This window comes from Pristis pectinata, chromosome 8 (genome assembly GCF_009764475.1).
Source record: "Pristis pectinata isolate sPriPec2 chromosome 8, sPriPec2.1.pri, whole genome shotgun sequence".
Lineage (NCBI taxonomy): Eukaryota > Metazoa > Chordata > Chondrichthyes > Rhinopristiformes > Pristidae > Pristis > Pristis pectinata.
The window spans coordinates 66,195,973-66,268,061 of record NC_067412.1 but is presented as its reverse complement, the minus strand read 5'-3'; the positions used below and the strand labels follow the sequence as shown (position 1 = coordinate 66,268,061).

Sequence of the window (72,089 nt, the reverse complement as noted above, 5' to 3'; positions counted from 1 at the left end):
GACAGAGCTTCCATCCAGCTCAAGAAATGCTACTGATGAAAGAGGGGACAGGGTTAGTGCTTGTCAATTCCCCCACACTAAGGCCTTCTGGTACCCGAGTGTGGCAGGTGATCCAAGCCCTCAATAGCTGGTTGTGTGGTTCACCATTTGCCATGGATCTCTGTATGTTTAACATATTTAGGTTTTCTCACAAAAAGCTCAAGGGGGAAGGTTAGTAGGGCCCTGAGGATTGGGTGTTCTCCTCTTCAAGCCACATGCTATGGAAGTCAGCCACCTTATGTGTGGCTCTACCCACACACAGTTGCTGCGGGAACTCATTGTTCACATTGTGATTATGGGGCCTCCACCAGACTCCTCAAACTATGGTTAGGTTAGTGCAAGAGTGGATACATCCTGGTACTTGATCTGAGCTCACCCCCTCACAGAATGTTGGTCCCACTGATTGTGCTTGAAGTTGCTGAATAAGAAATAATTTATTTTTTTTAAATTAATGCCAACAGAGAAAGATGCTAAACATTATTTTGAGGATCATTATTATAAATTGTCATTTTAATCTCCAGCAGGATATCAAAAGGTAATGTTCTAAACCTCATACACTCCCAGTGCAGAAGTTTACTGGCTGGGTGGACGTTAGGAAATTGTGGCCAACCCATGATTCTCCATTTATTGCATGTGTACTTGCTCCCTACTCACATTACCAGCAGGTGATGCTCTAAGCCACCTTTAGGCCACTAATTATTAATGAATGGGCTATTCCATGTTAGGAATTTGATTGATAACAGTTATGAACATTAATAAGCAGTGGAAATGAATGCTCCTGGAATGATTTAAGTCTAACTAAATTTACTGTTCAAATCCAATTTTTTTGTCATGTCACTTCCTATGTGCTCTTTTGAAAGTTCAGTGCACCCATCTTTTTCAATGCTGGAGTTAGAGACTGAGCTTAATAAACAGGAGACAGCAAAGTGCTTTATGTTAGTTTAACATCTTCCAACTCTACTTGTGGAGAATTTTTATAAAATTATAACCAATGGCAAATGGTTTTTGGTGTTTGTTCAACTCTTGGGTGGTATTGTGCCATATCTTGCTCAGTGCTGGAGTGCTGCCATCACTCTTCTGCAAACTTTGGAATTCCTTTATCTTGTACACTTCAGCAGTCTGCCGACAACTGGCTAAATCTTGGGTTGTTTGCAGACTGGATTTGCATTATATCCCACAGTAATTTGATTTCATTATGGTGAGGGAAAATGAATGTCAGGAACAGAAGACCTTTGTGCTTTTAACAGCTGGACAACATCAATCCCAAGCACAGATATCACACATTAGACAAACACTATAACTCCCTCTACATGCTACTATTAAGCACTCTTGGGTTAGATGTAGAATGAATTAGTTGAGATATGGAGTTGTTTTTTAAAGGTCTCTTGAAGTATATAAAGGGTAACAAAATGTAATAAAATAAAAAGCTCGACACCACCACATCAACTATTTCTGGCTCAGACAGAGCTGGGAGTAGTTGATGTGGCAGGGTAGAGGTAAAGCTCTGTCCACTTCACCAGGGCAATCGGTTTTATATAATCTTAAGATTATGGCTGTTGGATGTTGTAGCAACAAAGCTTTGATACCAGAAAGTTTCTGAGCTCTTGGGGTAGAAATTCATCCCCAGTCTCTTATGGTAATTGCCTAATATATTAGCAGCTGCCCATTGTCCTGAAATTCAAATCAATTGATATCAATAGACTATGTTGAGTTAGCACCCACTAGAGATTTTCACAAACTCCTTCTCTCAAAAATCCTTACACTCTTCAAGGTGGGCAATGTGCGAGATTTTTCATACTTTAAAAGGAAGTCGTTATTCAAGAGCGCTGAAGCTTTTTGTGCAGCATCAAGTAATATCCCCTCTAACTATTTTCTCCTTAAGCTTTCAAAGTCATTTGCTATCAGTCTGCTGAGCGAAATATCTCATATTTGGTAATTTCACAGCGCAAGAAAACACATTCAATGTTTGTTCAGCACAAATAATTACAATAGAAAAGGAAAGGGAATTGTTACATTATTTGTTTCCTCATATTCATGGTATTAGAAAAGGAGTAACACATTCTTGGCATTGTGATTTCCACATCTAAGGCAGCCAATATTGCACCCAACGTAAATTCATTGATACTCTATCTGCAGTGGAATCTCAGCCACACAGCTTTGGAAAATTCCTCAATAGCAAGTGTTTTTGTTGTTTGTATGCAGCCCAAGTCAGACATAAGGAGAGATATTTTTGTCCCATTTCACATTTTCAGAGTAAAAATGCTACTGTGTCTGATGTGTGCCAGGATACATCAGGCTTGATACATTTGATAGATTATAGGTATTTTGGAAATTATTATTGTGTACCTAATTGTTATGCATTTTTATATGAGGCTTATACTGAAACACAATCACAGGCTTTTAGGAAAATTCCAACACAGGGATGCATGTATCACAGAGAAAAGTTTGTAAGACCCCAAAGGCACATTCTCATCTTTATGTCGTAATGTCCCAACGGCAATTTCTAATCTTCTATCCTGTAACATCCCAAAACACCTTTTAATATTATCTCAGAGCCTTCTAAAGAACCTTCTAATTCTTCAAACTGTAACTTCCCAAAGCACCTTCTTTTCTATCTCACATCCTAAAATCATCTTTAGCTTTATAATATCCCAAAAAATACCTTCCAATCTTCAGTCCTACTGCTTTCAAAAGACATGCTGTAAACCTCTGTGCTCCACATCCAAACACCTTCAACCTTCCATCTCACAACGTACTAAAGAACATTCCAGTTTTTACTTTCTATTATAATCCTCAAAGCATAGAACCCTTCTAACATTCAGCCAAAATCTTTCAGTGTTGTTTTATGCTATGCCAAAGACATATTTCAGTCTATCTTTTAACTTTGTTTTAGAGTATTTCAAAGCCACCTTCTAACCTTTGATATCATATCTTTGAGCTTTATTTTGCAATGTTCAAATACAATTCCTATTTTTCCAAGGATGACATCAAATTTTATGCACATCAACATTCCAGAATGCATCATTTGAAAAATAGTTTCATATTATTCTGAAGATATCATTGAGTCTTCTGCCACATATCTTAAGGACACATTCTTATTATCTGGCCTGGTCCACTTTGTCCTGTCACTTTGGTCCACACGTTCACAAGATTCCAGAAGTCACTTTGTAATCTGCCTAATGCATTATCCCTTCCAAACTTCAATTTCATAACACGTTACAGATACATTCTATCTTCAATTTTATAATTCTTTAAGACAACTTTCCCATATGATGTGTTACAATGAGCTTGCTCCGTGCCTTGTTTTCAAAGGACAACTTTCAATATTCAGTCTTATAGAATTCAAAGGGAACATTCTCATCTGTGGTACCATATCCAGTAGAAAGATGCCTTGGAATTTCATTTCTCACTTTACCCACAAATACACCTTATAAATCTTTAATGTTTTTGCATCCCAAAGACACATTCTACCTTTCAAATTTAAGAACTCCTTAATCCTGAAGACCAAGACCAATACCTTTTTTTATGACCAGGTACAAAGAAGTAGAAACTTCCTGTTTCCAAATAAGCTCATCAATGCATTTACTGGGATATTCCAATATATTATTTAGTACATTTTCAAGTGGCGAAATTACAGTTTGTGTCCTTTTTCATATTTCATCTTTTGGAGATAAGATCTCACAACTAGAATGTATTCTTTTTGATAAATTTACAATTTTATGAATGTGCTTTTAATCTGATGAATGAAATATTTTGACATTTTATCGAAAGCCATCTACAACTTTTTTCATCAAACCTGCTCTTGATTTAGATTCTACCTCAGCCATTTGATGGTTCCCAGAATAAGAAAACCACTCAGACACTTCTGCCTAAATCCCTTTGCCTATCAAAATTTTATTTATAAAACCAGGGCATTCCCAGATCAAATCTCAAACCTCATGTATCAGACTAGATGCTTCTCAAATGAATAGTAATTCTGTGAACACCAGGAAACACTAATCTCAACTTTAAATGGCATAATGAAAACTAGTACATCTTTGTGTTCATACATCAAATTGTGAATCACAAATTCTAGATAAAATTGCCTAATTTATTCAATATCAACAACTTATATCCTGCTGCCTCATTTCTTTCTCCAAAATATTCCCTGTTCAACAATTCTCACTTGTACTGTTGAAATATTATCTGACTAGCAACTTCTACTATAAAATCATGTTTATATTAGGACAGTAAGTGGCTTTTTGGTGACTCAAGAAATAAAAGACAATTAAGTTTCTTTGCTTTGGTTGTCTCAGAGTTGGATGTTCTGGTTGGTGAATACTGGACTCACAAAGTTAGGAGTTCACAGGACAATTAAGAGCCTACTAAATCCAAGTCCTCTGTATCTCCTTCAGAACCTGCAGAACCCAAATGGTGATACCCTGTTACTAGGTTATGCTTTAACATTTGAGTTCCAGTGTAGGTGAACTGGTTCCAGCAAGGGGATTCCTTCAGATGTCTTCCATCATTTGTGTGTTTTCCTTAAGTGATTGGTGGATTCACCTGAAAGAAACATAAAAAGGAAGGGAAGAGTAATAAATCTCTCCTGTAACCTTTGCTCTTCTTTTAGCTTTCCCTGGGAACTATGTTGGGATGGTATATCTCCAAAAACCATGTTGGAGATGCAAAATATTACTCACATGATCTCATTTGCCAATTATTTTCTAAAAAAGGTACCTGCCTGATTCCTCTGGAGTTTACAAAACCTGGACAACAGTCAGACATGGGTTGTAAAGTAGCAAATAACATTCACACTTCATAAGCGCAATGATCAACCTGACAAAGAGTAAGTCTAACCACCTATTTTTAACAGTCAATAACGTTGACAGAGTCCTTATTACTGCAACATCCTGTAGGGTCATCTCTGTTCAGGAATGTAATTGCTATATTAATGCCGACACTGCAAGAGCAAGTCAGAGGTTGTTATTCTGCAGAAAGTGACTCACCTCCTGTTCTTCAAAACCTTTCCACTATTTACAGGCCAGAAGTCAGGAAAGTGATGGATTTTCTACACAGTTAGATGAGTGAAATTCCAGTAACTTCACAAAGGTTTACATTGTTCTGCAAAAGCAGACTGCTTGGATGGAATCCCATCTCTTACCTTAATTATTAGCGTCCTCAACCATAAGTCCATGCACCAGCACGATACTAGTTTATGATGCACTGAAACAACTCACAAAACTTTTTTGACAGCACTTCCCAAATCATTTCCTCAACCATATTGGTGCACAACCTTTTTGTGGGAAGATCAGATTGGCCATCCAAATTATTTCTGAGGGCCACTCTTACAAAACATGTTTTATTTTGACCATACTTCTCTGGATATATATATATATATTTTGATAAAGGAAGACACACACGCAAGAATTTATTAACAGCTAGTCTCTGTTCAGATTGTTGCCAAACATCAAAGCACATAGATCTGGGGGGTAATGCACTGATATGGATTTCAAGTTAGTTATTGGACATAAAGCAGAGTGGAATAAAAGGCTGTCAGGTTGTGACTAGTGGGGTACCACAGAAAATGGTGTTTGAGCCCCAGCTACTCACCATCAATGTCAATGATATGGCTGAGGAGATGAAATGCTGTATTTACAAGTTTGTGGGTGATACTAAACTAGGTGGGATTGTAATTACAGGGGAAGTTGTGGAGAAACTTCAAGGGAATATGGATAGGCTGAGTGAGTGAGAAATGACAGATGGAGCACAATTTGAAAAATATGAGGTCTTCCACTTTGGTGCACATAACAGAAAAGCAGAGCATTTGTTAAATGGTTTGAAATTGAGTACTGTTGATAGAGCAATACAGCACAGATACAGGCCCTTCAACCCAATGAGTCCATACCGACCACCCAGCTAGTCGCAATTTTCTGCGTTTGGCCCATATCCATCTAAGCCCTGCCCCTCCATGTACCTGATCAAAGGAACCTAAGTGAGCTTGTATTCAAGTCACTAAAGGCAACAAGTAGGTGGAGCAAGCATCTTGGAGTACAAGTGGTATGTTTGTCTTTGTTATGTGAGGATTTGAAAACAGGACTAAGGAAGTCTTATTGCAATGGTATAGAGTCTTGGCGAGACCGCACCTGGAGTATTGTGTGCAGTTTGGTCTCCTTATCCAAGAAAGGATGTACTTGCCATAGTTGTCATAGAGCAAAGATTTACTAAACTGTTTCCAGGGAAGGCTGGTTTGCTGTATGAGGTGAGATTGAGTAGACTTGAATTGTATTCTCTAGAGCTTAGATGAATGAGAGGAGATCTCATCTAAATTTACAAAATTGTTTAAGGGTTTGACAGGTTAGATGCAGGGAGGATGATTCCCCTGACTGAGGAGCCTAGGAACAGGGAGCACAGTTCAAGAAGGCTGTATAGGGTATAGGAGTGAGATGAATAGAAAATTCAGACGGTGGTAAACCGGTGTGAGTCCAGGAGACTCAGTATACAAACAGCACCTCATAAATGATTGCAATATATTCATCAATTTACTTCCCACCAACCCAATATTTGAGGCCAATTTATTTTGTCCTTTGGGCCATTTGATCCTCTGACTACAATTAAATCATCTTTGACGGTTTCCAAAATAAATCACGTAAAGGAGAGAACGTTCAAATATTTCAGTTCACATAAGGTATTTTACAAATCAACCCCACTCCCCACCCAGACCCTGCCCCTCAATCCATGCTCCAGTCAATTTACAGGTTATGATTTTGTACAATTAGTACAATGAACTTGCACAAAGATTGACAGGAAGTATGCACAGGGCAACCAATAGAGTTTGAATTATAGAATCATTATAGCACAGAAGATGGCCATTTGGTTCCTCGTGTCTATGCCAAATCCTTGTTGAGCAATCCTACCATCATATTCTCCCTGCTCTTTTCCCTTAGCCCTGCATTCAGTTCCCTTTTGACAACCCTGATTGACTCTGTTCCTGATCTACTGTGTAAAAAGGATTTTTTTGTCATATTCCCATTATATCCTGAACCCCACATTGTAAACCTGTCACTCCTGGTTCTTGAACCATCCACTGATGGGAACTTTTTACCCTTTCTCTACTTGTCCACTCATTAGGTAACCATCTAAATAGTGGCTGTACCTTAGCTTAATACATGTCCCACATTCACTATATATTTTTAAGCAGAGGAGAAGGACTTACCTTTGGGGGAAGGAAACGAGTTCCTAAGCTGTTCCATTACATCCTCCAGATGCAGCACCATATCTTGGGAAATACCTTGACTGTCTGTTCCACCTATGAAAAAATAAAGACCACAGAGGTTAGAACTGATTAGTTCCTGACAGGCATCATAAATATACAATACAATTTGTCATTACAATAATTCTGGGCAAAAAGAATTAGAATAATGAAGAAAGCTAGGATTTGAAAGAAGTTTTGAGGTTACTGCTGAAGGTCATTCACACAGACTCACAGAAGATGATAATCGTTTCTAGTTGATGGTGCTGGGATGAACAGGCCACACAAAAAGAATCTGTGCTGCTGTCAGCCTCTCTGATATTTTCTCCAGGCATCATTGGTCCTCTTTGTCCCAGTGGTTGGCCTGCCCCTGTCTTCTGGTTCAGGGTGGGAGCTGATCAAAATTCCTGCCCTCTCAGAACTGGCAAAGAACAACATGCAGCACACAAAGCACTGGAGGAACTCATCAGGTCAGGTAGTGTCTATGGAGGAAATGGACAGTTGGAGTTTTGAGTTGAGGGTCCTGAAGGTCCCGACACAAAACGTCAAGCGTCCATTTCCCTCCATAGATGCTGCCTGACCTGCTGAATTCCTCCAGCGCTTTATTTTTTCCTCCAGCTGAATTGCTCCAGATCCCAGCATCTGCAGTCTGTTGTGGCTCCAAGTACAACATGCAAATCTGGTCCATTTCAAAATAGCTGTGGCCTTGTGCAACAAGTTTTGTCCATTCTCTGCTAATAGTTAACATTGGGCCTATTTTAATCTGTTATATTGAAATAAGGAACTTTAGTTAAATCTTCATGTGAGAATATAAAAACATTTTTCTTCAAATCCGATTGATGTCTTTAAAATGATGATTCAATTGGTTAGATAAAGTGAAACTGTATAGATAGGAAAAATCCAGAGGAAAGTGAGATGATCTTGCTCATATTTTAAGATGTGAAATAAAGAAGAACTTTTTCACTACAGATGATGAAAATCTCAGCAACTTGCCCACCAAAGTTTGTAGATGTCAATTACAATGCAATGTTCCAGTCTTGAAACTGCTAGATTTTAGTTAGATGAATGCATCACAGGATCTGGAGGAAAGGTGGGGAAATGGAGCTGAGATACAGGTCCGCTAAGATCTAACTGAATAAGAGGCAAGATCCAAGGCTGTGAATTCCTGCCCTTCTTCCAAAACAAACAGCTGCACTTATAATCAAATGGTTGCCTTATATTTTTCTAATTTATTCTTGGTTATCTTGTAATATAACAGATTTATAGGATTAGACATTATTGTTGGTGATTGTAGTGCCTGCAAGCTCTTTTGTATTACTGCTTGAACAAGGAAATAATACAGGTCAAGATGTTAACAGAACATCCTTTATTGAAGGCAGTAACTCTGAAATAAACAGCAGTGCATCTAAGTCACACCACATAGCTCACTTAGAGTTTATTGGTATACTTACACATGTACTAATGGGTGAGCACTTAATTTGATCAAATTATATTTGTTATTCTGTTGCTTACTACAGGAACTAACCTATTATTTCTGAATTTTAAACAAGGATAGTACATACAACAAGAAACCTAGAGAGAATCAAACAATAGAAGCAAAAATAATTTCTTTCTTCTTAAAAGTAACTTTATTATACAGCAGCATGACATTTTTGTCGATGTATTTTTCACACAATACCCTCACCTGCTTTCTCAGATTCTGGGCTGCTTCTATTAAGTTTTTCTTGCTGGTTGGCATCAGGGTGATGGGAAACTGAGGAAGTAGAAGAGGTCGGTGATCCATTTTTCTCAGGTTCTTCCTGTGGCTACCAATTGATAAGAAACACACTGTCACCAAAAGATGCATCCTGATCGTTCTGTAATTGGACTTTTTCAAGTAATTAGTTGAATGTTTGCCAGAAGAGGTAGAGGAAGGGTTGGTTTATTACTCAGGGTATAAAAATCTGAAGCTCTTTACTATTTACTGATATACTGTAATTATCTAAACATAAACTGAAAGATTGGACATGGTACACAAACAAATTTGAGTGAATATTATACAAACACACACATTTTCACTACTATGCTACTTTATGAAGGCATTAACCCACTTGTATAAAGTTGGTACTTGACTTCGAAGTGTAAGTTGGCATAAAGCTGGTAGCTTGCAGAGACAAAGGGATCAAAGGTAAAAGATAGGTGAATATGCAAGGAGGGAAGCTGTTTATGCAAGGAAATAGGAGCAGGAATAGGCCACCAGACCCCTCAAGCCCAGCCACCATTCAATATGATTATGGATGATCTATACTGGCCTTAGTCCCTCTTCTGTGCCAGTTCCCTATAACCATCAATTCTCGATCTTTCAAATAGTTTTCTATCTGAAACTTAAATATATATAATCACCTGGCCACCACTCCCAAGGGCAGAGAATTCCAGAGATTCACTACCTGCTGAGAGAAGAAATTTCTACATCCCTCAGTTACAAATGACTGGACCCTTATTTTGTAGCTATGGCCCTTTTTTCATGACTGTCCCACTATTAAAAACTTCTCAACCTCGACTCTGTCACATCCCCTTAGGATCTAATATATTTAAATAAGGTCACTACTTATTCTTTTAAAGTGCAAGGAATACAGCTCTAAACTGTTTAGCCTATCTGGATAGGATAACTCTCTTAGCCCATGAATTATCCTGGTGAATCTTCTTTGGATTGCCTCCAATGCTTACCTGTACTTTTTTTAGGTAAGGAGATCAAAAGTGTGAACAGTATTCCAGATGTAGCCTCTCCAACACCTTGTACAACTACAACGATGGTGCTGGAGTGTGGCGACTTGTTGCAAGCTACTCTCTGCAGACCTACTCATTACTTCGACTATAGTCGTTCTTCACTTTTAAATTTAAATTCTATGTCTCCAAGAGTTACTAATAATATTCTTTTAAATATTCTTATTGGACTGGTCCTGGCGAGCTCCTGCTCACCCAGCCTGAAATATCTAATGGTGAAGTGTCACCCATAGTTCACTTCACATAGTTCACAGAGTTCACTTCAGCTATCCTGGTGGCAGTCGACATCCCACCCCAGACGGACATGAAGCCTGCACTCAATGAACTATACTCCGTGGTCAACAGTCTTGAAACAGGATAACTGAGGCTCTCTTCATTATTGCAGGTGACTTCAACCAGACCAACCTCAGGAGTGTGTTACCAAAATACTACCAGCACGTTTCCTGTACCACCAGTGAAACACCCTTGACCATTGCTATACAACCATCAAAGATGCCTTCTGAGCCACACCCCACCCTCATTTTGGTAAATCAGACCACCAGGCTGTGCTCCTTCTCCCTGCATACAAACAGAAGCTGAAATGGGAGGATCCAGTACAGAAAGTCATGCAGTGCTGGTCTGAGGAAGCAGACAAACTTCTATGTGACTGCTTTGAGTCAGTGGACTGGTCCACGTTCAAAGACTCAGCTGCCAGCCTTGATGAGCACGTCACCACCATCACAGATTTTATCAGCAAGTGTGTTGAGGACTGTGTACCAAAGAGGACAACACGTGTGTTCCCAAACCGGAAACCATGGATGAACCGGGAGGTCCACACCCTACTGAAGTCGAGGACTGCAGCATTCAAATCAGGTTACCCTGACGTCTGCAAGAAATTAAGATACAACCTCTGTGAAGCTATCAGAGATGCCAAGAGACAATATCAGTCCAAAATTGAGTCCCAGACCAGCCATCAGTTGTGGCAGGGCTTGCATACTATAATGGGTTACAAAACGAAGTTGGACAGCATCGCCAACCACAGTGCATCCCTTCCTGATGAGCTTAATGCATTCTATGCATGTTTTGAACAGAAGGGGATTGGTTTGTCACCACCCACCCTGACAGCCTCCAATGCACCTGAACCCATGGTCAACATTGAGGACGTAAGATCAGTCTTCTGGAGAGTGAACCCGCGGAAAGCATCTGGCCCGGATGGTGTCCCCGGCCGTATCCTCAGATATTGTGCTGATCAGCTGGCGGGGTATTTGCAGACATATTTAACCTCTCCCTGCTTCAATCTGAGGTTCCTACCTGCATTAAGAAGACCACTATCATCCTGGTACCTAAGAAAAACAAGGTAACGTGCCTTAATCATGACTGATTGGTGGCTCTGATATCCACCATCATGAAGTGCTTCAAGAGGCTGGTCATGGCACGCATTAACTCCAGCCTCTTGGAAAACCTCGACCACTGCAATTCGCCTACCGCTGAAACAAATCTACAGTGGACACCATCTCTGTGGCCCTACACTCAGCTCTGGAGCATCTGGACAGTAAAGACACCTACGTTAGACTATTGTTTATTGACTACAGCTCCGCTTTCAATACTATAATTCCAAGCAAACTCATCACCAAACTCCGAGACCTGGGACTCAATACTTCCCTCTGCAACTGGATCCTTGACTTTCTGACCAACAGACTGCAATCAGTGAGGATAGGTAGCTACACCTCCAGCATGATTATCCTCAACATTGGTGCCCCACACAGCTGTGTGCTCAGCCGTCCACTCTACTCCCTATATACTCAGGACTGCATGGCCAGATTCTGCTCTAACTCCATCTACAAGTTTGCAGATGATACCACCATAGTGGGCTGTATCTCAAATAACGATGAGTCGGAGTACAGGAAAGAGATAGAGAGCTTCGTGACATGGTGTCATGACAACAACCTTTTCCTCAGTGTCAGCAAAACAAAAGAGCTGGTCATTGACTTCAGGAAGGGGGGTAGTGCACATGCACCTGTCTACATCCATGGTGCTCAGATCGAGAGGATTGAGAGATCAAGTTCCTAGGAGTGAACATCACCAATAACCTGTCCTGGTCCAACCACGTAGACACCACGGCCAAGAAAGCTCACCAGCACCTTTACTTCCTCAGGAGGCTAAAAGAAATTTCGCATGTCCCCTTTGACACTCACCAACATTTATTGATGCACCGTAGAAAGCATCCTATCTGGATGCATCACGGCTTTGTATGGCAACTGCTCTGCCCGGGACTGCAAGAAACTGCAGAGAGTTGTGGACACAGCCCAGCACATCATGGAAACCTGCCTCCTCTCCATGGACTCTGTCTATACCTCTTGCTGCCTTGGTGAAGCAGCCAGCATAATCAAAGACCCCACCCACCTGGGACATTCTCTCTTCTCCCTTTTCCCATCAGGCAGAAGATACAGGAATCTGAGGGCACATACCACCAGGCTCAGGGACAGCTCTTTCCCACTGTTATAAGACGATTTGACGGTTCCCTTATACGATGAAGTGGACTCTTGACCTCACAATCTACCTTCTTATGTCCTTGCACCTTATTGTCTACCTGCAGTGCACTTCCTCTATAGCTGTGACAGTTTACTCTGTATTCTGTTATTGTTTTTAGCCTGTATCACCTCAATGCACTGTGTAATGAATTGATCTGTATGAACAGTATGCAAGACAAGTTTTTCACTGTACCTCGGTACAAGTGACAATAATAAACCAATACCAATATCTTCGCAATAAAGACCAAAATGTCAGCTGGCATGGAAACCAGGGCAAACAGCAGTTAAGTGAGAAGGGGGCTGAGGGAGTGTAAAGAAGAACTAGGGACAAGAGGCTTTGGGAAGATAGGAGAGAAATACTGGTTGAAGACTGAGTGCTAAGGAAAAGGGATGGCATGGTGGTGGTGTTGGTGGGAGTGGGATTGGTGGGGGAGGAGAGCAGCAGAGGCAATGGAACAGATTGACAAAATCTTACTGATAAAGATGCCCACGTGTTCTTGCATATATAATTTGAGTTAAGGGTGCAGGGAATATTATCACTTTGCTCCTGCTCTCTGACGTAACCCTTGCTTTTGCATTGTTCTTTAATTATGTTGACTATTCTTAGAGCTGGCATGGAAATAGGGCAATTGTTCATGTGTGGTAAAGTTCTCACGATCTACTCTCTTGTATCCCAAAGTAGGAAAAGAAACCACTTGTAACAAAGATGCAGAGCCAATCTTTGGCAGACATCACTTAACCTCCAAGTTTCATGTCAGTAAAACAAGCCAAACTGGGAAACCACCAGAGGGCAGCAAGCAATACATCCAAACAGAAGCTTTGGTACACCTGGAACATTCTGTTAAATTGTGAGGGTTTTACCTTCAAGGGACATTGATGTGATCCAGAATGTTATTAAATGCAAGGAAGTTGTTTCTAAGATACAAAAATCCCCAACGATGAGAAGAAGTCGAGCTTGATTAATCATAAGAGAATTGACAGGGAACATGAGGTCATTTAAATCTGTCAGCGCAAAATTAAAGAATAAAAATGCAAAACCAGCCCTTAACTCATGCCGTTTGGAATACTCTCTGAAAATCTAGGGATACCTTACTTTCAAGATGCTGTTTGTGTATTAGAGAGAATTCAGTACACAGTGATAAACACAATTTTCAGATTTAGTAATAAGTCTAAAGAATCATTAAAAAAAAAGTTGTTTCTGTTGGAGAAAAGGGGATTATATTGCTGTGGTCGTAAATACTGAAGGGTACTGATTTTGTAAATCATACAAGGCTAGGAAAGGTAGATAAACATTACTTCCCTTCTCCTTTCATTAAGGTGCCAGTCTTGGTAATTTCTTGTATGATAGACCAAGATATCTAAAAATAAAGCTGCAAAACCTTGAAAGTCAGCAATGTTTGCAAGCTGCCTCTTAATACCCTACTTGGGGAGGGTTTAAACTAGTTTGGCAGGGGGATGGGAATCTGAGTGATAGGTTAGAGGTTGGTGTATTTAATGTACAAGTAGATGCAGCATGTAGAAAGACTGTGAGGAAGGATAGGCAGTTGAAAAGGCAAAATTGCAGTCAGTTGGATGGGCGGAAGTGTGTCTACTTTAATGCAAGAAGTATCAGGAACAAGAGTGATGAACTTACAGCATGGGTAAGTACAGGGAACTACGACATTGTGGCCATTACAGAGACATGGCTGTCACAAGGGCGGGAATGGCTGCTGGATATTCTGGAGTTTGGATGTTTCAAAAGGGGCAGGAATGGAGGTTAAAGAAGTGGGGGAGTGGCTTTGCTGATCAGGGACAGTATCACAGCTGTGGAAAAGGAGGATGTCCTGGAGGGATTGTCTACTGAGTCAGTGTGGGTGGAAGTCAGAAACAGGAAGGGAGCAATCTCTCTATTGGAAGTATTCTACAGACCCCCCCAATAGTAGCAGACACACTGAGGAGCAGATCGGGAGGCAGATTTTGGAAAGGTTGTCATGGGTGATTTCAACTTCCCTAATATTGTTTGACACCTCCTTAGTGTAAAGGGGATAGATGGGGCAGAGTTTGTTAGGACTATCCAGGAAGCATTCCTGACATAGTATGTGAACAGGCTGACTAGAGGAGAGGCCATACTGGACCTGGTACTAGGCAATGAGTCTGATCAGGTTTCAGATCTCTTGGTGGGAGAGCATTTTGGAGATAGTGTTCATAACTCCTTGACCTTTACCATAGCCTTGGAGATGGATAGGAGCAGATGATATGGGAAAGTATTTAATTGGGGGAGGGGGAATTATGATGCTATTAGGCAGGAACTTGGGGGGGGGTATATTGGGAACAGATGTTCTTGGGAAAGTACACAATGGAAATGTGAAGGTTGTTTGGGGAGTACTTGCATGGAGTTCTGAATAGGTTTGTCCCATTGAGGCAGGGTAAAGATGGTAGAGTGAAGGAACCATGGTTGACAAGAGATGTAGAATATCGTGTCAAGAGGAAGAAAGGATCTTACCTAAGGTTTAGAAAACAAGGATCAGACAGGACTCTGGAGAGTTACAAGGTAGCCAGGAGGGAGCTTAAGAATGGACTTAGGAGAGCTAGAAGGGGTGATGAGAAGTCCTTGGCGAGTAGGATTAAGGAAAACCCTAAGGCGTTCTACACGTATGTGAAGAATAGGAGGATGACCAGAGTGGGGGTAGGACCGATCAGGGATAAAAGAGGAAACATGTGCCTGGAGTCGGAAGAGGTAGGGGAGATCCTTAATGAATACTTTGCTTCAGTATTCACCAGTGAGAGGGATCTTGACATTGTGAGGATGGCGTACAAGAGGCTGATACGCTAGAGCATGTCGATGTGAAGAAAGAGGATGTGCTGGAACTTTTGAAAAACATTAGGATAGATAAGTCACTGGGGCTGGATGGGATATATCCAAGGTTATTACGGGAAGTGAGGGAAGAGATTGCTGCACCTTTGGCGATGATCTTTGTGTCCTCACTGGCCACAGGAGTAAATAGTGCCAGATGATTGGAGGGTGGCAAATGTTGTTCCTTTGTTTAAGAAAGGGAGTAGGGATAACCCTGGGAATTACAGACCAGTGAATCTTACTTGAGTGGTGGGAAAATTACTGGAGAAGATTCTTAGAGACAGGATTTATGAGCATTTGGAGAAGCATAGGCTGATTAGGGACAGTCAGCATGGCTTTGTGAGGGGCAGGTTGTGCCTCATGAGCCTGATTGAATTCTTTGAGGATGCACATTGATGAAGATAGAGTAGTGGATGTGGTGTACATGGATTTTAGTAAGGTGTTTGATAAGGTTTCTTATGGAAGGCTTATTCAGAAAGTCAGGAGGCATGGGATCCAGGGAAACTTGGCTGTGTGGATTCAGAATTGGCTCGCCCATAGAAGACAGAGGGTGGTTGTAGATGGAGAGTATGCTCTCTGGAGGTTGGTGACCAGTGGTGTTCCGCAGGGATCTGTTCTGAGCCCCCTGTTCTTTGTAATTTTTATAAATGACTTGGATGAGGATGTGGAAAGGTGGGTTAGTAAGTTTGCAGATGACACGGTGTTGTGGATAGTGTAGAAGATTGCTGTAGGTTACAACAGGACATTGATAGGATGCAGAGCTGGGCTGAGAAGTGGCAGATGGAGTTCAACCAGGAAAATTATGAAGTGATACACTTTAGAAGATTGAATTTGAAGGAAGAATACAAGGTTAATGGTAGGGCTCAGTAGTGTGGAGGAACAGAGGGACCTTGGGGTCCACATCCATACTTCCCTCAAGGTTGTCGTGCAGGTTGATAGAGTTGTTAATAAGGCATATGGTGTGTTGGCCTTCATTAGTTGGGGTATTGAGTTCAAGAGTCGCGAAGTAATGTTGCAGCCCTATAAAACTCTGGTTAGACCACACTTGGAGTATTGTGTTCAGTTCTGGTCGCCTCTTTATAAGAAGGATATGGAAGTTTTAGAGAGGGTGCAGAGGAGATTTACCAGGATGCTGCATGGATTGGAGAGCATATCTTATGAGGATAGGTTAAGCGAGCTACGGATGTTCTCTTTGGAGTGAAGGAGGATGATAGATGACTTGATAGAGGTGTACAAGAAGATAAGAGGCATAGATTGATGGATAGTCAGAGACTTTATCCCAGGGCGAAAATGGCTAACATGAGTGGGCATAATTTTAAGGTGATTGGAGGAAGGTATAGGGGGGATGTCAGAGGTAAGTTTTTATACAGAGAGTGGTGGGTGTGTGGAACGCACTGCCGGCACAGATGGTGAAGGCAGGTTCATTAGGGACTCTTAGATAGGCACATGAACGATAGAAAAATGGAGGGCTATGTGGGAAGGAATGGTTAGATAGATCTTAGAGTAGGATAAAATGTCGGCACAACATTGTGGGCTGAAGGGCTTTACTGTTGTATGTTCTATGTTCTAAATAACAGATGTCACCTTTGCAGCCTCATATCATTTCAAGGCCCTTCTATTTGGCCATCTACTTTCAGATTATAACTGAAAGAGATAACTATGTTAATATCAGATATGAAGATGTCCCCAAACTTTCACCAGTGTGATAAAAGTATGTTACCTTTAGTTCTGGTGCTTTGGAATAGTGGTTCCTGACCTACTTGAATAATAGCCCATTTGTGTACATTTGATAAAATATTTGCCTTTGTGTAAATTCCTGAGGATGTCAAAGGGTGTTTTTTTTAAGGAGTTGGGGTTGTCCCAGGGTTTCCAGGAATTACTGGCAGATGTACAGACTGGATAGTTAGAATGCCAGCTACATTTTCATTTATTTTTGCTTCTTTTGTGAATTTTCCAACTACCTAAATATTATTAAAGCCTCCTGGACCCCTGCCCTGCCCTGCCAAAAGGATTGTGCATCCCAGGGTTGGGAACCACAGGTTTAAGGAATACCTATTGAGATGTTCATTTGCTGACAGATCTCTGATGCATTGTGTATGGCGCTGTGCTATTTGGTGCTACTTTTAGGATCACCCTTCCATGATTCCAAATTTTAATGGACAGGTAGAATAACTGACAAGTTGCAGTAGGTGATAAAGGGGAGCAAAAATAAGCAGAAGACATGATCACTCTCTCAATATGTATGTGGGATACTGCACCAAGACCAGATGGTCATTAATTTGGATTAACCTCACAATTTGATGAAAACTTGTTGAGGACCCATATAGCTGGAAAGCAACAAGGTTGAAAAGGTTAGGAGAGAAGATGGGGTAAACAAAGAGTTAATGCTGAGAAGAAAGTAGGATCCACAGGAGATCTGGGGTTCTGCGGTTTTGAAATTCTCTTGAAGAATAAGGAATATGCAACAAGTATTGAATTCAACACAATGTGGATTTGGTGATGAAGAGAATAGAAACATATTTGTTGTAACGTAAGAAGAAAGTTCAAGAGAGCAATGGGGGTAATGTGATATATATCATATGTGCACATATGTGGATATATGAGTGGACATGTGTGTGTTTGTATGTGTAGCTGTTTGTGTGTTAGAAGTGCCTACTTTCCAACGACACAATAAAACTTATCTTGTGAATATTCCCCAAGAATGCGAGGAATTATTTTTGTTTGAATGTCATATGCGGATGCCTTTGTTGGAAATCTGGTTAGGGAATAATGTAAGGAAATTGATGTTCAATTAAAATTACACAATAGCATAGATGTCCTTATTTAATAAGTGTAAGACAAAAAGAATATTGAAATACCGTCAGGCATCGACCTCTGAGGAAGTGATCAATGACTTTTTGATCACAGAAAACATTCCAAAAATATCCGTTGAAATTTTGTTACACCATGGCAACCTGATATCTCACTTAACACTAAGTATGACAGTAAATGGACGCAATTTTGTTTTATTTGCTATTCCTGGGTGGCTCAAGGTCTTGTAACTGCAGGTACCTTGTAACATAGAAATCCAATTTTATGACTATTTACAGCTTCTCCTGCATTTTACATCTAAGTGAGGATGACTTAGCTGAGCCTGGGCAGAGTTAATGGGCTAAAAATTACTATATTTACTGACTTATTGCACTGTTCCAGGTTTCTTGGTTTATATGCCTTGACCTACCTTCAAGAAACTAGATTTCAATTCAGTGACCTTATTCAGAGGGGCCAACATTGACAGATAAATCTTTAGCTTTGCTCTGAAACCATAAATCAGTGCACCCAACTTGGGGGTGATTGATACAAGCATAGTTCAGAGTAGAACAATGTTGCATTCCCTCACACTGACACCATTCATTCTTTTGAAATCAGAAATATGCCTAGATTTTGATAAAATTATGATTGCCCTGATACAAAAGATATGAGATGGTAATCTTGGAGATAGTCAGTATAATTAGCTCAATATGGTGGAGAGCAGAGTAAATGTTAAATGTCATGGTCAAACACATATTTTTTGAATTACACAGTTAAAATTTCAAGCAGAACCCTTTTAAATGTCACACTAATGAAGACGTAGCTTATGCCAATTAGTCCAATTGTCACTGTTTGCATTGATCTTTCATAAGTAACTTGTTTTTTGAATGTTTGTAGCAGAAGGCAACCTTGGAAAGTAACACCTAAATACCAATGTGCATCATATGATGCCTCATTTAATGCTCAGTTTGAAGTCTCAAGGGAGAGAAGACAGATAGCTTGAGCGTAGCACATAGAAGTCCAGGATTCTATCTTCAGATAAAGACCCATTATACACATTACTACATTAAATTTGTGAGCTCATGGAATATACAGAAGCTCCATCAGCAGGCAGAACTAAGAACTGGAGAGTGAGTTCTGTCAGGTCTTTCTTGGAGTTACCTTCTAGACACAGATCATATATCGCACAGAAAGGCTATGATGGAGTAAAATACAAGGAGAGAGTCATGAGTCATACTGAAAATATTGCAGTAAATTATTTATAAGATTAATGAAACCATGTAGGCTCTGGCACTCAAGCTATTGATCAGCAAAGTCACCAGTGATGCATGGAGCTGTTTTCCAATACCTGATTGCCTAATGTTGATATTCTAATTAGTTACCTTGGTAAGGATTGATGCTGTGTAAACTAGACGGCCAGCTACTACATTATAAACATAGGTTGTTGCGATATTGATTTTCTTCCACTCTATGTCGCTAACATATTTATTAAACAGTGAGTAAATTTTATGATTCAGAATCTCTGGTGAAAAGTTAGATCATGCTGATCACTGATCTTGAAATTCTGATAAATGCTGTCTTGTGAAACTTTGTGCTAGACTATTAATTACAAAGTCTCACAATGGAGTTACAAAGTATGCTGAATATAAGTTACCATGCCTCCCTATTTGGATTCCTTATTTGTGCAAAAATATTACTTAAATTTCTGGTTAGAAGTGGGTTTGAATTTTGTCAAGGTTTCTGTGGGTCTCCAGAGCAATTTCCCAATCCTGCTCCATGTCACTCCAGCAGAGCTTGATGAAGTGTCAGGCCTGGGGTGGAATTAAAAGGGTGTGTACCTGAGATGAGGGAGTCAGTGTGACCCACACCAGCACCATCACTGTCCTCTCATCCAATTTCCAACCCAAAGAGAAAAACTCAAAATATTTTTTTCAACCTTCTGCCATTTGTCATTCACTTATATTCATATAACGCTAGCCATCAAAATCGATTTGGTTAAAAATTCCTCAAACTATTTCCTGCTCAATGTTGGGAAAGTAGAAAATTTATACTTCCTATGACATTTTTATAAAGATCTTTGCAGAACTCCAAGATTGGCACTATCTGAGTCTCCACTAGCTGATGGTGCTCAACTAATCCATACTCTATGGTTTATTGTCAAATCTATTTTTTTAAAATTAATTTTAAACACTTTGTCAACAACTTCACAAATCTTCACTTTTGCTGCAGAGCTTTAATGAGGGAAGTTTTTAGAGGCTGCTCGAGCATGTTGAAAATACAGTTTAAATGGGCCTGCAGAGCACAACAATCTGGGCTGACACTGAAGGGTGCTGCACCTTAGGAGGTGTTATATATCAGAAGACGTATTAAGAACAGCCTTCCACTGCCCTGTCAGGTGGATGTAAAAGATTCCAGACACTATTTTGAAGAAGAGCAGGGTGTTACCCCTGGTCTCTTGGTTGATATCTATTCCTCACTCAACAATACTAAAAAAAAGGGCTACTAATTCTTGCTGCAATTAGTAGGAGTGTGCTATGCCCAGATTGGCTGTTGCTTTGTCCTGATTACAAAAATGACAACACTTCAAAAGTAGTCAACTTTAGTCGTAATCTAATTTATTCTGACAAGGACATTTAAGCACTAGAAACTTCTTTGCACCATTCCAAACAAAACAGAATCTTACAGTTAAAAATGGGCCTAAACCCAGAAAACAAAAATATTGCAACCATTTCTGGGTTCCTCAGCATCTCTTGGGGAATTCAACTTCTGAGTTTTGGCAGGATTTTTGGTGGATCATGAATCTTTATCCCCAGTGTAAAAGTTCCACTAATAGAAGAACAGTAGTGCAACAAGAAAAACCATTGTACAGCAAATTTTCAAGCTTACTTGTCTGAAAACAACAATTCTTATTTTGTCACAGAATAAACTAGTTTCCTCTGAAAGCATGTTATCACAAAGGTGAATGGTCAAACTGCATTCTTTGTCCCCACTGAGATCTGTGACCTCTTGTGACAAACACAGCCTCACACATATGCTTGGACTGCTTTGTGTGTGGAGGTCACTCTCAGCTTCCTAGCCTTAGGATCACTGCAAGCTGCAGATCTCTCTCACATCTCACAGTTTGCTGCTGCTTACTACATTAGAGAGGTCACCTAACCTCCATTCTCAAGCAGAGAAAACTTATTCTATTTTTACTTCAGACCACAGAAGCAGGCAGAGCAGGGATGGGCATTTGTCCATGTGAAATTACCTCTTACAGGAATTTCCCTGGCAACGTTCTGCTGAAATGTCTGACTAAATCATTGGAAGGTTTCTATGACCCCTCTGCAAAAGAACATGCCTCTTGCAGGCACTGTTCTTCACCTGTCCATCCAGGTCCTTCTGACTCTCTGGGAGCAGTCACACACTAACCCCATCACTGCAGCATCCATTCATTAAGAGGCATGCTCCCATGTAGCCAGAAGAATGCCAGTTGTGTTGTAGTAAAACTCTGTAAGAACTGGCTGCAGAGATCACAGTTGTGTGTCTAAATCTTGCAATAGATCAATAGAGCTGCTGATATACAGGGAGAGCCAACAATACAGTTCTCTGCATCTCACAATTCAATCTTTATGGCACTTTCACAAAGAATATTAGGGTGACCCAAATTCTGTTTTAAGCCATTAAAAGGTAACAAAATAGATCCTCTGTTAAAGTTGTTTTCTAAACACAAGTCTATCTATTTTTATGGATCTTTAATTCTAGGGAAACAAGGATAAATAAAAATGTTTTATTATTATTTCTTGCTAATATTTTGCTATTAGGATTTAATTATTATTTCTTGCTGAACTTTTTTGTTATTTGGATTTTATATATGCATGGTTAGTCAGAATGATTAGTATTATTTTCCACTTTTAGCAAACAAAGTGCCAAGCTGTTTTCATTGAAGAGAAAACGAGACTGCCAAAATGTAAACACAGTATTCATTATCAGTCCACACGAACGTGAAAGACACCACAATATTTATGAACTAATTAATATATCACAATCCAATGATTGCCCATTTGGGGAGCAGGATCTTACTGTATGGTTGCACTGGCAAGTAACAGTTTTGCACTTGCAATTTCCTACCTGTCTTGATTCTCTCACCTGCAGTAACAACTCCCGGAGTCTCCGGAGTTGAGATTCCAGTTGCTTGTTGTGATCTTCCAAGATCTGCATCCTGGTCTCCAGCCGGGATTTGTGCTGTCGGAGCAACCGTGCCTCAGCAAGAAGCTCTGTGTCCCGAGGGCTGAGAGGGGAGCTGGGTGATCTCTCCTGTACAGAGGAGGATAATGCTGCTTCTTCGTGCTGCCATTTCAGTCGCCTATATTCTTCCTGCAAGATCCTTAGGAGAATTTTAATTGAATTAATTCAATCTTTGCATTTGATTTGATTTTTTAAAGTTCTATTATGTAGGTAGGAAATGTAACAACACACAGGGATTTGACCTTCTTCCATCTTAAGTGCAGAAGTTGTTGGGTGGATATTCCAGACAACAATTTTTGTTACATTGATGGAGCCTCTTCATGGAGTGGGATATTGCCACAGACATAACTTTCGTGTACCTGTGGTTGTAAGTGGATGAAATATTGCATGCCAGAATTTGAGATGAATCTATTCCAGGAACCTACTATGAATGTGCTTTCTAATTGTGTCAGCATCAAGGACTGCCAGTTCAGATAATGCTCCCTTATACTGTTCCATCACACACTGTCAACTCTTCTGTATGGGTTATATCTCCTCATTCACTGTGCCATCAAGTTATGAGTGAGGTTGCATTTTCTTAATAGTGTATGCTCGTTTATGGTCAACTTTGTGGTATGGAGCTGTGTGTATTTGGAAACTGGTTGACTCAGCTGTAGCTGAAAAGAAATATTATCCTTCTATCTAATCAGTTTCTGTCAGATTGAGATCCAAGACCCAAAGGTAAATTTACTATATGTCCCAGTTCTTCTGAAGAGTTTGCTTTAAAAGCATAGCTCATATTTTAGACCACAAGCTGACTGCATTGTATGAAAAACAACAACCACAGAAATCGGACATTAAAAGAAAAAAAGAGGAAATATTCACCAGTCAGGCAGCATCTACTAAGAGAGAAGCAGATTGATGACCTTCTGAAATAATGTTTCAGGTTGATGACCTTCTGATGAAAGGTTATTGATTTGAAGGATTAAGTTCCTTTATCCACAGATGCTGCCTAACCTGTTGACTATTTCCAGAATTATTTGTTTTTACTTTATGATGGCACTGGACAAGGTTAGTTATGTACCTGTTCTTCCTTGATCCACACATCATTACCAACAATAAGGCAGGAATTAGTCGTACCTATTCTCATTTTCAAGATGTCCGATAATGGCCTCAAGTTCTGTCTTCTCTTCAGTGTCCAGAGTACCCAAGAGCTGGTTTGGACTGTGAGATGGATTTTGAGGAGAGTCTTGATCTGTCTCAGGGCTGAAATACTGAACCACCAACTGCTCATCATCGCTGTATTTACATAAAGAGTGTTTCATAAATCAATCATAGCTGTCTTTATCTCTATAGGGAACTACCTGGGTGTTACATTTCTTTTCATTTAAAACAATCAAAAATAATGCACTAATAAATCTGTTCAGGATTAATTTGGGCACATCTATATACAGTACATGGGTGTAAAGACATTTGAATTTTCTTCACAAAGTATATCATGTTGCTTTTTTCTGATAGCTGTGTAACAGGGTGTGACTAGAGACAACTAACAAGTATTGATTTGTTCTCAACTTGACCCTATGTTTTATGACAGGACAGAAATTCTCAGAAGAATTGTACTGGAATACAAAGGGACAAGACAGATATTTTTCGTTGTTGGATGCACAGTAACTGGCAGGTAACTCTGCATTTGACCTTTGCATGGTGCTAGACTCACATGAAAATGACATCATGTGAAAAGGTCACAAACTAAGAGGTGAAGCTTTGCTGCAAATATTCTTTGTACACATATTGAACTAGTAGTGAATGTTGAGGAGGAGATGTACAGGTCCTCCCCAGGTACTAATGCCCAACTTAAGGACACTCCATATGTACAAACGAGCAAATGAGACGGGCAGGATGGAACGAGGTGGGGATGGATTTGCTGGCTGCTGTGGGGCTGCAGGCAGCTTCTGAGTTGGAATGGGGCAATTCTGTATGCCTTCTCTGTCCCCCCCCCCCCACCCCTGAGCCGCAACAATCGAGTATTGGGTCGAGCTGAGCAGAACTGGGGGCACTGAGAAGGCTCATTTGCTCACTCACAGAGTCAGTGAAGCAGGCTGGGGGCTGCTCTTCCCGTGCCTGCTCCCTCTCTTGTCACAGCTGTTTCTGTGATCATCTCCCACCCACCGGTTTTGTTCATTTCCGACTGAAGCATAGTTCGGGTTCCGAGCAGTTCTCAAGAATGAAACCCTGTCTCTTACAGCTGCTGTGTTATTAATGTAGAAATAGGAAACTGAATTGAACACTAGCAAGCCTTAATGCACTACAGTAGTCATACTTCTATGTGGATTTGAGAATCCAAATATTCTTCACTGAATTTCCAAGATTTGAACTGTGTGGATATTGGACCTTTTTTAGTTACTGAATCAAGGTCTAGGCTGCAGTTAGTTAAACTGCAGTTTTATTCTTCTGTGGGGGTTTCATTCACCCAGATTGCCAAGTAGCTGTATTTACATCGTAAATCTGTCAACATAGTTGCAGTGTGCAGCAATACATGTACTGGCAGCCCCTAGTACATCATTCAGGTGGCATTCTTCACAGGTGACTGTTCATGTCAAGAGTGGAATATATTGTTATCATATGATATGTGCACACTTCTTATCCAATAAAGTCCCTATCTACCTCTTTAAATGCAATCAGAGTTTTCAAACTCATCTATCTTAGAGGACTTCTATTTATCCAAATGAGTGTGGATATTCTTTGGGCCAGTAAGTTTTATCTGTGTATTTCACTCTTCCACAAGGAGTAATATTCTGCAACGTTCCGTCCAACCTCAACTAACATGATGAAAGAAGATGATCTTGTTGTTTTCACATTGATGTTTGTGGAATATTCCTGCGTGCAAATTGACTGCTGTGCTTTCAACAATGCAAGAGTTCCACTTCCAAAAGAATTTTAATTGTAGATATATTGGTCCATTCTGCAGATGTGTAAGGTGCTATATAAATGTAAGCTTTTCATTCAAATTGTGGCTGATGTTGTTTGATTTTTATCACAATGGCAAGAATGATTCCAAGAAGTTACGTGATACAAATACTACAATTTCCTTTACTGGAGTATTTTTATTGCTTGCATGCTGTGTGCGAGAGTTAAAAAAATCATATTAAAATACTTACACACTTTCATCAGGTGAGAGGCTGCCACTGAAGAACGAGCAGTTTTTACTTTCCATTTCTGCAAGCCTGCAAAGGAGCAAAGAAAACATCACTTTACTGAACAAATTGTGCATTAGAAACACATATTGACAGCTTTGTATCAAGAACCCCAGAATGGTACTCTTAATTGATTCAGATCTTTTCAATCACCTTTCTGGATCGATGTGCTCTTAACAAAAAGGACTCACTCAGGGCATTTTAAACCCCTTCTTAAAAAAAAGATTGCATAAAATGTATGGTCAATGGTGAGTTGCTCATGTTCACCTCTGATCTACAATAAACACATGTGAGGCTCTTTGTGACATAAATGACGTCATGAGAATATCAGTAGACTAAGTACCAATCTTAAAACAGCTGAACAAAACCTTTCACATGTAGCAAAATTTAGCTGGCTGTCAAAAATATCAAAAGCAGTGAAAGCTTCTGAATGCTAAAAACATTTAAGTAAATTCTAATGCCCAGGAAGATGGTTGAGATTTTTCTGCATCAAGCACATAAAAGTTGATGATTCCTGGCCTAAAATGCACTAACACAATATTTTGGGTTGAATTGCTTCAACTTGGAAATTTGACAAGACATTTCTCTTCACAAATTATGCTTGAATGGATGTGCCACTTTCCATGTTGCAAATGCACATAACAACACGTGTTACATTGATTTGGAGCAGTGAGGAAGCATGTTAATTCAAAGTGTGTCTGTCATTGGTCACTCAGTTTAATATGGTGCTGCTTCCCTGAGAGAGATATATATATATAATTTAATGGAGCCTCTCTACCACCCACCCCACACTGTACCCCAAACCACTAGTTCTGTAAACCTGGACTTACCTGTTATTTTCCTTTGCATGCTCTGCAGTGATGCACAGTGCAATAGAAAGATTATAAAAAGGCTATTCATAGCACCTGAGTCCTAGGGACCTGGCAACATTGACTGAAATGATTGTCAGCAAGACACACAGTAGTGAATTAATGTAATATATTTCTATGAGTGCTGATGACTTTGTCAAAGAAAAATCCCAAACAAATAATGCCAAATACGGTCAGTAGAAGCGTTATACTAAATGTTGAGTTTGCACTGTATTTACAATGAAGAATTTTGCCATTGTTCCCCCTAACCTACCTGCTGGCATAGTGTTCAATCCTGGAATGTGTATCTGCATGTGGCAACATTGGAGATGTGGCAGGTCTGAAATATAAAAAGAACACATATCTATATAAATAATGTAAACCCTCTCTCTCTCACACACACACACACACACACACACACACACACACACACACACACACACACACACACACACACACACACACACACAAGCCAATTGTAAATGATTTTTCAAAGGCAATAGCTGGTCCATAATGTTCCTTAAATGCAAAACTACACAATATCTCACACTGTGTTTGATAACTCAGAGGATTTAGCAATGCATATCCTTTGATACATAAACTGGATAGTGTGTCCTCAGAAAGTGCACTCCTGTGTACTTCTCATTACCTTTCAAACCAACACCATTAACATTAATTGAGGCTGGATTTTATGCAAATTGTTAAGTTGCTTTTCTCACATTAGGGTAAAGTTGATACATGGTACAAAGTAAAGAATATGTCATGGTTCCCTACATCAGTGGGTCTGGTCACACAGTTTTCTACAATCCTTTAACATTTCTGTGATCTTCTCTTCCATAAACATCCACACATCTCTCTTTAAAGTTCTTCACCAATAGAAATCAAAAAGAATTGACTAGCTATATCCTTCAAGCCCCCAACACCTGTGAACTACAAAATTAGCACCCAGCTGAGAAATGAGCTATCCTGGTATCCTTTATAAAGGTTAAAAATAAAGTCACTGCCATTTTTCACTGATCCAAGTGTGCATAAATGCAGAATTTTTGAAGTTTGCTCATCGGGCTGCTGGGGATTTCCTGTTTATTTCCAATACTGGACTCCCAATGGAATTCTGTGATGGAGTACAAACTTATCAGTACCTATGTTGGATAATCTGCCCACTGAACCTACACCTGATTTAATTTGACACAAATCCAATGAATTCATTCATTTCAATGGAGAGATAAGTTACACATCATTTACATTTTTTAAATTTAATTGAGTTAATTTAAACTATTTTTGTTTGTATTACATGCTTTCTAGTGTTTTAAAAAATATTTTAATTGTTTAATGTTTTTTTTCAAAATATGTTTTAATAATATATTTAATTACTAATAATGCTTGATGTTTTTGAAAGTTTGTGAATGTCGGAGACACTTACAATTGTTCAATTTTTTGATAGTTTGTTCAGTCTGGGGGTTGGCTCTCAAATCAGCTCAATGGGATTGACAACTGGTGAAACAAAGCCTTGCCAGTCAGCCCAGAGGTGGCTTCTTTTGGGAAGTCTGTGCCAGGGAATGCTGACAGAGAACAGATGTAGCAGGCCAGTGATCTAGGTGGAATTTTGGGTCATTTTATCTGACTTCAGCATCCCTTGGTCTAAGTCCGTACTTGAAGAATAACCAGTCGGGGGCTTGCTAATATGCATGGAATTGCACTCAAGTATTTGTTGGCATTTTCCAGGAAAGGGGAAAAGAAAAATTAAATAAATTGACTTGTAAAGGTAGAAAAAAACAACTGTACACAATGTTTTAAAGAAAATTATTCTTCATTGGTATAAGAAATAAATAATTCAAAAGCCTTAATTCAAGGTTAAGGCAAAAATTATCGTTTGACTTACGTGTCAATGTTGTCCCCCTCCATCAGTGATTGGACAGGTAGGTAACCTCTCTGTGGATGTTTGCTGAAGTACTGTTTGGTTCGGAACTTGTTTTTCAATGTTTTTGCAAAGTCTCGCACATTCTCTCCTGATGTTGTCTTGGGGAAAAGCAAACAGATTTAGGTGCCAGCTGATGTAATGCACACTTATTTCATCTGTGAGATGTGGGATTGAATCATTCAGTGGGATTGTTTATTCTGCTGACCAGAAGGGTCTGGAGTAAAATTTATTTGAAGTAATCTCAATTCAATTCATCTGAACACAAACACATTGAACAAAACTGACATCATTTTAAAGTTGACAAGAACACAGAAGAATTGTGGTATGTGTTGGCACTCTGGATGACTGTACGACATAACCTTTTACATCTGACTTCTAGGTTTCAGCTGTGATATTAGGAAGTGGTGCAGGGTGCCTTGGAATTTGGATATACAGGAATAGAGGGGAAAGAAATCATCTTCAACGCACTGTTTTGCACTTCCTTGTAGCCAAAACAATTCTTTTATTAGTGTCTTGGACCAAAATGTCTAGGCAGCCTCTTGTCTGAATAGTGAAGAGAGATCAAGGGAAAAAGGGACAATACATACTGTATAAAAAGTTTGATCTTAATGAAGACGCATAATAACCTGCAGTCTGTAGGATGGATTTGAGTTGAGAATTTATGTCAAGACTTTATGTCCATTACCAAGACTTTTATTAATATTGATGTCAGTCTTATCACTAATTCAAAAGTTGCTTAAAATTAGGAATGAGTACAAGAGAGGAATTAGGAAACAAAAACTTGAGATTTGATCATGATGCAGCACCAAGAATGGTCATAACACATCGATATTGACAGTGGTGCAGGTAGGAACAGGATTCTTTATGAGTGTGTAGAAAGAAAATAGGATTACAGGGCCTGCATTTAATGTTACTTACAGGAGCGCAGTACTCCATGATGGGATAGTGCAGTTTGTGACCCTTGCTTGCCCTTCCTGTCAAGAAACATGTTTGGCAGATGTCAACATTAAACTGCTTCAGGCTGCGGTACCTGAAGCAGAAAAGATAAGAATTCAGAGCCAATCAGAAATAGGAATTAAACATGAAACACAAAACAAATGAAAATCAGTTCTGAATGGAACAGAAGGTTTTGCTGATAGGGTAAGGTGAAAGAGATGGGAGAAGGCCATCATGTAGCATAAACACCGATGGAGACCAGTTGGTCCCAGTGACCTATTTCCATGCTAGGCATTCTTTATAACTGAGTGCATGTAAGGTTGAGAAGAAATACAAAGTTAAGGCAAATAATAAGGAACAAAGAGAAACATAAGATCGAGAGTTGCAGGGAGTGGGAGCACAAGAGCAGTTTTCTATTAGCAGTATCTTTAGTTGGAAGCCAACTTTTTTGTTGGTACCAAGCTTATACATGTTTGAAAACTACCAAACCAGCGTGGTTTGCTTAAATTGTTACAATTAACAACTGATGTGTGAAAGGTTTGTGTAGTATTGGGTGAGTAGCCCTTTAAGAACTTTGCTGCAAATGTTTCAGTGTAACATCTTCTGGAAACTCTGGAAAGGAACCACTGTAAGAAATGCTGTTTTGCCCATTGTAAGGTTGCCCAATTTAGTTACCTTTTTAAATTTAAGTTATAGGCTATCCTCTGGTATCTTTTTAAATGAGAGAAGGTAATGAGACAATGTGAATAATCCTAAAACTCATGGTATTGTGTGGGCAAACCAGTTATTATAATGCTGGAATGTATGGCTATGCTCACTAATTTAGCCTAGACTCAAAGGTGCAAGTCAGTGTTAAGGAACAGTGTCATAAGTCAGAGCATCACAAATTTCTCTTCACCATATTCAGAAGGTTTGTCGACATCAGGGTAAAGAGAAGGAAAATTTAATATAATTTTGTCTAACTGGTTAGATTAATGAAAAGAAAAGTTAACTAAAAAGATAATTGATTGTATTTACTTACCTGAAGCCTTTGATAGGGCATTGTTTGCAGATGTGACATTTGGCTTGGTGCTTTGCAGCTTCCGCAGTTACTAAACGATGCAGGACTGGCAGCCAGACCATTGACTGGGGTTCCAATCGCATCCACTCCAGGAAATGTGTGACCTCAATTACTGGCTCCTCATTAACCTGGAGACAAAAGCAAAGGATATGCGACGGAAATTGCATTAGACAAAGTCATTGAGTCCAGACTGTGAAGACATGCTTCAGACTAGATTTTGTGATGGGCATTAACCCAACATGGGTTAAAATAATGGTAATCAGAAATTTTAGTTTTCAGTGTTATCAGAAGGATTATGTTTTCTTCAGTGTGCTAACAGATAGTCACAAGAGCAATTGCAATAATTTCTGAATTCAAGATTTTACTCAATACAGAAAACATAGCAATAGTAATTTTCTGGCACCTTGGAAACTATGGAATGGAGGAAAAAACATGTTCAAGAATGCATTGGTAGTAGGATTCAAAATATTTCATATTCTGGGTGTCAAGATAGAGGACGTAATGAGGCAGGTCTAGAAAATTGGGAGACAGCTGAAAGTCAGGGCTCATGTCAGAACCGATAAAATAGGAAATAACTCATTATCTGTAAAGTGATCTCTTCAAACTGGAATCAGAATAGGAAAGAAAGATTATGTTCCCCTCAGCATTGAAGCCTAATCAAATTAACCATCAGGATGCATTCCCATCATCTCTAGCCTCAAAGCCTAGGGATCAAATCAGCTGCCTTGGTCCCTGAGCTGTCTTAACTCCAATGGAATCAACCTGATATGGTAATATATTGTTCTAGAAGGCACCATTTAGTCAGGATGCGCAATGACTTCATGGTATACAGGTATTTATGTAAATCTAACATCAAGCATAACTTTTATATGATTTAGCATCTATTTAATAGCTTCAGATAAAGATACATACAGGAAATCTGTAATAATTTCATAAATTGTATGTGTACCTTCCCGAGAACCCAACAAAAGCTGATTGACTTCAAGTATAGCTGTCTCAGGATTATTAATGGTGGGGTACATTAGCTTGTGCAAGAATGAGAAGGGCATATGCATGGTTGATGTGGATCTGAATTTTATTTTTACTTTCCCCAAGAGTGCCAGGGTAAGACTTCAGACCACCCTCTGGCCTCCAGCATGACCCCCACCCACTTTACTTGTTTGGTGGTCTTTAGCAATCAGCTTCCTGGCAGTATCCTGCCAGCAGGATGCAACCGGCCAATGTCATCTGAGGAATATTCCAAATAAATTAACCAGTCTACAGCACCTAAAGAGGCAGAATAAACAAATGGGAGAGTAAGGTTCTGAAGATGAAAGACAGACTTAAAGTGAGAGGACTCATGGAACAAGAGGTGCCTATTACGGGATCCTAGTACCCATATCAAGGGGATTATAACGATACCTGTCTGGGTGGGCCCTGGGGGATTGGTGACATGGAGGGATTAAAGTAAGAATATTCCCACTACTGGGGATATAAACAGCAGAATATTCTCGTCCCTTGTATAGAAGGGCAGGCTTCAGATTCCTGGACCAGTTTTAGATCAGGAGTCAACTGTTAAAAGGTGTGGCCTAGAATGAAATACACCAACACGGAGGGCAATGAAAGCTGCCTGAGAAAACAATACAGGGGAAGCAAGAGGGTGCTGAATGGGCCTTCTGCATGGAGGAGTTTAGAAGGCCTGTAGAAGTTTTCAAACAGATTAAATAGTACAGGATAGTGAAAAGGGAATAAGCAGAACTACTACTGGAACAAAATGTATGGATATGAATGAAAGATAATGAAATCAAAGTAGGAACTAGAAATACTGATTGAAATGGAATACTCCTTAAAAGAAGTCTTAAAAATTCCTTCTTGGTTGCACTGCTGATGTATCTTAATGTGATCATGGACCTTGATGTGCAGCCTGGGAGCCAGGTAGGACAGATTCAGTATGCCTGGTGTAGCTTTTATTCAGAGGACATGCCTGGTAATGAATCCAGGCTTAACTGTTTCCTATGCGTCAATACACATGTAACAGCTGAGACCCAAGTTTTCCCAGTAGCTGCTGTTAGTATGAAGTGATGCATTCAGTAATGTCTCTGAGACTCGCATTCCAGATGGTTTGTGCTTCTGCCTTCAAACATGATAAGGGTGATAATTACCCTCCTTGGTGTTGCGGAAGATAGGCCTGGCCCCTCTACCACTCAACGTCCCAGTCAGCTGGACAATGCCGCACTACCTGTCCTTTGTAGAAGAGTTCTTCCAAGTGAGCATCTTTGAACACAAGTCCAGCAGGCAGTGGTCAGCACGGAATGTACTGCAGACACTGCGGGACAGGGACACTATGGATTCTGTGGGTTTGTTCCCAGAGCAAATGGTCCAAGCCATGTGGCAGAACACCTCATTGCCAGATCTGACCAACAAGCACCAATACCTGGCTTGGCTGGCAGTGAGAGGTGCCCCCTCAGTCAGAGCTTTCCTCTACAGACAACATATCACCCCCAATGTACGCTGCCTTCGGGATGGCTGCAGTGGGAAAGAAATGGTCACCCACCTCTTTGCAGACTGTGGATTTGCTAAGAGGGTATGGAGATGGATGTAATGGTCTGTGTTCAGGTTCATCCCCAGCAGCTGCATAACAGAGGGCTCTCTGATCTATGGGCTGTTCCCAGGGACACACCGAGACAGACATCAAGTGCTGCTGGAAGGTCATCAACTCAGTGAATGACGCCCTTTAGTCTGTAGGGAACGCTGTAGACTGGCACTGAAGCTCGGTGCAACCAATGCTAAGGCTCTGTAGGGAAGGACCACACTTGAGGCTCCTTCTGGTACTACACATGGAAGGGCAGAAGTGGGTGGGGAAGCCCCTTGAACAATGAAAAGGGTATCACCTCAGGGAGCCATGTAAGGGGCAATGGTGCAATGTTTGTTTGTATGTTTCTTCTCCTTAAAGGTTACATTACTGAATGTTTTAGCACTGTTTCTTCCTTTGTATTTTTTTTATTATGAGTGAAGTTTATTTTTGAAATAAAAAGCAGATAATTTTCCTTCTTTCACTGGATGCCCAGTGGCTTGAAAGCATCGCCAGGAACAGCCAGTGAGATGCTGCTGCAATGAGCTGAAGTTGTGAGAATAGAGAGCTCTGAAAAATGGTTTGCAGGATTAAGGTGTGATTAGCAGATTTATCACAGAAGAGTTGTCATTGCCCATTTTTCAGTAAAAAGAACTACGCCCCAATGACCCAGAAATAAATCATACAAACTACAAATTGAAACTAAATATAGTAGGGGTCTAAGGCAGAGAAGTGACAGTACGTTTTTTTTTCAGAAATCTTATACAATAGTTATTTTCATTCCAAAATCCAATATTTATCATTAAAAGGTGAAGAAAAGTTTATTTTCATTCTGAAACTAGGAAGTGCATCGGTTCCATTTTACAGCAGGGAAAGTTTTCCAGTTTGACTTTTTTTTGTTAATTTATTTCCTGATGCTGCATATCCAGTTCTGTTTTAAATTGATTGTGTCAATAATTTGACTGGTAATCAAAATTAAGGTAAAGGAGTGATAAAACATTAGAGGCTGGGCTGCAATTTCAGACAAGTCTTGTGAGGTGTAAGCATTCCCATAACATTTCCCAGCCTCACCTGTCTCAGATCATTCCATCTTTGCCCAGCCTGCCCTTCCTCCTTCCTGCAACCCAACTCCTCCATGGAAAAATGCTCACAGCAGACTTACAAACCGGAAGCAGCTCCTGACACTGGGTTCCACATTGCTTCCTCCAAATGCTGCCACCTCGCCCAGCTGGCGGGGGATCTGAATGGCTTCATGTAGGAGAAGGCTGAGGTGCCGCTGATCACACAGGTTGGTTGAGCTGCTCACTTGCTTGTACAAGTCTATGGAGGGAAATAATGTTAAGTCGATTGTATAAGTGAATAATTAACTTCAGAAATTTAATGTTTATTGGTTTTCTTCAGGAGACTGGTGGAGGGAAAAAAAAATGAACCTAGATTAATGTAGTGCCTCTGAGGAACACAAAGTGTCCTGAAGCATCTTATAGCTATTGAAATACTTCTGAAGAGTAGCTGCTGTTGTTGCAATAAATGGAAGATGAAACACTCTCAAATTAAACTGCTTAGTCTACCTGCTCTAAGCCTCTCCAAAATCTGTATTCTAACCAGCTTTCAAGAAAGACCCATGTTCACCCTTGGGGAAGCAGCTGATCTGCGATAATGTTCTTTCTTCCTTGACTACTACAGTGCCAGAATCTAAAAATCAGCTAGGCAGCTGCTAATGTGAGTTGGCTGTGTCACACCAGAAAATCTAATATAGGTCTGTGATGATTTTTTAAAATTACCTATTTGTGATTATTTTGCAACAGAACTTGCATTCTGCACATGTTTTACTTGGCACAAATATTTGTATATTAAATTTAAACTGAATTAAAGCATGTAACATCGTTTTATTTCACCGTAAACAGTAAGGAAAGACTTGCACTTATTCAACATCCTATCATAACTTTCAGAATCCACTGCAGAGTACTGTTTGGAGTAAGGTTATTTGCTATGCAAGTAAGCCATTTTTCACACAGAATGATCCTGCGAGCAGCAGAAAGATTAGTTTTCTTTGTGTTGCTTGTTGCTCTTCTTTTGAGTGTGCACTGAAATTTTTAATATACACCAGAATAGCCAAGAAGTCCTGAGTCTGGTAAAACATACAAAGGAATATGTCCCTGTGATGCAGGTTGTAGGATAAACAATGACGTTAAACTGACAATAATGCATTGTACAAGAAGCATTCTGGGATGTTTTGGGGAAAAGTGATAAGACATTAATAAACCAAAGCCTTCCCTTCCATCTTTGTGTCTAATATTTACACTGATATTTCTCTTCCACCTCTGCATTGCACAAAGTTATAATTCCGGTTTTGAAGGATAATGCTCGAATCTTGCCATTGCGACCACTAGAGAGAAGTGAAAGAACAAAATAAGTTAAATATAAGAAGCAGAAAAAAATATACATCAAACAACATTTGAAGGAAGTGAAAACTTGTTTGTATTTTTCAGCTCTGATCATGTCTATTGAAGTCTTCAAAACAGAAATGCTTATCAATCAAATTCTGGCAAGAATTTACCCTGCTTTTCTCTCTCAGCCTGATCTATGATTCCATAGGGTGCTAGCTAGCTGATTCAAGGGCCCTTTAGCATGAGCTGTGATAATAAGTGGCGCTGGTGTTTCTGATTGTTGCAAACATCACACTAGGTCTATGCCATCATCGTCCCACATTCACATAATTCTGGATAGCAATCAGGAGTAGGAAATTTGACAAGTTTCTGCTAATTAGCACACAAGCTCTGGATCCCAATTCAACCCACTGGAACCCACTGCATGTGCCTGGAGGCAGATCTGCAGTCAAATCTAGGAACTTCATCATATTTATGGTTCCTTGTGCACTTAAATAATTAAGGTTCTATGAAGTGTCAGATGAGATGTAATAAAATTCAGTTCTCTTATTGCAGGAAACCAACCCCAAGGATAGTTCAAATATGTCTTATGCAAATTAATGTTTCCTATTTAAAATTCAAGAATAAAAATAACCTTCATTACAGTTCATGTGTGACATTTAAATTTGTTCTTCTGTAACTGAGGCTTCTTTTGCATGGTGCACAGACTTAAACTGGTAGTGATAACTCCCAGCATACAGATTCTGCACAGCAGACTGCAAGTCATGGGATTTACTGTGGGTGAGTAGAAGATTCAGCATGGGAAACCACTAATAGAGCCTTATCCAATGGAAAACAGCTTTAGTGAGGGAATTAATATTGGCATGACTTAATGTCCAAGGGATATGTTCATAAGTGCAAAATGATTGGTGCTTCCCTTTGTTAATGAAGCTCAGTTAGAAATCCAAATGCATAATCTTGTTTTTGTTTCAGTGATGCAACTAAAGATTGATCTATACAGGAGTGAAGTGTGACAATGACCACTTCCATCATATTGGAAATTCAACCAGGCACTTTTGTCCATTGCATCAAGATACATAGAATGTTGTCATTTTCCATGCAATGCCCTACTTGGTCCAGATATGCACATCACTGTGTAATGGTTTTTCCAGTGCATGGCTGGACTGGAACCCCTATCAGGTATGTCTCTTCCTGACTTTGCATCCTTCTGGCTGTCTCTGCACTGCACAAATTCCATCCCCACCACAGATTGTACAGGTGTCCATGGCTTCCCCACCCCCTCAACCACAGGCTTTGATAGCTCTCCCAACACCTCTTCCCATCTACCATCCAAACATACCCACCAGGCTGATAATGCAGGCAGATGCAGGGAGAATGCTCGCCTTGATTGAGGACTCTAGAACCAAGAGTCACAGTCTCAAATAAGGGCTAAACCATTTAGAACTAACATGAAGAGAAATTTCTTCATGTGGACAGTGGTGAATCTTTGGAATTCTTTGTAATGGAGGGCTATTGAGCTTCATTCATTGAGTTCATTCAAAATATAAATCGATAGATTTCTGGATACTCAGGGGATAATGGGATATGGGGATGGTGAAGGAAAATGAAGTTGAGGGAGAGAATCAACAATGGTCTTGATGAATGGTGGAGCAGGACCTAAGGGACCAAATGACCCAGCCCTGTGTTTATTTCTTATGTCCTTATGTTTCTCACCCCTCCCTACCACAGTGTCTGCACAGGCTTCAATGCCTCCCCACAATTTTCTGGCCACAGCACAGGCTCAATCAGGTCAACAACATCTGATCATCCTGACTACTTGAACCTGGTCTTGGAACCAAGTACTGGACACACATTTTCAACTAAGGAGGTGTGTAACTAAAGTTCACCAAGCCCAACTTGCACGTTTTTGGATGCACTCTAAGTTTTAGGCTTCTGCCTCCAATTAAGATAAGACAAGATAAGATATCTTTATTAGTCACACGTACATCGAAACATACAGTGAAATGCATCTTTTGCGTAGAGCGTCCTGGGGACAGCCCGCAAGTGTCGCCACACTTCTGACGCCAACATAGCATGCCCACAGCTTCCTAACCCGTACGTCTTTGGAATGTGGGAGGAATCCAGAGCACCCGGAGGAAACCCACACAGACACGGGGAGGACGTACAAGCTCCTTACATACAGCGGCCAGAATTGAACCCGGGTCTCTGGCACCGTAAAGTATTACGCTAACCGCTACACTACCGGGCCTGTCCATATTATCTGGTACTTCTGTTTCCTTTTTCTTCTATTGGCCAAAATTAGTAATTACTGCAAGGAAGGTCTTCTCATTCTAAGTCAACACTTCACTTCAGTGAGGTGCAGCATGATTCTTCCATGAAGTAATGCTGCTTCTGCAGCTACTCATCAAATTCTCCCCAGAAAATTGGCTTGCCTGTAGAAAGCAGAGGGTTGTGGTGGAGGGAATGCATTCGGATTGGAGGGCTGTGACTAGCGGTGTCCCACAGGGATCGGTTCTGGGACCTCTGCTTTTTGTGATATTTATTGACGACTTAGATGAGGGGGTGGAAGGCTGGGTTAGCAAGTTTGCAGATGACACAAAGATCGGCGGTGTTGTGGATAGTGTGGAGGGCTGTCGGAGCTTGCAGAAGGATGTTGATAGGATGCAGAGCTGGGCTGACAAGTGGCAGATGGAGTTCAATCTGGAGAAGTGTGAGGTGGTACACTTTGGAAGGACAAACTCCGAGGCGGAGTACAGGGTAAATGGCAGGATTCTGGGCAGTGTAGAGGAGCAGAGGGATCTGGGGGTTCATATCCACAGATCACTGAGAGTTGCCTCACAGGTGGATAGGGTAGTTAAGAAAGCTTATGGGATGTTAGCTTTCATAAGTCAGGGGATCGAGTTTAAGAGCCGCGAAGTGACGATGCAGCTTTACAAAACTCTGGTTAGGCCACACTTAGAGTACTGTGTCCAGTTCTGGTCGCCTCATTATAGGAAGGATGTGGAGGTGTTGGAAAGGGTGCAGAGGAGATTTACCAGGATGCTGCCTGGATTAGAGAGTATGGACTATGAGGAGAGACTAAAGGAGCTAGGGCTGTTCTCGTTGGAGAGAAGGAGGATGAGGGGAGACATGATAGAGGTATACAAGATATTGAGAGGAATAGATAGAGTGGACAGCCAGCGCCTCTTTCCCAGGGTGCCAATGCTCAAAACAAGAGGACATGGCTTTAAGGTATTGGGTGGGAAGTTTAAGGGTGATGTCAGAGGGAGGTTTTTCACCCAGAGAGTGGTTGGTGTATGGAATGCGCTGCCTGGGGTGGTGGTGGAGGCTGATACATTGGACAAGTTCAAGAGATTGTTAGATAAGCATATGGAGGAATTTAAAGTTAGAGGGATATGTGGGAGGAAGGGGTTAGATAGTCTTAGGTGTGGTTTGAAGAGCGGCACAACATGGTGGGCCAAAGGGCCTGTATTGTGCCGTATTGTTCTATGGTTCTATGGTTCTATGAGGTACATGGCATGCCTGGAACAAAGGTATTTCTGGACTTCTTCTCCACAAGCTAGATGTACTGAAAATGTCTAGTACTATTGTTTTAATCCTTGAACAGTATCTTTTACTGTATGCCAGTCTGATATTTCACTAAGTAAATATGCCATCCCTCTACCATCTTACCAACTTAATGTCAAATTATAATCAGATTTTGGAGTAGAGTTGTACCTATCAGAAATTGAATTGATGCACTCAAAACTTATTTTGTGTTGTTCTTATTGTAACCAAAGGGATCCCCAACTCATCAGTTTAGGCTGGCACCCAAGCCATCATGCCAGTTGACTTAGCTAGCAAACCAATGCTGGGACTGGCTTGCTGGCTTAGTCAAACCAGTCCCAAACTCCTGCTTTCCCAAACCAGCCCTGGTTTCCATGGCTGGTGTGGGGCTGAGCAGCAACACCATTTTCCACCCTGATGCCTCTGGCTGCTCCTGCACGATTTTCACAGTGTGCAATCGTGCAGCAGGTGGTTTCAACATAATAACAACAATCCATCGGAATGAGTAGGAGAAATAGAGTGCTGGTAGAAAGGGAATTGGAACTTTAAAACAAAATATTTAAGTTATTATTAATGTTTTGGTTGTTCTTAAGTGTGTTTTTAGTGTGCATAATGTTAGCATAATGCTTTACAGTGCCGGTGACCCCGGTTCAATTCCGGCTGCTGTCTGTAAGGTGTTTGTCCGTTCTCCCTGTGTCTGCATGGGTTTCCTCCGGGTGCTCCAGTTTCCTTCCACATTCCAAAGATGTAGGGGTTAGGAAGTTGTGGGCATGCTGTGTTGGCATTGGAAGCATGGCGACACTTGCAGGCTGCCCCCATAACACTCTACGCAAAAAAAGATGCATTTCACTGTGTGTTTCGATGTACATGTGACTAATAAAGCTATCTTATCTTAAAAAAATATTATTTTTAAGGCTTCTGAAAATATCCCAAATGTTGCTGGCCAACTGAATGAAAAGGACTTGGAGGGTTTATGAGTTGTTGAGTGTGGAGGTGTCAAAGTGTTCTGTGAGTGCAGTAGGCCACCTGTGCTGAATCAGCACCTGTTCTGTAATCTGCCCAGAGAAAAATGCACCAGGGAGCCAAACTGGAACAAATAGCATGACCCGGGGTAGATGGCCAGTTATTTTGCAGCAACAGAAGATCTGCTCCAGTATCTTATATTTACCATAATCATTTTATGCATACAACATAACGTGCTATCATCTGTGCTCAACCTTGCTAAGGAGTAGATGATGTGAAGAGGCAGTGAAATTAAAACCTACTTGTCGTAAACATTGAGAAGCCAGTTAAGACACATGTCCACAGATAGAGGCACGTTAACAATGATCCCACGCTCCTGCTCGAGGTGATCGTACATTGCGGTGAGGCACTGGATGATTTCCAGAACATCGATTGTCTGGTCGCTCTGCTGTAGTTTGTATTGACTGAAGATATTCGAGGCGCTGCTTATGCTTAACAGATCCACTAATAAAGAATAATGTAAAGAGGGGAAAATAAACAACATGAAGTATTCTATTAATGCAACATTATTATTTTCAATAAAATAGGTCTGCCAAGATATAATTTGTCCATTTAGAAGGAATTAATTAGAGACATTTAATTATGTGATTTTAATGAGTTAGGCTTTTGCAATTTGGGTTCTTTGCTCTGCTCCTTTATAAGCTCAAGAGAGTAATCATAGATAACCTAGAGAGAACGTGGCTCATAAAAGTAAGGCAATGTTGTATAGTGCAGCCACAAAGGGCAATTCCACCACTTAGTTTAGTATTCCATGGAATAGTTCTTCACCTGAAGCAACTGAGTAACATGAGCAATATCAATACAACGGCCTACATTATATCTCCAAGAACTTCAGTGGATGGACATATAGGCAGTGATGTAAAATAGGATGGTGTGTAGCTATCACCCATTTTACTGTTTCACACTGACAACAAACAATGAATGCTTGTGGCGCATCAAGCCTTCAACTGCTCTCAATGGGCACTGAGTCATCGTCGTGGCTATCCCTCGATGTTGAGGATGATGATCCTCATTCTGTTGAACTGTTTATGGGCTCTCAAGTGGCTTATGAGTCCAATCTTGGCTCTGAAGGTTCTTCCGCATTCAGGACAGGTAGTTCCAGATGGCAGATCGGGCTTTGGTTGTTGCTGCCTCTCTTTCCATTTTCTTCTCTTTTCCTCTAATTCTGCACATCTGTTGGCTTCGAAGGTTGCTGTTCCTTCTTGGATGATGGTTTGCCAGAGTTTCCTGTCCTTGGCATTGGTTTCCCAATTGCTGATGTTGATGTTACATTTCTTCATGTTGGCTTTTAAGACGTCTTTGAATCTCTTCTGTTGTCTGCCTCTTTTATGTTTGCCTTCTTTAAGCTGGGAGTAGAAGATTTGTTTCGGCAGACGTTCATCTTTCATCTGAACAACATGTCCGCTCCATCTTAGTTGGTTCTTGATAATGTAGGCTTCAATGCTTGTTGTGTTTGCTTCATTTACCATGCTGATGAATAAGCCTCATTGTCTGATAACACAGTGCTCAAAGTGTTTGTGTGGTCAGAGGCTTGACTTGTAAATATGGGCTATTCTGGGCGGGACTGAAAATTGGACAAAGCTTTAAATTAGAGGGGTACGGTCAATTCAGACATTGGGAGGTGGTGTTAAAATGTCATGACAAAACAGGCTTTGAATCAATTTAATTTTATCAATATGGTTTCAATGAACTGAAGATATGGCAGGTGACTTCCTGACTATTCTGTGGTGACTGGAAGACGATACAGTTCCTGACAACAAAGAAAGCCAAGGCTTTGAAATGGCCCAGATATACTTACAGCGAAGTGCCTTCTGCACACGTCTCAGCTTCATGGCAGTTCTATAAGCTGAGAATTTGATGTTATTCAGAGCAGCTATAAGGAAATTGGAAAAGAACGAGATATCTATCAATGTACCTTTGAGAGGGGAAATTAGTTTATATTGTTCAAAGATTAATCTATTTCTACTGTCTCCAAATTATCAGACTCATCCAGCATAGAGTACTGAATGAGCAAAATTTCTTCCAGCTTGATATACAGTATGAAAGACTGTTTGCCGTCAAATCTCCACTATCTCTGGTTCCTGTTATAAGCTGTTCTCTGGGCATCAATTCCAGTCCTGTCCCAGGGAAATGTCAGGGACCAAACCAGATCCATTGGCAGGCTGTGTCTAATACTTACACCTAAGTTGAGCTTCCATTTACATACAGTCATCATCACTAAGACAGTTGATTTCCATCTCTGTAACTTTGCATTTCTCCACCCTTGCCTCTGATGCTGAAACCTTCACCTATGCTGCTGTTACCCATAGATCTGCCCGTTCCAATGCACTCCTGCCAATTAAATCTACAAAAACCTCAGCACCTAAAGCAATCTGCTGTCTGCATCCTAACTCACACCATCTTGTCCACCCATCATCTCTGTTCTTGGCTTCTGGTTAAGCAAAGGCTTTCTCTTAAAATCCTCATCCATACTTCCAATCCCTCAGTGGTCTCATCCCTTTGTCTGTGTAACCTCTTCTGGCCCTCTAACCCTCCAAGATATCTGGACTCTTGCAATTTTGGTTCTTTGAGCATTACAGCATTAAATCACACCATTATTGGCTGCCGTCTCTCCTTCATTATGACACTCGTTAAAATCTACTCTTTAACCAAGGTTTTAGTCATTGGTCACAGAGGGCCAGATTATTTGACTCAAGGACAGCAGTTAAGGGAACAGGTGATTATACAATTTCCTACCCATGGGAAATCACATCCCTCATCAGTTCCTCACCATGCTCTGTGAGGTGGAATCTTCTGGTCAGGGTGTCAGTGGGTGGTTTCCCTTTTCATCAGTCTGGGCTCCACTGAGATTTTTCAGTGCTCCGGGATCACCAGTCAGTGAGTGAACTCTGACTGAGTGAGACCAGGGAATGAATGGAATCACTGGCTCAGTCTGGAAGTCTGGTTTGGGATGCGAGGGTAGTCTGGGATGAGAGGTGTTCAGAAAGTGATCTGGAGTAGTGGGGAGTCTGTGGGGGTGGTGTGGTATTGTTGAGCCTTGTTTCATAGAGGGAGGATTGTGATGGATTTTATAAAACATAGTATTCTTATGAAATATTTTTTGAATCTACCCTTCTCCCTGGGTGGCTGACAGGAAACCTTACATGTCTATGTGCTCCAAAAGGGACATAGTTAAATTGCATCTCTAAGGATTTCGTTGCCAATCACTTGGGAAGCCCAAGCATTACATGTTTGCAGCAAGCTTGGAGGCCAGTCATGTGACTTCCCCATGTGCCAATAATGAATGAGAAGCGCAGGATTACACAGAGGCTCAGGGAGTTCAGATGGCCTGCCAGTAAACAGCAAGCAGAGCACATGCAGCTGCAAACTATTAATGAGCCAATGGTGGGCATCCAATCAGATGACTGAGCCTCGTCATTCCTAATTTGGCTTGGGTTCAATTTTGTTTGACAACACTGCTGTGAAGGGCCTTGGTATGTTTTATTAAAGATTTGATATAAATAGAAGTAGTTCCTGTTGTTGTAAACATACATTAATGTACCAAGAGTCCTACTGCATGGAAATAGGCCCTTCAGCCCATTTTGTCCATGCCAACCAAACTGTCTACCTGAGCAAGTCCCATTTGCCTGCATTAGACCCATATCCCTCTCAAACTTTCCTTTTCATATTCCTGTCTTAATGTCTTTTAAAAGATGTAATTGTACCTACTTCTACAGCTTCCTCTGGCAGCTTGTTCCATATACCGCCACCCTCTGTGTGAAAAAATTGCCCCTCAGGTCCCTTTTAAATCTTTCCATTTGGGGGAGATTATATTCCCAGTGAGGGAATATTTGGACGGGATAATGGATTTGGAAAATCATACTGCACCAGTAGACACAATAACCAACAGTAACTAGAAAGATCAGTTGATTTACATTTCTATTTATCACAAAGATTTTCAACCAATATTGGATTTACAGAATGTTAATGGACTGCTGTGGAACATCTGTAATAAAATTAAGGATTGTAAAGGAAGCCCTACCCAGTGACTGGTACAATTCGGTCATCTTTGGGTGATCCCAGCATGTGGTCTGTCCCTGGTGACTGAAAGGATAGAGCAAGCACATTAAAGCAGGCTGCTTTTAAAAATTGTACATATCTCAGGAATATAAAGTAAAAGTGAATTATTATTGTGACTTTCTTTTGTGCCTTAGTTGTATGAACTGAAAAACTCAATTTTTAGTTGGAGGAACAGAAGTTATTTTTCAGAAGAATGACAACGGTTGGTAATTAACCTTTAGTTATGCAGATCATGTTCAGGTGACACTGCAGAGCAGATACAGTATATTCTGGTGTTGATCATTAACCTAAATAATGCCACTACCAGGGAAAAAGAATCCCCAGTTCCATTCCTTTAGTTTTCTCCCAGAGTCCCAGTGATGCTGTCTAATTATGGAACATTTGTTCAGTAATACTGGCCAGACTGAGGTGACTCATACTGATAAGAATTTTTTTCACACATGATTGATTGTCAGTAGTTTTGCTTTTTGCATGTATCATAGTCAAGGTCACACACATCTTCCCATAGCAAAGAGAACCACAATACACCTAAATGACATATCAATCCTCCCCAGCCCAAGGATGCCATTGCCAAATCTTGTGTTACTGCCACCACTATGGCCTTGATCAACTAACTTGGCAGCAGACATACACAGGGTAATTTCAAACATTTGATGAAGGTGTTTCTGCCACACGACACACACATTGCTCGGTAATTGGAAGAAGGGTGTAAAACGTAACTGGTCCAATGTTATCCTTTTTACACAATCACCAAATTATAAAATCAGCTCATGATGCAATTCCACAACAGGCAATGCACTGAGCCATGGTGAGTTTGGAGCTGAGGTCTGGGGTAGCCTGGGATGGTGAGTTGGTGGAGCAATAGCGAGGAGAAACTAATTCAACATATCATCCTGTATAGATTAAAAGTTGCTTGTAATTAGAAGAGTACATTTTGTGTCTAAATCAGAAATGGAATAATAAAAACATGCCCTGATACCACCATCTTATACTGGATATTGATCACAATACTGGTATTTTAAAGTTTTTTAAAAATTTTATTTACAGTGTGGTAACAGGCCCTTCCGGCCCAATGAGTCCGTGCCGCCCATTTTAAACCCAAGTTAACCTACCCGTATGTCTTTGCAATGTGGGAGGAAACCGGAGCACCCTGGAGGAAACCCACGCAGACATGGGAGAATGTACAAACTCCTTACAGACAGCGACGGGAATCGAAACCCGATCGCTGGCGCAGTAATAGCGTCGCGCTAACAGCTACGCTACCGTGCCACCCCTTATTAGCATGTATTAACCATGTATTAACATGGGTCTACTGGAACCTCTTTTGTAAAGACAATTCTCAAGCAATGGCTACTGGCTAAAGTATTGTAGGAAGCATCAGAAGCTGACAAAAGCTCATGAATAAAAGCACAATATGTGCATACATCCCTGAAACATTGATCCACAATTTCTCCCCTGATCCTCATTCTCTCTCATTTGCATGCAAATTACTTTTACAACTGGAATAAGATAGCTTACTGTGAAAACCCTGCATGAACACAGCAACAAGACAAGCTCTCATTCTGCATTCTTCTTGAGCTTGAAATTTTAATGAGGTTCTGAATCTGAGATTAATCTTTTTCTCTGCACTAATGTCTATTTTGGAACATGCTATCTCATGGAAAAATAAAATTAAAGGAGAAACTGAGACAGTTAAAAAAGCACAATCTTAAAGTAGCATCACTTAAGGTAGTTTCCAACTATGACTTTTTATGACCCTGTGTTGTGCAAAATAGTTAAAAAAAATCCTTGAAAATTATGGGCAGGTTTACCCATAGTGGAAAAAGTAAAAAAAACTGTTCACTATGTTGGATATGCCTGCTGTATCTTTCCAACATTTCCTATTTTTATTTCTGATTTCACAGGTTTTCTTTTCATCATCTCTCTGTATAAGAGCATCTCCAGCAGAGAGTGAAGTCAATTCTTCATGATGGTCCACTTAGGCACAATGCCAGAGTAAACCACCAAGAACCATAAATCATTCACTGTATAGAGGAGTTAAGGAAGAGTCCTGAACGTTTCTCAGAGGGTTGTAGATTAGTAAATTGAGAACAAGGAGAAGTCAAAAAATGGTAGAGAGAGGCTTGAACGGGACCCCTCCCCTGTGTGACAGTTAACATTCCATTGTTCCAACCTGCAATGATACAAATATACTCACAACATCAGCATTACTTGCTATGGTTTTGTACTCACTGCATCAGCTATATGGTCCTTTACAGGTAGCTCACCAATAATGTGAATGTCCAACTGTGTTGTAGTACTATCTCCCCTGTCCTTTCATTAACTAACTGGTGAAACTGTGCATGGTCAAGGGAGAAAGACAGTCCCTCTGTGCTAGTGGAATAACTGACATTATTCTAGGATGAAAGGTTGCATACTTTTTATTTATCCATTCATGGCATGTGGATGCAACTAAAAATGCTGGCAATTCTTATCCACTCTAAATTTCCCAGAAATGAAGCAAGTCAAGAATCAACCACATTGGTGGATCTGGAGTCACATATGAGCCAGACAATGTAAGGATGGCAGATTTCCTTCCTTGGAGGACATCAGTGGACCAGATGTCTTTTTATGATAATCCAGTAGCTTCATGGATATTACTGAGAGTAGCTTTTTCAAAAAAAAATCCAGATTTAAATTCCCAAGCTACCACAGTGAGATTCAAACTCATGCTGAAATCTGGCTGCTAGTCCAAGAAGATAATCGCCATATTACTTCTGCTATCAGGGTGGTCTTTCTTCTACAAACAAAAGCAACCATTGACCCCATTGCTCATTACCTCATCTGTAATCTCCCTTTCCTTTCTGAAGTCCTTGAAAGTACTGCCACCTTCAACAAAATCCCTAAAATGTTGTATTAATTCATAAAGATCCCCAATAGACCCTATTTTTTAATACTTAATAGAACATTTAGGGGTTTAGGGTATTAAAAGGGGAGGCATTCACTGAAAGATACATGGCCCCTGACCTGCTCTAATAGCCAATGCTTTTATGTGGCTGGCTCAGTTTTATAGTAATCATTAGTGATATTAGCTTCTATATTCCAGATTTACTAATTAACTGAATTTAAACTCTCCAGCTGACAAGATGAGATTTGAACTCAAGTCTCTGGATCATTAGTCTAAATCTTTGAAACACTAGCAAATAACTGAAAATATGTCATATGTCATTGTTTTATCCACTGGAATGTTTTATCAAAATCATTCTGCAATTTTCAGTTGACTCCAAATTCACAGACTCACCTGATTTGGTATCATCTGAAAATATGAACCACTTTTCACCTGTTGTTGAAAGAATGCTTAAAACACCATATCTTGCCATCTCTTTAATAAACTCTGTTGAGGTTATCATTTCTGAAATCTGCATCAGCTGATATTAATTACTTTCTCTTCACCTAGGTAATTAGTAATTACTTTTTAATTAAAGATTGCAGTGTTCCTATAGATATGTTGAGCCAGCTGTCCTGCAATTATGTAGAATGGTAGAGAACGGTAGTGCTTCTGTAGGCTTCTTCTTCTTCATCCTATCTGAATATGGATAGATACTGACTGATTTTTAATGTACCGTGTCCACTGACATCCTCACAATGGTCAGAGTCACATAACTCTTCCTAATCTCCTTCAACACCCTCCGTAATATCACTTATATCCAACAACCTACTCGTTTTGTGGATTTATGTGGTAGAAATTCATCTCAGTCACTTGTTCTGATATTCACTGCATTGCATTCAAAATCCTTTGGAGAAGCTGGTCCTTGTTTACTTCTGCTAAAGCTTATAGTAACCGTGTGGTTTGTACTCTGTTTCCAAAATTTGGTTCCTTTGTTGCCATGATATTAACAAAATTGCAGGTATAATTCAAATGTCTGAAAATTAATTTCTACCACATAAATCCACAAAATGTCTGTTGTTGGACATAAGTGATATTTCTATCCTCTTGTCTTTAAGTCTTCCTTTGGTTTCATTCTCTTGTATTTCTGCAATTTCTTTCAGTTCTATTGGCAATAGGTTCTGTCAGAGAAACAAAGGACTGCAAATGCTGGAATCTAGATGAAAAACACTAAGATGTTGGAGGAACTCAGCAGGCCAGGCAGCATCTGTGGAGAAAAGCAGGCAGTCAATGTTTTGGGTCAGGACCCTTCTTCAGGACTGAAGATAGGAAAGGGGGAAGCCCAATATATAGGAGGGAAAAGCAGAGCAGTGATAGGTGGACAAAAGAGGGGAGGTGGGGTAGGCAGAATGTGGTGATAGGTAGAAGCAGGTAAGAGAAAGTGGTAGGCAGGTGCAGGGGAGGAGGGGAGAGCAGATCCACTGAGGGATAGGTCAAAGGTAAGGAGAGAAAGGGGAAAAAAGGGTATAAAAAGGAGATAGGCTAGGAAAGGAAGAAGAGAAGCATGTTGGGGGGGGGGGTGTTGTGGGGAAGGGGGGTTGGGGATTACTTGAAGTAGGAGAATTCAATGTTCATGGTGTTAGGCTGCAAGTTTCCAAGATGGAAAATGAGATGCTGTTCCTCCAGTTTGGCTTGGAATTCTCCTGGCAGTGGAGGGGGCCGAGGACTGTCATATCAATGATAGTGTGGGAGGGGGAGTTAAAGTGACTGGCAACAGGGAGATGAAGATCGCCGTTACGGACAGAGTGCAGGTGTTCTGCGAAATGGTCACCTAGTCTGTGTTTGGTCTCACCAATGTAGAGGAGGCCACACTTGGAGTACTGAGTGCAGTAGATGATATTATAGGAGGTGCAGGTGAATCTCTGTCTCACCTGAAAGGACTGTTTGGGTCCCTGGATGGAGGTGATGGAGGTGGTTTAGGGGCAGGTGTTGCACCTATGGTGGGGGCAGTGGAAAGTTCCCAGGGTGGGAGTGGAATGGGTGGAGGGGGAGGAGTGAACTAGGGAGTCGTGGAGAGAGTGGTCCCTGCGAAAGGCAGAAAGGGGTGGGGAAGGGAAGATATACTTGGTGGTGGGGTGCCATTGGAGATGGTAGAAGTGGCGGAGAATGATGTGTTGGATTCAGATCTGTGATTACATGGGACAGTGGTGGGTGAGGGGGTGGGGAAACCGTGTTCAGAGTACAGCATCTGTGTGGGTTGGTGAAGATCGGGCTAGCAACTGAGATTGGGGAATGGAGGTTGGCCAGGAGCATTGAGGGAGTTTGGGGATTGAGGAGGCTGGCATCAGGATAGGAGCCAGTCAGGTGGTGTCAGTGGGTGGTGCGGCTGGAAATGGTAGAACAGAGTTGGTAAGGTGGGGGGGATCTTCATTTGGGAATGGAGGTGGGAATGGGTGGGAGGTCAGGGGTGTTGATGTGATGCCTGATGATTTAAGTACATTTTCACTTTATTGCAGTTTTGCCAGATTGATTCACAACAAGAAGTGTCCAATCAAATTTCATGATTGGCTTGATTTGGTCTTGAATGTTCTATGTTCTATATGCCTACATAACTCAATTGCATAAGTCTTTATAATGAAGCTTGGGGCATCCAGTTGTTTTCATTCTTTGCAATAGTTCCTTACCTCCCTTTGTAGGTGATCACCTTCCAATCAACTCTAATGGTCTAACCAGCACAATTGTTTTCATGTAGGGCTAATGCACTTGGTAAATTTGTCCTTTTTGATTGTGATTCTGCTTTGTTTAAACCATATACTCAACATAAGATGGTGAGATTCCTCAAATTCTAATAGCAAATAATGTTTACTATACACGGTAGTGTAGCAGTTAATGCAACGCTATTACAGCGCCAGCGATCGGGGTTCGATTCCCGTCGCTGTCTGTAAGGAGTTTTGTATGTTCTTCCTCCGGGTGTTCCGGTTTCCTCCCACATTCTAAAGATGTATGGGTAGGTTAATTTGGGGTTTAAAATGGACGGCACAGACTCGTTGGGCTGAAAGGGCCTGTTACCACGCTGTAAAAAAAAACAATAAAACATACTCTCACTCTTAGCAAAGCCTATTTGAATGTGCAAACTGTTCTTCAAAATAATATACATTTTAAAAAGAAAGCATTTTTCTTTCTTCCATTCCAATAATGTTTACCCACAAATATAACAAAGTACAAGGACGATGTTGAAAAGGATGTTTTTGTCAAATGTATTTACTACTCAGATGGGAGAGGCGTGTGCTGTCAAAGATACACTTACTTGATGTAGTATGGTACTTTGTTTGGTGAGATGGCCCTCTCCCATGGAACCTGGACAGAAGCTGAAATTATGAATCACACAGAGATTGGGATAGAAAATGTGAAAAATACTCACAAAGAAGTTAATAGCATAAACTCTACTTTTAGGTCAAATATTTGAAAGCCTTCACTTTTGTCTTGAGGTGTGCGTATGGTTGACTCATTCACTTAGACATCACAGCACAGAACAGACGACAGATTACTTTGAATAAATATGTTAGGAAAACATTTCCTGTGATTCATAAGAAGCAAACTTCAGAAGTGATTTTGTCTTTGAGGAACAATATCAAATTACCTTTTCCAAAACATTAATAAAATGATGTTCAATAATTATTTTGTCATAGGAGAATAATCCACCCTAAATTTGGAAAGATCAGAGAGAATGGACAGCTGCACAAGAAGTTTGGTACAGGAAATAGGTGTGGAATAATAAATATCAGGGAGCATGTTAGATTCATGATATACATACTGTATGTTTTTTATCTTTGGGATAAAGACATTAGAAGGAAGCTAAAGATGATAGGCAATGGACAATGAGTTAGTCAGAACAATATAATTGTTGAGTGAATTGCAGGGACTGTAATCAATAACGGCATGGATTGATTTATGTATGCACATGGCTGTAAATTGTCACAAACGTAAAAGTGAAGAAAATAGAAAAGAAGGCAACGCAAATGGAACACAGACTTCACTTCGTTAAGTCAATTGATGTAGTCAAGTATATGGTAGTTTATTTAATTGCAGAAAAGTTATTAAAAAGTTAACTTCCCTGGATATTCCCTAAGAAAGTAATCCCATGATATTTCCCAAATGTGTTTGATTGAACTTACTGGATAAAAAATGTTGGGACCCTGGACCAAAGTCACGGTGAGCATCCTGAAGCTGCTTAAGGCGTTCTTCTATGGAGGTCTGTGGAGTGAAGAGCAATAGCCACCAGAGCCTGAGATTTGGATCTCACATAAAAAGGTCACAGGATAGCATCAACAAGACTTTGTAACTCCTTTCTGAATGTTCAGCTTTGTGAATCTTTTTCTAAAGGATAAACAAAGGGCAGGCAATACAACCCCTTCCCCATCCCCCCAACCTCTCCATCTTCCCTTTTCACTCTTCTCAGCTCTAAAGCAGTTATATGCTAGATATGGAAGTATCACAAACTGAACTGTAACTCAAAGCATGAATATATCTGTTGATTCCAGTTGGTGGTTTGTATTTATGTATCAAAAGAGCATGTGACTTACTAGTGACAGAGTGGAGGGACTTGCATTAGCTTTGTTTAAATGTACCTAAAATCGGGGCTGAAAGTCTGGCACATTAAGTCAATGGGCAGCATTATGTTTTCATGTATACTTCACCTGTAATAGGTAAGTGGAAATAGGTTAAAAAAATGGATAAAACAATTAACAAATTAATATCCTGGGCCTGTGAGAGACTTCTGCCTTACAGATTTTATTCACTGTGATTTAGTTTGAAATAAATCTCCAACAAAAAAAGCTTGGCTCAGAAAGTTTAAATTCTCTGGGAATGGACAACTTATTTGATCCTGAAAATTCCCACTGATTGGCCTTAAAAGAATCCACAACATACACAGTGAATATTGGCAGCCTCTTTAACCACTAATTATGTTATACTAAATTTGGAGATTTTCTTCACCTGGAATGTACGTACGTGCCCACTTACACACCATGGTTCTTTGGGCATTGATCAAGAGCTGAAACTCGGGTCAATCTTCTCCTCTGGCACTGAGGTTCATGGAAGAACCTCTAATTTCCACAACGTTAAGATTCTTTTTGAGGCCTGTACACATAAGTTGCTCATAGACTTAACCAGTTGCATCATAGAGGAGTTTCTAGCAAGAAAAGTAATTGCTAAATTCTTAGCTTATTTGAAAATAAAGTGCAGTGGTTTACAAGTCTGGGGAGTATTACAGAGGATCGAATACTGTAGGAAACAGGGCAACTCATTCACTCTAAATGATAAAACTGGTGTAACTTTCCAGAGTTCTAACAGTGGGCTGTGAGATTTGATTAATATTTGGAAGTATTGCTGGATTATGTTTTGTGGTCATGGGGAATCTTTACAGATCTTCAAGGAATGATTGGTGATTGAGTAGTGTTGATATCGGGGAAAATAGACCAACATATTCTAAGTTCTGTTTTATGTTAAGGAGAGAAGAGCAGGTGGAATGAGACAAATTATGTTTAGTCCATAAACTTTCCACAGGCCAGAGTACCCAGCTGTGGATTCAATCTGATCTGTTTAATATCTTGATAGAAGCATTTGTTTAACTATTCCTTGATTTCCCAAGGTTAATGAATCAAAACTCCTGACAATCTAAGTATCTCCACTTCACTATTTAAACCTGGCTAACTGCTTTCTATAGATCGCTCCAGGGTGGATATTGTTCTGAGGTAGGGTATTTCACTTGGAAATATTAAACACAATGTATTAAGGCATCAGCAATGCTGTCTTAAGAGCTAATAGGAGAACAGAATTTACAGCTGAGCCACTGTTTCATTTGTTTTGTTTTTTTTACTTTATTTGCACTTTCACAATAAAGGTTTACATGCTCCTGGTTCCAGATATGGCTCTGCACTCTTCCTGATTACTAGTAGCTCATACCTGCAAGATCTTCCATCTTGATGTCAGTTCCTCCAGACGGTGGGCATTTTCTGTGGAAAGATGTACGTCCGAGATTGCAAGTTGGTGAGCCAGATCATTGGCTATTTTCATGCCATCTTTTACAGCTCCCAGTTCATCTTTGAATACCTTGTGGATCACGAAAGGCAAAAACAAAACTTATTAACTTGGAAGTATATCAGTGATGAAAGTACTTATTAATAACACACCAGACAATTACCTGGAGGTGGGCAGGGTTTATGATTCTCAGCAAAAAAAAGGTAATTGTTTAAGAAATACAGTCAATTTACTCAGAAAGCAGAGTGGAAGCAACAGAACTACAGCTACTTCAGCCAATGAAAAGCAGAGTGATTTCCTTGGGAAGATGTACTATGGAGGATAGTTACAGATAATTTATGTGCATAACATAATTCAAGTCACTTCAGGATAAATATGGATCACCAGGAATTTCTAGGAGAATTTATTCCTGCTGGCTCTGCATGTTTTTGCTGCTTTGAGTTTGTGGATGAAATTAAGGATTCTCAAACCAAGGAGAAGGCAGGAACACTGAATAGGATGTATACTGATGATGGAATTCTCAATTACCTGCATTATTATCTGACTCCTGAAATTTGTGAATTCAGAAGTTAGCAAGGATCTTTGTAAATAATTATGATATTCCATCCAACCTCTGCCATCCCACTTCTCGTGCACCCATTTGAACCATGCAAGCTAATTAAAAAGGATTTTCCTGCCTCTATCCAAAAATCTGTTTGTTTAATTCACCAACATTCACAGGCTAGGTTTCTGGTCCTTTTACAGCTTTCAACATGTTGCCAAAACTCATTATTATTTCATGACTGGTAGCATTAAAAAAAGGCTGTATTTATTATGAATTATATCTTTCTCCCACTCTCTTCAGGTTCCAAATAACAAACTTTGCAATGTACATAATGCAATAGATTGAAGCTGAGTTAATCGGGCAGATGCTACACCAAAGAAGACAGGCCAAGTTTGTACATTTATCATTATTGCATAGTTTAACATCACCCAAATTATCCAGTGAATTTCGTGCATTTGATTGGCACTTTCTGCTAAGAATATCTCTATGATTCTGTAATGTAGCCCAACACCAAATGGTAGTAGAGAATCCGAAAGGAATATTACTATTGAAGATGTGTAGAACAAATGCCCTATGAAACTGAAACATAACCCTCATTATTTTTGTATTCAACTTTCCTTGCAATAAGCAAATGTAAGTACCAGGACACCCAGATCCTTCTGCGTCTCTGAGCTCCGCAATCTCTCGGTCTTTAGATAATGTGCTTTATTTTTATCTTTTAAATAGACAATTTCACATTTTCCCACATTATACTCCATTTGTCTGTTCTTTGCCCATTCAATTAACCTATCTCTATCCCTTTATAGACTCCTTTAAGTCCTCTTCACCACTTACTGTCCAACATATCTTTGCATCATTAGAAAGTTTATTAACCATGCATTCATCTCTTTGTCCAAGTCACTTACAAAAATTGTAACAAGTTGAGGTTCCAACTCTAGTTCCCACAGCTCACCAATTGTAACTATTTGCCAATCAGAAAATGATCGTTCACCAGTCAGGTTTCTATCCATACCAACATCATGTGCCCCCACACCACAAGCTTTTATTTTGCACAATAAACTTTGATGTGGCTCCTTATCCACTGCCTTCTGGTAAGGCAGTGGCGGCATGGTATACAGTGTACGTATGTACAGTGTACTATACATACAGTACATTGACTAGTTCCGCTTTATCCACAGCACATGTTAATTCAAAGAACTCTAAAAGATTGATCAAGCATGATTCCCCTTTCAACAAAACCATTTTAACTTTACTGATTACCTTTAATAATAGTTTTCTACTATTTTCCCTATTTCAGATGTTAAGCTAACTACAGTTTTCTGCTTTCTTTCTCTCTCCCCGATCTGAATAAAGGAGTTACATTAGTTATTTTCCAATCTAGTGTAACTTTCTCAAAATTTTTGGCAATTTCAGAAAATTGAACCAAAGCATCAATTATCTCAGTGTCCACTTCTTTTAAGAACCTAAGATGAAGTCCATCAGGATCCAGGGACTTATCAGCTCATAACTCTAACAATTTGCTCAAAAGCTGTCCCTGGTGATTTCTCCAACTTTCACTTTCCTTTCCAATTCCAGTTTTAGAATTATTTTTGGGACATGTAGCTGCGTTATCTAGAGTGAAGATCAATACAAAATCCTGTTGAATTCATCTGGCAGTTTTTTATTTTCTATTATTAATTCCTCAGACTCATTTTCTACAGAACCAACTCTTTTCTTTATAAATATCAATAGAAACTCTAACTATCATCTTTTCCATTTCTGAGTAGATCTGTCTGATACTCTAATTTTTTCTTCTTTATTGACCTTTAAGTCATACTTTGCTGTGTTTTATTTTTATTTGCTGTCCAATATTCTGTCCTGCTTTGTGAAATTATGTTTTTTTAAGTTTGATACCGTCGCTAACTCTTATAGGGTGGTGGGTTCTCCTCTTGGAATTTCTCTTTCTTGACGGAACACATCTTGAAAGAGAAACAAAACATTTAGGGAACAGGGGTTATCAATACATTGAAAACGAGTTTCTGGCTTAACTGACCTCCTCACTGATGATAAGGAAGATTGACAGCAAAATTACACTGAATTTATTTGCCAGTGTATCATCTTGAATCAAAGAACCATAGAACCATAGAACCATACAGCACAAAACAGGCCCTTCGGCCCACCGTGTCGTGCCGTCCATCAGACCACCCTCACACTACCTAACCCCTTCCTCCCGCATATCCCTCTATCTCACGTTCCTCCATATGCCTATCCAACAAGCTCTTGAACCTGTTCAATGTATCTGCCTCCATCACCACCCCAGGCAGTGCATTCCATGCACCAACCACTCTTTGGGTGAAAAACCTCCCTCTGATAACCTTGAAGCCATGACCTCTTGTCTTGAGCATTGGTGCCCTGGGAAGGAGGCGCTGACTGTCTACTCTATCTATTCCTCTCAATATTTTATATACCTCTATCATGTCTCCTCTCATCCTCCTCCTTTCCAGTGAATAAAGCCCTAGCACCTTAAGCCTCTCCTCATATTCAATACCCTCCAATCCAGGCAGCATCCTGGTAAATCTCTGCACCCTCCCCAATGCCTCCACATCCTTCCTATAATGAGGCGACCAGAACTGAACACAGTACTCTAAATGTGGCCTAACTAGAGTTTTGTAAAGCTGCATCATAACCTCGCGGCTCTTAAACTCAATCCCACGACTTATGAAAGCCAACATCCCATTGGCCTTCTTAACTGGTCTTTCATTGGTACTATACTTTCTGAATCAGAGGTCCTGTGGCCAAACCCTTTTCCAGGATTTGCACACATGATCTAAGATGACAGCAGAATATAGGTATGTTACCTCTTGATATTTTCAAGAAACAAATGTTCTTGTTGCCTTTCAAGTTTCAGTTCTGACAAAAGTAGCATCTGGCTTTTTTTTCTTACAATGTCACCTGACCCATTGGATATTTTCAATAATATCTGTTTTTATTTATTTTTGGCTTTTATTTTCAATCAGTTGGAATTGGAAGGCTACATGCGGCTAACTGAAATATTGACATGCTCTAAGAGGTTATGAAATAGCAGCCCACTACATGTTGCCTTTAGGCAATGAAATCTGAAGGACTGTAATTTAAGGTTGCTCCTGATAAGTGATTCAGGGACAAGAGGCTGATTTTCTATCTCCCAAATACAAAGTATGAGAAAATGCAATGTATAAACCGCTCTTGCACTCTCGATGTGTTAGCAGTACAAGGAAGCAAATTTATAATCACCATGGACAAGAATATTTCTCCTTGTCACATCAATGTTTACCTGCCAATTGCAGTTATTACTGTACCTTAGTTGCATCAATATGCTCCTGCAATGAATCAATGAAGAGATCTCCCACGGGTTCCCAGGAATCTCTAACAGCCTCAGCCTGATCCAAGGCAAGACTAATCTCTTCCATGGCATTTTGGAGCTCCAAAAGTCTCTCCATTGTTCTCTCGATGTGCCTGTGCCGGTCAATGCAACGAGCACTCAGTTTTTCCCACATTTCACTTGACACATTAGCCTGCTTCCAAATGAATCGACTCAAGTTCTGGATTCTTTGCTTTGGTGACATATCTGAAATTAGGCGTTCAGATATGTTAGGTGCAATCATGTATAAGCTTGCTTAATGAAGATAACTGGATAAGAAGAGACTAAATCATCATTGGCTGTCCATCAGTATATAAATGGGGTAGAAGGGCTAGAGGAAGTATGGACTGGAATATAATATAGACAGAGGTGAAGGGGTTTGTGGTGTACTTATTTGCTCCAGCTCCAAATTGCCAAAATACTGAAAAAAAAACACACAGAAAGTGACAACTAATCTTTTTTAGGAAAATGCTATTGAAAATTTTTTCCATTGGATTTTAGGGAATAATTAAAATAAAAGCTGAGTAAAAGAACGAGAAAGAAGAGAAAAATTAAAGAGAGAAGATGCAACTATTAAAATGCTAAATTAGACAATTTAGTTCTACAAGGTTACTATTACAATATTAGAATATACATTAAATTTAAATAGTTGTTTTTCTTCATCCACTTCTTCCACTGGCAAGTAATAAATTAAGCAATCCAAGTGCACACTGTTGGCATGAAGTACCAGCAAGCCTAGGGTCAAACTTACAGCCTTAACATTAATATAATTTCATTTACTAACCATATGAACAACATACAATGCAGAGAGGAAAATGACAGAACAGCAAAACTTCCAGGGATTCTCAAAACAGTGAAACCTCATGGAGGGCATGGACTATAATTCAAATGAAAGTCTATCTTCATAACATGAATAGAATGCACATACTAATCTCAGATCTTTGAATTTACTACAAGGGGCTCCTTAGAGGATGCTCATTTTTTTTGGTCTCTCTCTTGTGTTATTTTATCTTTGCTACAAGGCCGCCCTATTCTCCTTGGGATTTGGAAGATAAATGTTAAACTAATCCAAATGGCCTAAGAGATTTAAAAAAAATCACATCATAAACAAATGACAGCAGTTCAAGGGCAGTATATGCATTTGTGCTGGTGTCTGAAAGCAGTAGTCCTACTGTTTATCCCTTTATCTATACCTGCACAAAGAAAGCTATAGGCAAGCATGATAACATGATGACCTTTATCTGGTGTTGGCTCCTCTGTCTCCTCAAGAGGATGCTGGGATAGAAATGCTTGAGCCGACTCCAAAGTTGCCAATATGAATGGTCCTTTAGTTTTTACATCTTCCATGAAAGCCTTTATTGAAGCAATGTGAAAAGAAAATTAAAGAGCAAGAATCAAACGTTTGACTTCAAAGTCATCAGGTTAGTAAATTGCTTGAGCAGAATATTATAGTTCTTTGAATTTTAATGTGGAGGTATAATAGAAATTGTAAGTAATCTTGATAACATATTTTTAAGTATCTGTTAAAGTAATAATCTGGTCAGGGGATTTAACCTGAAGTCTATTCATAAACAGACATCTGAATGGAAGATTGGGGCAAGGGATGGATGACATTGGAGCCTAGTAAATTGGATTAAAATAAAACAAATATGCCTGTTTTTATGTGTCATCTGGATGGCTGCCACAGGGGTCACAGGTTCCAGAGAACAATTGAAATGATCTTCGTCAGTGTTGTTAGCCTGCAAAATGGCAAACTTTAGCAATTGGTGCGGAGAGTCAAGGAAAATAATAGTGTTTTGAAAGTAATACAGCGTTTTGAAATGTTTTTCTGATGGAACACCTGTCCATTGTGAAATTGGACCTGGCACTGCCTGCATTGATTCTACCTTAAAATGGTGTCATTTCCCCATTATATTTTATGTTCATAATAACATCATCGATGTGCTTGGTAGGTGTTTCTGTCTTACTGATAGAAATTAGATTGAAATTTCATGAACTATGACCCATGTTGTTCACTCAGTTTAATGCCACTAAAATTTTACACAATAACATGAGAACCAAAGGATATCTGCTGGCTTTTTGATTTTATTTTCAATGCTTCCCCACATTTACTGCAGCACTGACAAAGATCCTTGCATTTGTGCTCTAGAAGGTGCAATCTGTGCCCTAGTGATCCCTGAGGCAGCGGCCTGGTTGTAACTTGGGGCTCGATCATGCCACTCCTTTTGGAGCGCTGTTACCCACCGCACTTTTTCCACCCTGATTTCCCCTTTCCCCACCAATGTCTCCTCACATTTAGTTAACCCTGTCCTGATTCCCTCCTCCCCACTCAGTTTCATCCCTCTCCCTCTCTCCATTTTCTGCCCCCTCACATCATTTTCCCTTGTCTCCATGGCAATCTGCATAGCTGAAGGGAGCGCTTTAACAGTCCTGACCCACTTCTCAGTGAATGAGATGTCAGCTGTCAGCTTGAGTAACCAGCTGCTGTGTATGAACTATTAACTCTTTTAAATGGGAGAAAGCCACAATCGTGATTTCTTAAAGCGAGAATGTCCTGGCTTAACAATTTTATTTAGTGGTACCAGACTTGCAGTTGGGACAAAGTGTCGCACTCATTTAGCACACCAAAAATGGGTGAAATCCAGTTTCTAGGCGTGAGTTTGCAACATGACAATTTTCAATTGTCAGAGGTACATAAAACATGCAGGAAATAAAGATAAAATTAAAGACTAGGACAAGGTTTTAGGGAATAATATTTAATGTGTCACAGAATCAAACTCAGCCTGTCACTGCTAATCAGCTTAATATGTAATCTTGTGAGTCCTGATTTTTGATTTCTAGATGATATGGTTTTGGCCTATAGTTACAGTAACGAAGCTGGCAATAAACTTCTCTGTAGGAAATGTACTCCACTTCTCCTGTCTGACTGTGATCACTTGATTAAATCTAGGAATTTCTTGTCTATGCTGCTCAGTAATGAGAAATGCAACAGCCACTTGAATTTGCAGGAAGCAGTCATGCTGTAATGTATATCCTTTTGTACATCGTCAGTTGCAAATACACCATTTTTGCTATTTGCTTATTAAGTCATGATGACAACAGTGATACTTCACAAAAAAAGTTTGGCATACACCATTTTTTTATATATCTTCTCCTTAAGAGAGGTTTCGATTCCGTCTGTAACTTGAAATCAACAAAATTTAATATAATCGGTATAAGCAATCACTGTTAATATGGAATTTTGCAAGAGCAAAATTGTCTACCTGCTGCTAATTGTTTCCTTCAATCCAGTAGCAACTTACTGAGTGGAATTCATTGTAGCGCTGCACTGCTCCAATGTCCCCTGTGAAGGGAAGCTGCTCAGACAGCTCTTCGTCTTTCACAGTCAGCCAGTCAATGATCTCCTGCAGGGACAGTTGCAGCTTGCCACTGTGATCCGAGAGTGCCTCCAGCCGAGCCCTATGGACAGAAAGAAGGAAGGCCGGAGGGTGGGGCAGAAATGTTAGTTTTCAAGTAGATAATGAGATCTTCAGTGGAGGTAAGTGGGTAAGTAGGGTGGCAGGACATCACAGGCCACACTGCATGCACCATCACTGAAACTGGTTGCATTTGTGGTCATGCGTTTGATCTCTAATCTGAGGACATCTTCTGAGAGACATTGAAGCAGGTTCAGAGCTGCTACCCGCACTGCCCCCCACCCCCCAATCCCTGGCTGACTGCTCATGGGCCATGTTGTCTATTACAGCATGGGCCTGGTGCAGTCTCCTGCCAGAAGCCTGTTTGCACCCACAGAATGGCTTTGGCAGCCGGGAGATCCCAACCCCTGGCTCACTGGCTGCCAAAGTCTTCGCCATTCACAAACATTCAAAATCACTTGGAACCTGTTAAAAAAATAAAAATATTTTAAAAAATTATTAAAAATAATGAAACCATTTGAACTTAATAAGTCACATTAGAAGTTCTCCTTGCAACTGAGTTTTTCCCATTCATTTTATCTAGAGCCAGGTCTAACCTGGCACAGGCTCAGCAGACAGATGTGCAATCTCGGAAAGTCACCATTGCCCAATGTGGAGTCCACCAGTACAGCAGAGGTTTTGTGGTGCTTGGCTGAGCAAAGGCAGCTCTTCAACCTCCCTTTGGAAATAGTCCAACAAAGGGCTTCACTGCTGAAAGGTCCAGGTTGAATCTCTGCAGATCTACCCCTGCTGGTGACTTGTATGTTTTATTTGTCTGCAATGGACAAGTTAGCCACAGAGACAGCAAATAATAAAATAGTCCCAATAATACATGGGACTGACATCCACTGCAAATATCAGCACCACCCTGACTCCACTCTCACACCTTCCACCACAATTTTCTTTTTCAAGAATCTTCAATACTCTGGAATTGGCTACATTTGTCAAGGTTGTGGGCAGCCTTCAAATACTTCTCTCCTTTTATTGAAAAGCCGTTAGCACATTTTGAGGCGGTATGCAGGCTATTCAACCACATAGTGCATCATGACCAAATGTGATGCTGCGTTCTCTTGGGGTCCCCACATATTAGTCATGGGCACTAACTTCAAAGGGTGTACGTCAGCTTTTTTTCAACCTCAAATAGGAGACACTGAAGTCAATTGTACCATCATTTAGTGCCTTCTGAAATTATCTGACACAGTATCTGGCGGGAATTAAAACCAGAACTTTTCTGCTCTGTCTGACACGTGGTAAAGGGGTTGGGTGGACAGTGAAAAACTTTGCAACAATGATCAAACCATTCTTGTCTTTGCAGAGGTAGGTAGTGTTTACTTGTTGCCTGAATTTAACATTTCCCTTTTGCTTCAGGAACACAGGGATATTTTCAGAGTTTGTCCGTTCTCATTAAAATTCCAAAGGCCCTGAGCTAAATTAGACAAACAAGAATGTAAACCTCAAAGATACCATTCACTCAGAACAGCATAAATGATTCAGTCCCTTCTGTACATATTTTATTTCAAGAAAATATTTTTGTAAATGAAATCTAAATCCTGTTTTTATTGCTGAGCTGCTGAGCTCAACTGTACCTCCACTTTCTGGCTTTCTGGCAGCTGAATATAATGATTTGTGACTTAAATTGATTTATATTTATGCTTTCAAAGAATTTGACTTCAATACAGACTATCACAATTGCCTGGAGTTTCTTCATTAAAAAATTCCAGCTAAGATTTTATTCTTACTCAACAAATCTCTGAGAAACAGATTTCAATTTCCTTGGGTGAACTTTGTGTCTGTCAAGATAAAGAATGCTGTTGAGGGAGAAGAAAACACTTACTCTTTTCATCATCCGGAAATCACATCAAGCAAACCCAGTTCAGTTGCAGCACTGGCAGAAGCAAAGAACTCTCCTAATGGACATGATTTAATTCAACTCTCAGAACAGCACGATCTAAAATGTGGAATGTTTTACGGCAGTGTTATTCCACATTAATTCTGAAGTGTGGGAGAAAGCTTTTGTGCATTTTATACCAACACTGGGAGATTACATGTAATGGTGGATATATTTATAATACACAAAGGAGACCATTTGGCCCACTGGTCCCATGAGGGCTCTCAAGGGAGCAATTCCATTTGTCCCATTCACCCTTTGCTTTTTTTTCCTGCATCCCTGCAACTTATTCTCTCTCATACATGCCCAACAATTTCCTGTTTTTTGTCATTAACCTACACTAAAGGGTAATTTACAATAGCCAATTAACCTACCAGCACATCCTGGGGATGTGGGAGGAAACTGGAGCACCTGGAAGAAGCCTACATGGTCATTGAGAAAACATGACTAGAGATCAGGATTGAATCTGGGTCCCTGGAGCTGTGAGGCAGTAGAACTAATTGCTGTGCCACCTGGCTGCCCATAACTACACTGCCTCATGATATGTTGAACAGATAGAACTTTTGGGGGAGAGAGGGAGAATTAGATAAAGAGAAAGAGAAAGAAGGAAAGAGAAAATTTGATAGAGAGAGAATGTAAGAGAGGACAGAGAGAGAGAGTGTGTGTGTGAGAGAAGAGAGAGTGAAAGAGGAGGGAGAGGTGTGAGAGAGAGCGAGAGTGACAGTGGGAGAGAGAGAGAGAGATAGACAGACAGACAGAGAGGAAGGGAGGAAAGATCTACCTACCTAGTCTGCAGAGTTGCAAGAAATCTTAGAAGAAATTGAGCAAGAGGCTGCAGTGAGGTCGTGAGGCCTACAATCAGTCTCAGCAGAAAGCAGAGAGGGAAGAGGGACCTACCTTTCGTGGCACAGGAGGCTGTGAATTGGATATAAGATGAGCTGACCACCTCATGGAGACCAGAAACAGAGTTGGAGTTGACGTCACGATTCAGAAAGTAATGGTGAGCCCAGGAGGCCACTGATTGTTAAGTAGGACCAGGTGAGTATTGCCATGACTTTTACAGTTTAATAGTTTAAGGTAAAATAAAGAAAAGGTCCTGAGATTTTGAGGAGGAGTATTGAGAGAAAGAGAGAAAGCTAACACCCATGGAATACTCCTCTTGTTTTCTGTGGGAAATCAAGGCCACTTCCAGTGTCAAAGGTAACCATGTGTGTAGGAAGTGTGACTAGCTGCAACTACTGGCTAAATGCATTGCTGAACTGGAGCTATGGATGGATTCCCTGAGGAGCATCCACAACGCTGAGATGTACATGGATAGTATGTTTAGTGAGTTGGTCACACCACAGGTGAAGACTGCATAGGTAGAAAGGGAATGGGTGACGGTCAAGCATAGTAGAGAAAGGAAGGTTGTGCAGGAATTCCCTGTGGCCATCCTCCTCTCAAGCAGATATACCGCTTTGGATATTGATGGTGGCGATGACTTCTCAGGGGAAGGCATCCACAGTCAAATTCATCGCACTACAGGTGGCTCTGCTGTACAAGAGGGGATAAAAAAAATGGGAAGGCTGTAGATAAGGGATTCAATCATAAAGGGAGCATAAAAACCCACGTTGGATCTTCAGTACCGAGGGAGTGCTGCACTGTTGATGGTGCTGTCATTAAACTGAAACCCAACCTCCCTTCTTAGATGGATACAAAAGTTTCTAAGGCATTTTTTGACAAATATTAAGAAGTTCATTTGGGTGTCCTTGATAACATTTATCAATTAAACAAGGTCCAAAAAGTAAATGCTTTGATCATCATTTTTCTACTTATACAATCTTGCCCTATAGTCAGTTACATAACTGTTTTGGTTGGAGTTATATGAAATTTCCAGTATTAAAACGAGTGTATAGGAAAATTGCTTGGGAAGCTCTGAGCTACATGATGCTGCAGGAACTAACTGAACATCTTCAACGGAATGTCCCAAACCTGTGACCTTTGTGAGCTAGGGCCAGAGCAACTTGTGCTTAAGAACACTATTATCTCCACATTCCCCATCAGAGTCATAAAGCATCTTGAGAAACATGTATCAATAGTCTGCCAGGATCAACTTCACTACAGCTATTTCAGCAGAGCCAGTGGGAGAACATCCATCACTTTTTTCAAGGACAGATAAGGATGAGCAATAAATGTTGGCCTTACCAGCAACTTCCACTTTCCATGAACAATTTTTTAAAAAGACTTTGATCACATTGACCAAGGTTGGGATGCTAATTTGTCTCCTGCAGCTTAGTGCCTCTGTGGAACCTCTGAGCAAGCTGTCCCTCATCAGCCATAAGGCTAAAAATATTAAATGATTTTTAATAAGAATGCATTCACCTGATATTTTGAGATTTCTTCTTGATCTCGTTCCAGCAGAGGTTCATCTCCCCGAAGTGCTGATGTGATGTCTGTGAGTTAATTCTTTTGTTCTCTTTGTTTGGTTTTCACATTTGTTCCAAGCATCCTGAATTAATAATTGTAACTATAAAGATAATTATAATAAAATGTGTGTTAATACCATATGTTTGAATGTTTCAAGCAATTGATTTGTATTCATCCATTATTAGGTTTGGTATTTGTATTTTAAAAATGCAATTTTGTTAATGGGAGCAAAAATAATATAATCACAACATTGTTATAATAACACAAAAACAAACAACTATAGATGCTGTAAATCTGAAATAAAAACAGAAACTGATGGAAATATTAGCTTGTTTTTTTCATTCCACATATGCTGCTTGACCTGCTGGGTATTTCCAGCTTTTTCAGTTTTAATTACACTCATGATGATGCCATAACTCTTAGTAAGCAGCTGTAAACTAGTATCTACAGAGTTCAGTAATCAAGATATGAAGGCATACAGTTGTGCAGTGTGCCCCAAACATAATGTGCAGACGTGTCAGCAATGAGTGCCCACTAGTCTGAGGACCTGATAGGTGATGGGGAAGAAATTTGCAATTTAACAAATAGATGAAAGTAATGGTTATTAAAGACTTACACAAAAAATTTCTTTACTTACACAGAAGAATCCTTGTTAGGTTGTAATGAATAAGCAAGATAGTGGAGATAGCAGGGTTATGTCAAGTACATTGTATATCCCTTCCTGCCAACAAGTGTAGTGCTTTATTACATAAGTTGCTTCCAATTTGTGCATTTATGGAATAATAGGTATAGAGTTCCATGGCAGGTATCCAAATGTTTATGCATTTGCAGTAATGGCTTTTTGAACCTTGAAGGACTCTAGCAATTAGACAGCTGCTATCTCCATTGCTGATTAGTGCCTAAATTTGTGTAGATTACTTCAGTTGCAGCTTATAATGAAGAACTGTGAAGAAAACAGATGATTATGAACATATTCTCTAGGGTTTACCCGTGTTACTGGTAGAGCAGTGCAAATGATACACTGATTTTCCAGTGGCTTTCATTTACTTTAAAAACTGGCAAATTTCAGAGTTTCAGTCTGTATTACAAACTTTGCCTCTTGCCACTGCAACAACAGCTCTATGCAGTTATCAATAAGAAAGTGATTACTAGTGATCAAACTTTAAGGAGAAGTTTTACTGTTTGCCCATAACAATCAAAAATATGACAACGGTGTACCCATGTACTAATATGCATTGCACCTATTTAGGCTTAAATCTTGGTCATAATCTTAGATTGGTGATGAAAGTCCTTCAATTTAGTTAATCTGATCCTTCTGGAAAGCCAAGATTACAGTGTTTCCATTGCAACATCCAGTTTGTCCTGACTACTATGTTTTCTAGATTCTGATCCCACTATATGGAAGAAAATATTGTTTTATGTTAATTATAAATCTTCTTAACATAATTTTGAAACTCTGTCTTACAGATTGGACAGTTCTGGAATTACTGTTTTAGTCTCACTTTTTCAATTCATTAAGTATCTGACAAGATTTTGTCAGAAGTTTCCACTTTGAGCTATCTTTGAAGCTAAGTTATTCCTTACAATGGTTTTCTCATTTGGGCTGACCCTTGATTTTCTATGGGCCCGCGTATCTTAACAACTAGAATTGGATGTACTACTGCAGCTGTCTTTTCCGCTGACCTCTGAGATAGGACTTCAACCAGTCTGATAATACAATTCACCTATTATTTAATACCAGTTTAGTTTAGACTTGGTGAGTGTCAAACCAAAAGCAGAGTATATGGGTGTATAAGAATCAGGCCGGATATTCCACCTCAAATAGATGTGAGAAGGGTTTAGTAAAATAATTCATTTAAAATGAGACCCAGAGACCCTGGGAGTTTAACAAAAAAGGAACAGGGCTGGGAGTTTAAAGAAAAGAGGGAACATGGGCCCTAGGAGTTTAAAAGAAGAGGGAACAGAGACTCTGGATGTTTAAAAAAAGGGAACAGAGACCCAAAGAGTTTAAAAGGAGAGGGAACAGAGACCCTGAAAATTTATAAACAGTGAGATCCCTGAAGATTAGAAAACCAGCAGTAACAAATGTGCCAATAATATAGAAACAACAGGAGCAGAGACCAAGGATGTCACTGAAGAGCTGCAGAGCATCCCAAAGACAGAGGGTGAACAGGGAGATGCCATGGTCCATGTCCAAACTAACAACAACATAGTTAAAAAGATGGATGAGGTCTTGTGGGCAGAGTTTAGGGAGCTAGGATAGAAGGTAAAAAGCAGGGCCTCATAGGTACTGGGTTACTACCAGTGTCTGACGCTAGTGAGTATAGAAACATTAAGATAGAACAGATGAATGAGTAGCTGCAGAGATGACATAGAAGGGATGGCTTTAAAAACCTCATTTCTGGGGGAGGAGGGACCTCCACAACCTGGATGAGTTGCATGTCAGCAGGAACAAGATCAATATCCTCAAGGTGGAGTTTGCAGATACTGTGGGGAAGGTTTAAACTAATTTGGAAAATGGAAGGGAGCGTGAGTTAGAATCAGAAGGGAGAAAAACTAAGCTATAAATGTAAAAGAAAGGATTCGGGTGAAGGACTATTTAGAAAGGCAAAGAGAAAGGAAAAGACAATAGTGCAGGATAATGATAGTGGTAATGATAACCAGAATGTATCAGAAAGGGGCAGAGCGTACAAGCATGGTAAATAGAGTCTGAGTAAGGAGGAATGATAAAATGAAATGAAATTCCTTTCCCTTCATGTATGCAGCATTTTTAACAAAACAAATGAGCTAATAGGCCAACAGAAATAAATGGGTGTGACCTAATAACCATTACAGAGACGTGGCTGCAAGGTAAGACAAAGATGGGAACTGAATGCATGAAGGCATATTTGACACTTCAGAAGGATAGGCAGATGGGAAAAGGAGGTGGGTTAACTATGTTAACGAAGGATCAGATCACAACAATGGTGAAGAATTATATTGGTTCTAAAGATCAAGATGTAGAATTGGTTTGGGCAGAAATAAGAAATAGCAAGAATAAGAAGTCACTGATAGTAGTATAATGGCTCCCTTACAGTATCTATAGAGTAGGACAGAGTAAATCAAGAAATGATGGGGGCTTATAAGAAAGGTATTGCAATAATCATGCCCATTTTAATTATCCTGTAGACGGGATAAATTAAATTGGCAAGGGTAGGCTTGAGGACAAGAACATAGAATGTATTTGACACTGTTTCATAGAGCAATCTATTGAGGAACCAATCAGCGAACAGACTACTTTTGATTTTGTATTGTGCAATGAGACAGGGTTAATTAATAATCGCATAGTAAAGGATCCCCCAGAAAAGACTGATCATCGCATGGTAGAATTTCAAATTCAGTTTGAGAGTGAAAATCTTGGGTCTGAAATTAGTGTCCTAAATGTAAATAAAGGCAATTACAATGGTATGAGGTCAGAGTTTCTTTGTGGACCAACAACATAGAGTAATGTGTAAGATGGCAGATCAGTGGTGGCAAAGACTTGAGCTATTTCATAAGTCTCAGCATGCATGAGAAAGAAAAGCTCTTTGAGAAGGATGCACAGTCTGCAGCTAACAGGAAGTTAAGGATGATATCAAACTTAAAGAAAATGCGAACAGTATTACAAAGATTTCTGGGAGGTCAAAGCACAAGTCATGACTTGACAAAGCACAAGTCATGAATGCAATGGAATACACACCATTTGGGTGGAGTGTACTTATGGCAACTCAACACCAGGACAAAGCAAACTGCATGAACTGCAGCTCTTACACCCTAAGTATTGATTCCCTCCATCACTGACACATGTGGATGCAGTGTGATGCTATCGCCTGCAAATTCCTTTCTAATTTGCACTCAATCCTGATTTGGAAATATACTGCCATTCTTTCCATGTCACTGGGTCTAAATCATGGAACTCCCTGCCCAAGAGTATTATGAGAGCACTTTCACCAGAAGAACTGCAGTTGTTCAAGAACGTAGCTCACCGCTTTCTAAAGGCCAACAAGGGATGGGGAATAAATGCTAGCCTTGCCAGAGATGCCCATATTTTGAAAAATGAATACACAAAACAATCTGACAATTAACAGTACTCATTTATCTTCACAGGAAAAATACGGCTAATATTCTATTACCCTATTATATTCCTGTGTTTGATCAGCGGGGTATGGAGATTATGCAAAACGAACTGAATTTATAAAGAGCTCCTGGAAGTGCAGGAATAATTGGTAATTTGTTCAGTCCTGTAGCGAACCATCTGTCATTGACAACACTCAAATCTCTGGCACAGAATGCCTTCACAGCTTGTTCCATCAGTCTGTCAATAGATGGAGCGCTGCCATTTGCAATAAGACTTACTTTGCATCAAGTATATGTCAATATTTATTTAAAAACAAACGATAACCAAAACTGGAAGAATCTGAAAAATAAAGTACTTTAATGCTTATTTAGCTTGCTCCTTCCCTGGACCTTGTACAATTTGTTCTCTAATTAACTCCTGCTTCCTTAAGTGAGGCTGTGACTATGTACATGTACATCTCCTAAAATAGAAACTTGTTGAACTTATTCCTGAGCCCCAGAGATAATCAAGCAATCATCCAGAATAACAATCTATCATTATAATCTACACTGTTTAACTCTGACCACTTCAATTTCATTGCCAAGTACCAGACTGGAACTACAATGTTTTAAAGAATATGTGCTCATTTGTACCTGATTCTAAAAGCAACTGTTTTGTTCTAGACCAGGTTGCTTTCTGTACTTGGGGCTCAAGGATATTCCAGAGGTGGTTTTGGTCTGGAAGATGAATTGGTTAAGACATGTGATCTTCTGTTATGCTCCATTGCTTCTGTACTTCAGCTGGCAATGTCCATAATAGGGGGAGCAAAAAAATCCCTGCACTTAAACTACACAAAACATTTCGACCCAGAATCTTAATACTGTGCAGCTTAGAAATTGTAGATCGTCATTGTAGTTGTTCTACCTTGTTGTGAGCTTCATGCAAACTTCTGCAACACCTTTGTCCCTGGCCTGTGCAGGAAGGGGGCTGGTGGTGGGAGGCTATTGGACTAATGTTGTACTTGTTCATTGTAAGAGGAAAATGTGCCTTCTGGGATTGAGGCCAGATTTGGGGTTATGGGGTCTACCAGTCTAAGATAAGAACTAAACTACAATAGGTATGGGCCCAACCTGCTCAACTTTTCTTCCTATGCCAACCTCTTCATCCCATGAATCAACCTGGTGAACCTACTCAGCACGGCCTCCATTGCAAGGATATTATTTCTTAATCATAGAGGAAAACGCTGTATGCAATATCAAAACTTCTCCCTTTTGATGTTCTATATCTCTTGAAACAAAGACCAACATTGCATTAGCCTTTCTAATTCCTTTCTGTACATGCATGCTGATGTTTTGTGTTTCATGTACAAGGATTCTCAGGTCCCTATGTACCATATTTTGTCATCTCACTCCATTTAAATAAGAGCTAACTTCCATTATAGGGTCTCAGACGCATTCTCACTAAATGGTACGATTGTATCTTCACATATTTTCTGGAGTCTGCAACTGGACTGCTTTAAATGAATCAACAGTCTTTAAGAGCCACTGAAGCTACATATCCAAGCCCTGATCTTTGGGCACTCCCAACATATCATATTCTAAGTAACTGGAATATCAAAAAAGTATTAAAATAAGCTCGTCTAGCATTGCAATGTGTGTGCTCATGTGTGCTGGGTTAATACTGCTACATTAGGAAAAGTTACTGAGATCTATACTTCTTGTCATTTCCAGCCTTCCTTGAAGCCGGGTCATTTTATGTTCCTTAGTTGGATCAATTACATTAGCTCATATTTGTAACTGAAAGAGTCAAAGTCCCAGAACCTCTTTCTTGGTTTTATTTAAACCTATTCTGGTGGAATAATCACTTCGAAGACTTGGAACATTATAATCACACAAGATATTCCAAGTGTAGGGCTCCAGGTTTAAAATGATCTATTTTGATTTATAATTCAATAGCCTCCACATAGATGTCTGAACATCTGCAGTATTTAATAATGTGTTTATGTTACTAGGACACTTTGACACCCAAACTTTTCATCCTTTTCCACCTTTGGCAGTTTTTGGCAACCTTTGTTACTGAGCCAACTTAAAATTAGCCACATTCAAGTCAGTAGAGGTATTTTTTTGGCTCCACAATTCTGTTGGGAAATTTTACTTGATGGCAGCACATGACAGAAATATCTCTGAATGCTGTGTGGCATTAGAAAATCAGGCACAAGATGTAAATGGGTGAAGTTTCCTTCCACAAAATAAAACAGAGTTGGAAAATTACCACTTCACTCTCATTCCTTAAGCTATTGCTTTCATACTGGAAAAATCAGTAATTTCATTTTATATGGTCACAGCAATTTTTAATTCAGCAAGCTAATCTGCCTTTGGCTTTATAGGTTTCAAAAGCAGAATTGCTTTCAGAAAATCTAAATAAATTTTGTACATTACTGTCTGGTAATTTAGTTATCTTCCCAGAGAAATCTAGTAGAATTATGAGGTTTCTAAAATATGCTGTCAGTTCTTTGCGGTGTTTTTTGACAAGATCTTGTAAAATGTTCTTAAGCAATTTCCTCTTTGCTTATTCCTGTTTTTAATAATAGGATTATAACAAACACACTCCGTTACCGAGAAATAATTCATCTATCTATTGAGCTGCTAAAAATATGACCCATGCAAGAAATCTCTCTCATTGAAGCTCCTATGGTATACTCCATCTGTTCCAGGTGTTGTATATACAGTAGGCTTTGCAGATTTAAATCCAGATTCAGATTAGTTTATTGTCATATACACCAGGGTGCAATGAAATTCCTCGCTTGCATGAAGCTCACATAGTAAATAGTATACATGGTAATAATAAATACAATAATAAATACAGCAATGAGTGCAAAACAATGGAATGGTGCAAAGAATAGTAGTGCAAACTGAAGTAGTGCAAAAAGAAAAGCTCAAATGATGGTAGAGTTAAGGGTTGAAGTGTGTGGCAGATGATCAGTTCAGAATTCTGATAGTAGTGGGGAAGAAGCTGTTCTGAGTCTGGTTGTACGGGCCTTCAAGCTTCTGTATTTTCTCCCAGAAGGTAGAAGAGAGAAAAAGGAATGGCAAGCATGGCAGGCATCCTTGACGATATTGTTAGCCTTCCTGATGTAATGCACTGTGAAGTTGGACTGGATGGACTGAGCAGTATTTACTACTCTCTGCAGGTTCTGATGGTGCAGAGCAGAGCAGTTGCCATACCAGACTGAAATGCAACCCATCAAGATACATCTATAGAAGTTCAAGAGAATCTTTGTGGATAAGCCAAATCTTCTCAGACACCTAAGAACGTACATACGCTGATGTGCTTTCTTGATTACCGCATCAGTATGGAGGGACTAGGAGAGGTTGCTGGTGATATGGATGCCGAGGAACCTGTCGACCATCTCTACAGCAGTTCCGTTGATGAGAACCAACTGATAACTTCTCTGCCCTATTCCCATTTCCCTTTATTCTCCTAATATCCTGAAATCCATTGATCTCTATTTGGAATGCAATCAATGAAAGAACCTCCACAGCCCTC

At 40.0% G+C, this 72,089-nt stretch overlaps 1 protein-coding gene across 1 annotated transcript; it reads right to left on the bottom strand.

Moving 5' to 3' along the window:
- Positions 1–21,897: 21,897 nt before the first annotated feature.
- drp2 (dystrophin related protein 2) lies at positions 21,898–64,470 on the bottom strand. Its single transcript, XM_052022302.1, has 20 exons — positions 64,424–64,470; positions 60,022–60,178; positions 57,955–58,072; positions 56,658–56,926; positions 52,722–52,868; positions 50,933–51,011; positions 50,065–50,125; positions 43,854–43,915; positions 41,631–41,705; positions 40,075–40,276; positions 35,177–35,262; positions 34,039–34,196; positions 30,287–30,453; positions 29,248–29,359; positions 28,291–28,427; positions 26,686–26,751; positions 25,528–25,593; positions 23,510–23,668; positions 22,274–22,529; positions 21,898–21,903 (listed from the first exon to the last, which is right to left on the bottom strand). Exons 1-20 carry the CDS (start codon positions 64,468–64,470, stop codon positions 21,898–21,900), a joined length of 2,430 nt encoding a protein of 809 aa, XP_051878262.1.
- Positions 64,471–72,089: the final 7,619 nt, after the last annotated feature.

Coding starts and splice junctions, on each gene's coding strand:
- drp2 (XM_052022302.1), bottom strand. CDS start 64,470: ATGAACCTCTGCTGGAACGAGATCAAGAAGAAATCTCAAAATATCAG. Junction 58,073..60,021: donor GCTACAATGAATTCCACTCA/GTAAGTTGCTAC, acceptor GCTTCAATAAAG/GCTTTCATGGAAGATGTAAA. Junction 50,126..50,932: donor GTCCCAACATTTTTTATCCA/GTAAGTTCAATC, acceptor TCATAATTTCAG/CTTCTGTCCAGGTTCCATGG.